The sequence below is a fragment of the Arvicanthis niloticus genome, chromosome 20 (assembly GCF_011762505.2).
Source record: "Arvicanthis niloticus isolate mArvNil1 chromosome 20, mArvNil1.pat.X, whole genome shotgun sequence".
Classification (NCBI taxonomy): Eukaryota; Metazoa; Chordata; class Mammalia; order Rodentia; family Muridae; genus Arvicanthis; species Arvicanthis niloticus.
Genome location: NC_047677.1, coordinates 52,175,598 through 52,247,686, shown reverse-complemented (window position 1 = coordinate 52,247,686; position 72,089 = coordinate 52,175,598). Strand labels below are relative to the sequence as shown.

At 37.7% G+C, this 72,089-nt stretch overlaps 3 protein-coding genes and 2 pseudogenes across 7 annotated transcripts; 3 read left to right on the top strand and 2 right to left on the bottom strand.

The window, feature by feature from the left end:
* Nucleotides 1–5,454: 5,454 nt before the first annotated feature.
* On the top strand, nt 5,455–12,583 carry LOC117724617 (olfactory receptor 2B6-like). 3 transcript variants are annotated; one of them, XM_076916926.1, is made up of 3 exons: nt 5,455–5,550; nt 8,192–8,280; nt 11,282–12,583. In XM_076916926.1, exon 3 carries the CDS (start codon nt 11,390–11,392, stop codon nt 12,350–12,352), a length of 963 nt encoding a protein of 320 aa, XP_076773041.1. In that variant the 5' UTR covers nt 5,455–5,550; nt 8,192–8,280; nt 11,282–11,389; the 3' UTR covers nt 12,353–12,583. The 3 variants fall into 3 exon arrangements, with proteins under 3 accessions (XP_076773041.1, XP_034380427.1, XP_076773042.1); XM_076916927.1 differs by having other exon boundaries at nt 5,493–5,644; XM_034524536.2 differs by lacking the exon at nt 8,192–8,280 and having other exon boundaries at nt 5,456–5,550.
* Nucleotides 12,584–14,904: 2,321 nt separating this feature from the next.
* Nucleotides 14,905–17,671, bottom strand: LOC117724302 (developmental pluripotency-associated protein 4 pseudogene; annotated as a pseudogene).
* Nucleotides 17,672–29,267: 11,596 nt separating this feature from the next.
* Nucleotides 29,268–36,342, bottom strand: LOC117724748 (olfactory receptor 2G3-like). The gene is made up of 3 exons (XM_076916925.1): nt 36,209–36,342; nt 33,452–33,498; nt 29,268–33,175 (listed from the first exon to the last, which is right to left on the bottom strand). The coding sequence occupies exon 3, from the start codon at nt 33,169–33,171 to the stop codon at nt 32,218–32,220; it is 954 nt and encodes a 317-aa protein (XP_076773040.1). The 5' UTR covers nt 33,172–33,175; nt 33,452–33,498; nt 36,209–36,342; the 3' UTR covers nt 29,268–32,217.
* A 4,193-nt stretch (nt 36,343–40,535) lies between these two features.
* On the top strand, nt 40,536–47,693 carry LOC117724888 (olfactory receptor 10C1-like). Of its 3 annotated transcripts, XM_076916922.1 has the most exons (3): nt 40,536–40,827; nt 42,159–42,212; nt 44,412–47,693. In XM_076916922.1, exon 3 carries the CDS (start codon nt 44,704–44,706, stop codon nt 45,694–45,696), a length of 993 nt encoding a protein of 330 aa, XP_076773037.1. In that variant the 5' UTR covers nt 40,536–40,827; nt 42,159–42,212; nt 44,412–44,703; the 3' UTR covers nt 45,697–47,693. The 3 variants fall into 3 exon arrangements, with proteins under 3 accessions (XP_076773037.1, XP_076773039.1, XP_076773038.1); XM_076916924.1 differs by lacking the exon at nt 42,159–42,212 and having other exon boundaries at nt 44,728–47,693; XM_076916923.1 differs by lacking the exon at nt 42,159–42,212.
* A 6,555-nt stretch (nt 47,694–54,248) lies between these two features.
* LOC117724973 (small nucleolar RNA SNORA17) lies at nt 54,249–54,354 on the top strand (annotated as a pseudogene).
* The last annotated feature ends 17,735 nt before the right edge of the window (nt 54,355–72,089 follow it).

The following is a 72,089-nucleotide window of genomic DNA, read 5'->3' as shown; positions in this document are numbered from 1 at the left end:
TTAGACCCCACAGCTGCAGCTAGCTTCCTCCACCTGCAAAGCCCTGTTTCCTTCCCTACCCCTCCCCATATCCTGTTTTCAGAGTATATAACCTGTGTGAACAATAAAATCTTTGCCAGCTTGATCAGACTTCTTGACTTGCCATGCCTCCTTATTTTCTCATGCATCTCACTCCTCCCCACAGGGTCTAAGGGTCCCACTTGATTGTCCAGGGGGACTGAACAGTAAAATGTGCCAACATAAAGCTTATCTTATTTGTTATACAGAAATGGTAAAATAGTAGAAATTCTCCTTTCATATTAGAAGTAAGAAAAATGGACAATTGATTCAGGGAGAAGTGGCAGATACCATGCATAAAAAGCTTCAGTGTGCAAATGAGCTTCCTGGAGATTGCCCATTTTTATATATGGCTGCAATGGGTGTGTCCTGGAAAAGCATGACCTCAGGGACTTCCTCCCAGGATTGCTTCTTGCTGCTGATTTGCCTTCTCATGTTTGTCATTGTTGTATTCCTCATTTTCTGACATAGTATGAGTGTGCCAAAAAGACCTCTTCTGCCTACAGTCTGTTATAATGGATTTCTGAGTATTAACTCATTCTGTTGGACAAATTTCCTACCAATCAACATGAAAGTGAGCTCTTATAAAATATGTTGTTTAGATGAATCAATTTATGACATATGTTGTTTAGATCCTGATTCAATCTAAATAGTTTTAGGAAGTTAGTTTGATTTAAATAATTTTGGAAAGTTAGGGGAACTGGAAGAATTGATAAGTAGTTGTTGGGATCAATAATAAAATGTTCTCCTTCATAGAATAGCAAGAGCTGCATAGGTGAGAAAAGAAGCTTTCATGTGTTACAAGCATGTGAATTGCACTCAGAAGAAAAATAGGCTTGGAACAAATTAATGTTTAGCTAGACATCAAAAATAAGACATAAGATAGATGACCTATTTCTTCATTAAAATATTGTTAAGGTAAAAACTATTCCATTAAACTTATAATGAAACTGTGAAGTAGAAGAATAAAATTATTACTTTGAACTTTAAATGACCTATGGAATAAAAGGTAAATAAAATGTTTAGTTAAATATGAGGTTTAAAGGAAAAACATTTAATTAACAATCCTGCTATAACTTGATCACTCTTCAGAAACTAATAAGGTAATTTTTTTCTTATGTAGAGTACTTTGTATTAGGGGGTATAAAAGGACTAAGAGAAAAAATAAACTTGTTAGAGCTTGCTTTACAGAGCTTTGTTCTATCTACCAATTTGTGTGTGTGTGTGTGTGTGTGTGTGTTTATCTATGTAAAATGGTTGAAGCCAGCTTGTTGCAGTTTTGCTGCATCCACTCAGTGTATGAATGTGTATCTGTCTGTGTGTCTTTCTGTGTGTCTGTCTGCCTGTCTGTATGTATGTATATGTATGAATGCATGTGTATGTGTGAAGTTATTGGAACCTGCTTGTTGGAGCTTCCTTATTTTTTATTAATCATTTTATACATTTACATTTCAAGTGATATCCCCCTTCTAAGTTTCCCCTCCTCGAACATCCTCTCTCCCCTTTGCCTCTATGAGGGTGCTCCTCCACCTACTCACCCACTCCCACCTCACCATTCTAACATGCCCCTATGCTGGGGCATCAAGGCTTCAGAGGACTAAAGGCCTTCCCTCCCATGGATATCAGAGAAGTCCATCCTCTGCTACATGTGGAGCTGGAGCCATGCATACTCTTCGGCTGGTGGTTAGTCCCTGGGAGCTCTGGTTTGTCTTATTAGTTGATATTGTTCTTCATGTGGGATTGCATTGGACCTTCCTTACTGACACTTGCTTGATGGAGCCTGCTTTGCTTCATCTAGTAAGTTTGTGTGTGTGAATGTATGAATTTTCAATATTTCTCTTTCTTTCTCTCTGGCCCCCAATGAGTTTAGAGTTCAGAGTTTCTTGCTGGTCCCAGAAATTACTAGTCTCAGATAACTAAGTTTTGCTCTTATCAGCACTACTCGTGCTGGCCCATCAGCAGCAGGGTTATGGGGGCCATCAGTTGTTATTAGCACTGACACAAATCACTGAATCCACACTTGGCTCTCCTCTGTTTACCCTGCGGTGTCAGAGCTGACCTGCAACAAACAGAGGAAATCATTGCCTTCATTCATGAACTCACTGAAGATCCCACCAGGTTCCAGTGATCACTGTAAAAGCAAATGGTCACACAGTATGTCTTGATTGAACTATCTGTTCTACAAATCAAAGTGAAAGTGTTGAACCAGGTGAGAAAACATCTGTTATGAATGGAGGGGGGCTGTTGATAGTGATAGAAGAATGGTTAAAAAGAACTGAGTGTAATTAAACTATGTAATAATATTATGTATACATAGGAAATTGTCAAAGACCAAAATCATTCAGTAATAATCTTTTTAAATTCTTAACTAAATGCTAAAAAAATGTCAACAGTATGTTAAAATGATCATTCACTGTGACCAAGCTGGATTCTTCCCAGAGATGCAAAGATAATTAATCACAGATGACACAATACAATTGTCTCATTGAATTAGCAGATTATAAAAGAAAAACTGTATTATCAAAATTAAAATGAATAAAAACAATGTGGTAAAATTTTTCATGCTAAAAACTACAAATATATTTAGAAAGAATGTGCCAACATAGGTCATATGACATCTAGAATTATCATCATAACAAGAAAGACATTTTCACATATTTTACTTTAATATATGGACAAACAAAAAGATGTTCCCTTCCACCATACATGTTCAATATAAATTTACATGTTTTATCCAGAACAATTAGGTAAGAGGAAAAATGAATTTTCTAAGTTGGAAAAGAAAACCAATAAATTGTTCCTAGTTGCAAATGACCTTATTGAGAAACCTGCAAATACCATGAAAATTATTATTAAGTCTAATCATTGAATACAGTTGAATTGTAGACTACAAAATAAATATAAAAATAGTTTATTTTACATACAATAATAACGAAATACTCAAAAACGAAATTAAGGAAATAAGCCATAATAGTATTTAAAATAATTTGGTTTTTAGAACAAATTTAACTAAAATGATAAAATATCATCACATTGGAAAATTGTAAGACATAATAGAAGAAATCAATGAAGTCAGCAGTAAATGTAAAGATAGTCTATGGTCACAAATTATCAATATTAAATATCATTAAAATATACAATGTATCCAAATGTAATTCTTACAGAACTTTCAACCATAATATTCACAAAAATATCAAAATCTCTCCAAACTCACATTTAACCACAAAATTCTTAAATCATCACAGAAAAACTTGAGCAAGGAAAGACAAAGAAACAAAGCAAAAACAATAAAAAAACATAAACACACTACCTGACTTCAAAATACATTGCACAACTTTAGCTATTAAAACAACATGGTGTCAATATAAAAATAGGCACTTAGAATAATACAAAAATAAGTTCTTATAGATTTTTGAAATTATTAGATTGATATTAAAAGATTATGTAAATATGAAGAACCAAAAGTATTCCAGACAAACTCTCAATGAAACTGTGGTTGGAGAACAACTAGTATATGATGTCTCTGAGACAGAGATAATCAAGATACTATTCTATTAGGTTGTGCTTATGCCAGGACAGGAAAAACATGCAAAGCAAAAGCAAATAGCACCTTCAGATGCTGAATCGTAATTAAACAATTAAATTCATGTCATTTATCACAAGGAAGCACAGTATTAAAATAGGGCAGGGATGATATTATTGATGTTGTAATCACTAAATAGAATATGCACTTAGAATAAAAAAGAGGGCAATCTTGCCACATAAGACATAAAGGTCAAAGTACTAACAAATTTTATTTACAGGTGAGAAATAGAGGAAAAGGCTTTAGTAGTCTTAAGATGATAAAATAGTGAATAAATGAAACAAAGATATTATTCAAAAAGCAAAGTTTTAATAAATTAGGCACTGTATTAAGAATTTTTAATAAAAATAAAATAAACATAAACACGAGTTGCTTAATATTAAAAAGTATCGGTTTTTCTCATCGAAATGTTAGTTTTATTTTTAGATTTATGTGTGTGTGTGTTATTCTTGTATGCACCATATTTATGTAGTGCCAGAAGAGAGTGAAGGATCCCTTGAAACTGCATGCCAGGCAGATGTAAGCTGCCTGACATGCATATCAGACACCAAAACCAGGTTCTTCTTATAAGAGTATAAGCGCTCTTAACTACATTCTTAAATTTTGACTTTTCTTAATTAATGATGAAATATACACATATGAAGTAAATGATTTTGAGACTTTAAAATAATTATTATGGGTATTGTGGGGGGGGATGTTAAGCAACTTGGGCTATGCATTGATTGTTGCTGGACGTGGTGTGAGGAGACATCAGAGCCATTATAGGACACTCTATTTACTTGTATATTTTTAATTACATTAAAATTTATAGGGCATTATTTAAAAAGCAAAAAAGAGTAATTTAATAGAATGTTATGATAATGCATAATATCTCAAAAGTAAACTTACACCAAGAACATGTAAAGAACTCTTAGAAATCAATAAAGGACAAAAATCAGATAGAAAATGAATAGATAAAACACAAAAAGGATGACATAAATGTCGAATTTGAAAAAAACTTACACTCTCAGTATATTGAAAATTAAATTGGTGATTTTTCTTATACATGAAACAAAATAGATAACTAATTTTACAAAACATGACATTACAAAGCAAGGAAGTTTTTGAGGAAATGAAGATTGATGATGATTAGATCATAAATTATTTTAACCTTTGTAACCTGGTTAACAATGTTTATTAAAGCTAGATATGCTTTAACATTTAGATAAGAAATGTCATTCCTAGATTTAACACAAAAATAACAGTTGTACATTTGTTCAGTTCTTTCAACATCATGTAACCAAAAGTAACAATTGCACATTTTCTGTTCATAGGTGGAGAGAATAAATTATACATGAAAATGTGTAAGCCAGTCACAAATCATATGAATTGCATGCTGCTGATATCCATATTTCAAAAGCTGTAAGCTGTAGTGCACAGTTTCAATAGTGTTTGAAAGCATTGTGGCTGGGAAGTGTCTCAGAGTGTACTGAGAGGGTCAGACACAGGAGTTGGGAAGCATTTTCAGATTTGAAATTGTCCTTGAATCTGGAATTGGCTTCAGTGTGTATTATGCAAAAAGATTAGAAGCATAAAAATAAGTTAGATAATAGCATTTACTATGTAGGGATGGAAGCTCAGTGAAAGAGTCACATAGAACTTAAGCTTCGTAAATTATTTATGTTGCTATTTTTCATATTTTCCCCTAAATCCACGCTTCCATGAACTGTGCTTAATTGCAACAGAGGGACTGTCTCCCTGAGGTCAAAATTCTAGCACACTTGGCCCTGATGTCACTAATCTACAAGGGCTAAACAGCAGATTATAGGCAAACATGACTTAAGATGAGTAGAGCCAATTTTATAGTGAGGGCTAGAGACAACTAAGGTTCAGAACTGCAAGAAAAAACAGAAAAGATCATTGACTTAAAGGTAAACAAATGGAGCTAGACTAAGAAGCAAGGGGTCAAAAAGCCTTAGACTTTTTGACCTTCCATTAGGATGAAGGGTCAGCATTCTAAAAGAGGTGACATTATTTTTATGTTTTATGGTTTTCAAAGTATTGCTTAGTGAACAATAATGAAATAAAAGCATTTGTTTTAGATATAGAAGCTACAGGCAACAAAGGAGAGAGGCACAACAAGGATTGGGAATTAAATTTTATAAGTAATAAAACTAACTTATGGTGAAGAAAAACAAAATTATTTTAAGGTTGAACATCATGAATACCATACTTAGGTTAGATTATTTACTAGTTTCTTTATCAAAAGTAGCCAAAAGAACAACAAGAAAAATTCCAGGTAATTCTCCTAAAGTATAAACTCATCCCACCCCAAGCCGAAGTAGATAACCCTAACTCTAACCAACTTATAAATTTGGGAAATGTTTTAAATAAACAAAGAAAATGGATCCATGTTTATCAAGAATATATATATATTTAGCTTTAATTTGGAAAGGATGGCAATTTGGCTTTAGGGATTCTTCATGTTTTATTAACATCAGTTACTCACTATGTACCTTGCAAATGCTTTTGTGAGTTTATTATCACATTAGTTAGCATAAAGCAAAACAAGGACAAAAACAAGTTCCCTGGAGCATCTTACCCAGAGCAATCTGGTCATGTATCTCATATACAACTAAGTCTTTAAAAGTGTTTAAAACCTTAAGTCTTTCCAGGCTTAAAAGTAAAGACAAAAAACAGAAATAGGTATTTTTTTAAAGAATGAAAGTATGAGGAAAAACGTTTTGAATTATTGATGTCAACTATTTGTTTAAGGTAACATAAATATACTATTTTCTAAGTAAACCTTCATATATGCTGAGTGGCGCTCTGTCTTACAAGCTGCTTCTGAATAGTAAAGGCCAGTTGGGAAAATTTCTCAGAAAACACTACTAAACTTAGCCTTCATTTTTACTTGTTTTAACTGTGTTTTCCTTAAAAATTAGTAATGAATTACATCTTTAAAAAGGTAGAAGTTACATTTTGCCCAAAGTGAAATCTGGTTTTATGGTTCACTCCACTTCCAAGAGTTATTTCCAGATGTGCTGCATTGTACAAAAATGATGGATGAAGAAAATGAGTCATACACCTCCATTTTCATGAAATATTAGATCTTATGTTGGTCTCAGTCAAATCAAACAGAAATGTTAATTGGTATTTTCAAGAGAAAGACCTATTTTAACAGTATAATTTGTAACTAAAATGATACTTAGATTGTCCATCTTCTCAGTTTGTCAAGTAGTTCTGCTTACATCTACTATGAAAGTGATGAGCCATAAGGAAGCTAGTGAGTAAAACATTCTTTGCCATTATGGGATATTGATCACTTTGAAATTTTCATGTTGAAAATTTTGTTTTGTTCTATTTCTACTCTCTTACTTCATGTCATTGAATTTATACAATATGCTCCCTAGTCAGTTATTCAGTTGTAAGGAATATACAGCTGCTAAGATGCAATGCATTGATATTTTCTCTAGTCCAAGAAACAGGCCCTGATGGCTTCATCATAGATCCTAACAGGAAAAATTAAACAATATCAAATATGACAAACATTAATAATAAAGACTATAATGTTCCTTGGAGGTAACTATGTATTGAGGTTTGAACCCTTGAGTTAAGGTGGATGATTTTGGTAATTTTGTAAATTATAAATATGTTCTCATTTTAAGAAATAATTTAAAAGTAATTATAATTTTAGACAGTGAAAAACTAAATATAGAAATTTCTGTTTTTCCTTTCCTCTTTCCTATCCTTTCTTTTTTAGATAAAGGGAAGTGAGTTAAAAAGAAGAAGGGAGGATACAGTAATTATTTTAGAAACCAGACAAATAGAGATGTATTATCAAATCTGCTTCTAAACATTTGTAGAGATCTTCTTATTTTGATGCAGAATTGCAGTTGCATATTTTTTACATTGATACAAAATTTTAGATATTGGTACAGGTTTAAAATTTTCATTGCTATAAATTTTTGTATATTGCTACAAAATTTAAAATTAATTGTGTAACTCTTAGATAGGCATTGTGCCTATGCAACTCATTTAAAGGACTGTCAGACATTCTGGGCCAGAAAGTTAGAAATAGATGCTCCAACATTATAAGGAATATTGAGGACTGTCCAGTCAGTCAACAGTCTCTGCTAGTTGTTTAAACTTTGGAAGATTCCTGCCTGGCTACAGGAGGTAGCCTCTTCAGGTTCCATATCTCCAATGCTGTGAGTCACAGCTAAGGTCACATGTGTCTTATCTTTTATCCAGGAACTAAATGGTCTAAGACAGGATAGAAACTCCTCGACAGGATTAAATATTTCTACAACTGTTTAACGACATCAATTGTAATTGATTAGGTGAAGAAAATGCATAATCTCTAAGTGAAGTGTAGAGAAAAGGAACCCAATTTTAAAATAAAATTGCTAATAATGTGAAAGACAAAGAAAACATCAATATTTTTTATCTTTGTGTTTTTCTCATGAATGTATCTCAAAAATGTGAGAAATATTTCATACTTTGTATTGTGTCTGTGCCATGTAATAAGATATTGTGAAATAATTACTGTTGTTTTCTGTACAATAACAGCATGTAAGACCTGACAGAACTGGAGCACAGCACAGGTTACTGGAGTGCTGAAGAGGTGAAAAAGGAATTTAGGAGATGACAAGCAGAGGGTGAGAAATTTCAGTGAAACAAGACAGATATGTACATGTGATCAATTATACAAAGGGGTGACTAGAGATGATAAAATACCTTCTATTACTGCAACTCCATAGGAAGAACAACAATATCAACCAACAAGACCACCCAGAGCTCCCAGGGACTAAACTACCAACCAAAGTACACATGAAGGGATCCATAGCCCCAGCTGCATATGTAGCAGAGGATGGCCTTATCTGTCATCAATGGGAGGGGAGACCCTTGGTCCTGTGAAAGCTTGATACCCCAGTATAGGGGAATGCTAGGGTGGTGAGGCAGGAGTAAAGGGGTGGGAGAGCACCCTCATAGAAGCAAGGAGTAGGGGGAATGGGGTAGGGGATTTGTGGAGGGGAAACTGGGGAGGTGGGTAACATTTAAAATGTAAATAAATTAAATAACCAATAAAAATTTAAAAAAGAAAAAAGAAAAATGCTAGCAGATGTGTTTTCAACAAAAATTATAAGGATTTAATACTATATGAGTGCTTAGTCCCTGTATTTAGTCATAGCACAACATATTTTTTAGTCATCTTATAGACAATATGTAGATCTTCATCTGTAAAAATAGAATAATAATAAGATACAAATCCACTTAAAACTGTCTAAAATTCAACAGTAACTGAAGGAATAGGAATATACATATATTTATTTTAGAATAAAATTTATTCCTAAACTGCATTAAATATTATCTGTAAAGTAGTTACAATTTTTTTTTACCAAGAGTCACTTTATGTATAATTGATAAATTAACAGTGATATTTATATGTATATAATCTTGCACTTTAACTGTGTATTACAGTGATATTTGCTCATATGAATCATGCATTTATTTTATACAAAGGAGAATGAACAGTATAAAGTACACATATATACAATCAAATGCATATGTGCACCTAGTCTCATGTTCGATGACATAAACAACACAGAAAAGCACCAGAGTTTTAAAAAATATCTTCACAGCCATTTCCACTTTGTTGCATAAAACTCAATATATAATACATTCTGCCATTGAGAAAATTACATGAAGGTAAAGCAAAATTGTAGGAAAGCTTGTGAGATTTATCTTATGTGGAAGTATAATTAAATGTGAAACAATGAGTCCATCTCTGGAAATATATATATATATATATATATATATATATATATATATATATATATATATATAACTTTTTGACATAAACAAGATAAGAAACACATTGTATATTATCAGTCTTAGTCACATTAACCCCTAATTAGCCTGTGGCTAAACATCACTGTGGATTAATTCCACAAACACATTGTTCTGGGTCCTGGAAGTTTTTTCACAATGACTTAATTATTATGAGCAGAAGGAGGTCCTACAATAAAAAGACAGATGTTGGTGTCACCACCAATTGATACTGCCTTTTACAGGTAGCAATTTCTATATTCCACTATACAATATTAGTAAGAACCTATAGGAAAATAAGATCAATTACAAATTTAATGAAGCTTCAGCGATGTTTCCATATTCTTCTGTCTTAGCAGATACAACATATGATAACAGTATCTTATAATATATATTTTTACTATATTTACTTTTGCCAGGAGCCCCCCTCCTCTGTGGAGAGGGTAGTGGTGGGAGCACAGAGTAGAATTCTGGTGACAGCTTTAAAGTCTAAGCATCTCAGGGCTTTCTACTCTCTAACCTGTGCTGAATCGCTGATGATACCTTCTAAAAAGTCCTAAAAACTTTCTTGCTCTTTCTGAGGGTAAAAGACCTTTGGCTTAGATGATTATCACCTGCAGCCTAACATTAGAGGATTAAGCAATGTGGCCTTTGTTCTATCTCAGCAGAAACGGCATGGCTCTAACTTTCAACCTGCTTGTCGGAAGTCCCAGAAAGAAAACAGAACACATAGAAAAATAGTTATAGCATTTATTACTAAGTTGTAAAAAGTTTCCTATGAAAGCTATCTAAGGGAAAAAGAGGAAAGATCCTAAGCGGGGAAAGAGAAAATTCCTTCTAAGTGGGGAAAGGGAAAAACAATTCTACTCTAAATGGGGAAAGGCAAAAATGTATTCTATGCGAGGAAAAGGTAAAAATTCTTCTCTATTTGACTTTCATTTCTTTCTCCTCAGTACTTATACATCTTTCAGAATACGTGATCACACGTTACAAAGTACACCACAAGTTCACACAAAAAATCAAATCATAAATTGAAATAAAAGTTTACAACAGAGAATGTTTACATGCATATCCATTAGGAGTAATTATCTGGCTAAACATCCATCACTTGTCTCAGCTCTACAAGTTCATTATAAGTTGAAAACCATAACTAAGTTATTAGTGAAGTTTTGTATAGATAAACCAAGTCAATGTTTTATCTTCTGTCCTAGAACCTATAATAAATCATTAGTTCCCATTTTATGACCTATGATTAATTGTTTTACAACCTCTTGTAACTTGCTCTGAGTAGAAAAAAGTCTGGTTACTATCTAAGAACAATTAACTGGTGACACTTGGGAGACTGGCAGAGTTCTCATTGCAGTTTTGACTATCAGAAAAGGACCTAATAGCACTCCCACTATAAAAGAGCTTAATAATCACTGATATAATTTTAGAAATTCTTATGGGATCATCATCAAGACTTAAAAAGTCATCTATTTTCTATATAGCATCACTACAAGACAGTACATCTTTGTGGATCTGCAGAGATGTGCTCCAAAGGGGTGGGCTATTACTTAGTAATTGTTATATATGTTTAATAATAACAGGAAAAGCATATTAATAGCAGGAATCTTTCCTAAAATGAATCCCTTATAGCCTTGCTTAATAAGGAATTACATTTATGCATATGAGTTACCATGTATATGCTATTTTGACTTTCTAAAACTCTTCACTTGTGAAAATTGTGAATAAAAGGATAGCTGACAGACTATACCAACACAGCTGTTAATGCTATTTTACTTACTGAGGAAATCAACTGAAATATATTCATGATTTTATTTGTTTCAGCACCCTCTATCCAGTTTCTTTATTGCATGAGATATTAAATTGTAAAAACATGATAAACAGGACCTCAAATTTCTAGTATTGACATTTCCATCAAGTGAAATTTCCACAATGAGAAGACACAATACTACCCCCCATCACACCAATGGCTTTATTCTCGTAGGCTTCTCTGAATGGCCACGACTGGAAATGGCTCTTCTTGTGGTCATCTCCATCTTCTATATAGTGACTCTCTTTGGGAATTCAGCTATTATCATTTTGTCTCGCCTTGATCCTAAACTCCATACCCCTATGTATTTCTTCCTGGCCAATCTTTCCTTTTTGGATCTCTGCTATACCACTTCTACTGTCCCCCAGATGCTGAAAAATATACAGAGCCATGAGAGAAGCATCAGCTATGTGGGCTGCATAGCACAACTGTTCATCTTCCTTAGCCTGGGATCTACAGAATGTGTGCTTCTCTCCATCATGGCCTTTGATCGATATGTGGCTATCTGTCAGCCTCTTCGTTACACAGTTATCATGCATTCTCAGCTGTGCCAACAGCTGGCAGCAGTAGCCTGGATAACTGGTTTCAGCAACTCGTTGGTGCAGACAGTGTTGACTTCTTTGTTACCTCATTGTGGCCAATACAAGGTAGAGAATTTCTTCTGTGAGGTACCTGCCATGCTTCAGTTATCATGTGTTGATACCTGGGTCAATGAGGTAGAGATGTATGCTGCAGTGGTTGTCATAAAAGTTATCCCTCTTGGGTTAATTCTTTTCTCTTATATCAACATTGTCAGAGCAGTCATAAGAATACAATCTTCTGAAGGTCGAAAAAAGGCCTTTAACACATGTGGGTCTCATCTTCTGGTGGTCATCATGTTCTATGGCTCTGCCATCAGTGGATATGCATACATGGCACCCAAAAGCAGCTCAGCCAAACTGAAGGGCAAGCTTTTGGCACTGTTCTATGGACTCATAACACCAATGCTGAACCCTCTTATCTACACCTTGAGGAACAAGGATGTCAAGGCAGCAGTGAAGAAGGTACTTGGAAGAGAACAAGAGCAAGGGTGGAACTTGGATTAGGCAAAAACAGATCAGTTCTTGGTTCTATAGCAAGATTACCAACAGCCCTCATTCCTCTTACCAGAAAAACAAAGCCTGATTGTGATCACTTGTTATTGATTATATGTAATCAATATAATAGTGTCAATGGTCTTTGGAATGGTTCAATAGTTCAACAAGTACAAAAAAATTAATACAAACAGATTTGAGTAAATGCTAAATTTGGTTAATAAATGTTGTATTGGCTAATGAGTTTTTAAAAATATTCTTTCTTATTCCCTAAAACATTAAACATAATGGAAGGAGTACTTTAGGAACTTAAATTAAAAGCATAGGCATCTGCTTGAAATTTAGTCAGTTTGAGCCATAAACAATCAAGATGAAAATCTCATTTCCTCCGTTCAACTATTTGCAAATTATAAAGGTACATTTTTACATTTAATTGTATTGTTGATGAATGATGTATTGCTTTGGAAGACAGTAACGCAAAGAGAGCCCCATAAAATGCTTCTGTTTGTTACTTGTAGTCTCTCTTAGAATATATATTTAATTTAGATTGCAATGTTTATTAGATTTGCCTCCATTGTAATTTTTTGCATGTAAGGAACACAAAGTAATATACTGAAGAACATAATGTGTATATATTCAAGTGATTTTTTGTCCTATTTCTTGATAATAGATAGGAATTATCACTGTAGGAAATAACCATTACAATATTTGTTATTCAATAACATCATAGTTTTATTAGGCTTAATCCTGTTTCCAGTTTCTTTGGGGGAATATTTATTTATATTATTTATGAGACAGTTTTTAAATTTTGTTATTAATTTTTTCATATATTTTTAATATATTTTGATCATATTCTTTGCCCTGTCCCAAATTCTTCTCTATCATCTCCACTTCCCTATCTACTCAATTTCATGTTCTTCCTTTCTGTAAAATAAAAAGCAAAGAAAAGCAACAAAAAATCTAAAAGTAATAAAAATCAAAAAAGGTAAGCTAAAAGAGCAAATTCAGTAAGACTGAAAAACAAAGCAAATTGACACACGTGCACACATGCGCACACACATACACACACACACACACACACACACACACACACACACACACACACACACACGGTCTAACAAGGAGGCTGTTTGTTTTAGGTCTGCCCTGGAGCATGGTTGGTATACCCGGTTGTAGCTTCATGAGAGAAATCTCCTTTCCCTTTCCCAGCAGGTATCAGTTGCAAACAGCTTATTGGTATGGGGTGGGACTTTGTGTCTACCTCTTATTCTCACTGCTAGGATTTTGTCTAGTTTAAATCTGTTCATGTCTTCTGCATGCTATCACTGTCTCTTAGTGTATCAGGCCTTCCTATTTCTAGCCCCTTGATCTCCCTCAGCTGTCTAATTGCTCTAGCTAGGACTTTAAGCACTATACTGAATAGGTATGGAGTTAGTGGACCTTTTCCTGATCCTAGTTTCAGTGGAAATGTTTTGAGCTTCTCTCCCTTTAGATTGGTGTTAGCTATGGACTTAGGGCATATTGCCTTTATTATGTTAAAGTATATACCTTATATCCTTAATCTGTCCAGGACTTTTACCATGAAGGAATATTGAATTTTTGTCAAAGACCTTTTCTTAATTTAATTATATGATTCTGTGGGTTTTTCCTTCTATCTGTTTAAGGGGTGGATTCTGTTCATTGATTTATGCATGTTGAACCATGTCTGCATCTCTGGGATGAAACCTTGATAACAGTGAATAAATTTGATGTGTTCTTAAGTTGAGTTTGTAACTATTTTGTTGAGAATTTCTGCACCTATTAATAAGGGATATTGATCTGTAATTTTCTAATTTTGAGAGGTCTTTGTGTGGATTTAGTAATAGTGTATAGTAATAGTATAGTAATAGTAATAGTGTAGGTTAAGAAAAATAATTAGGAAATGTTTCTTCCATTTCCATCATATTGGCATTAGTCCTTTTAAGGTCTAGTAGAATTCTATTCTGAATTTGACCCTGGGCTTTTCCCCACCTTGGGAGGTTGTTTTCTTTTTTCCTTTAATTTTTTTTTTTTTTTTTTGGTATAATACTTTCCAACAGCAGAAAACAAATACAAGTAATAAACACTAACAACACACTACAACCAAGGGAAGAGGATGTGCAGAAGCTACAGGTACAAGCTAAGTCTTTACAGTTGACCGCTGAACTGGCTATGATCCCGTTGTGCTGGCGACAGGACTAGCAACTGTTGTATCTGGAGATGTCAAACTCCTGCCTCAGGACCTACTTGCAGCAAAACACATAGGGCACTTTTTTATCTTCACACAAGAGTAGGAGGCCACTCCCAGTGTTCAGTCATCAAAATGAGCAGAGGTGGACCTTTTGCTGCCCTCACTGGCTTTTTCCAAACTGCTTGTACTTAAGCATCAACTAACTTACACTATCCCATAATTTCTGGGTGAGAAAGGCACCTTCAAAGGCAAAGATGTGGACTTCCATCAGTCTCATTGTCAGCTGGAGCTCTGCAGATCACACCACAAGAGTGAGTGATGTCAGCAGCTAGCCCAAACTTAAGAGGTCTGTCCTTTATCCTTCGAGGCTCTTAGTGAAGACCTTGTTCCTATGAACACACTTGGGGCACAGCATGTTGTCCTCCAGGTGCGGGGGTGGAAATGTGCAGACCAGAAGCAGGAAGAGGGAAATCTCTTTCTCTTTCTCATCAGGCACCCAGGCTTGTCAGGCATGGAACTGCAGTCCTACCCAACCACTTGAGTTCCCAGGAAGGCTTCTCCCATGAACCACACACCACATTTCCCCATAGGTCTCTGATGTTGCATTGGACCGCACTGCCTCAAACTTCTTAGCACTGGCTACAATTCTGGCCCAAGATGCCAACACTACCTCAGAGGCAGATGTAGTCATAACTGTGATGCTGACTTCCTCATAGAGCTTAAGAGGATCAATGAGGGCAGGTATCTGCTCCTCTAGTACAGTAATGATTTCAAGGGAAACTGTGACCTGAGACTCTTTCCCCATTTGGTCTTTATTTTTTATTTTTTGTGAGATATCTTCAACCTGGCCTCTTTGGTTGAGTCAGGAACATTCTTCAACTTGATCTAGGAAAGCAAGGAGTCGTTTATAAGCATCTAATTTCTGGCCTTTGCTCCTTAGCTTCATCTCCTGGCACCATGACCGCAAAACATCTTGGTGAATCAGATTCACTAGGGGGCAGATGTGGAAAAGGAGAAACTGGTACCTTCCTACAAGTGTGTCCTGGTGTCTCAGTGTCTTGCGCTTTGTTCTCCTTTGGATTACAATCGTTATCTTTCTCTGACTTTTGTTTCCCCCGTTTGTTTTGTCTTTGCAGAAGATGTGCTGGGTTGACTAGACATCTGCCATTCCACTTCTTCCCTCGGCTCTTCTGCACTTCACTGTAACTAGTGTGCTGGAGAGGTGAAGGAAATGGATCTCAAATTAGAGGTTAGCTGGTACTACACAAAGTTAGAGTGTCTGAAATAAACAGGGGATATCACACAGTTGTAGAGTGTTTGACTACCATACTGGATGAGCTAGGTTCAGTCCCCAGGTAAGTTACCCACCCCCACCTCCCTGCTTCCCACCTCAGAACTCTTATATCTCTTTAATCATTTTTTATAGTCCAGACGTTGTCCCCCTTCCTGTCCATCCTCTGTTCCACTTAATTACTGCCTCTATTACAGTAGGGGTTACAGGTCTTTTAAAATTGTTTACTTCATCTTGATTTAACTTGGTAGATCAGATATATCAAAAAGCCATTCATTTATTTTAGGGTATCAAGTGTAATGGAATGCTGACTTTTAAAAATCTTTATTGGATATTTTATTTACATTTCAGATGCCATACCCTTTCCCCATTTCCCCTCCCTAGAAAACCCCTATCTCATCCCCCCTTCTCCTTTTTGCTTTTATACTATTTTTTAAATGTTAATCAAAGGCTTTATAAGTTTGGTAATGCTCAATAACAAGATGCCCGTACAATCAGAAGTGTAACCCAATACCCAACCTAGATATACCAACTACCTTTGACTGGTGGAGACACTCGAACATACGCCTCCATGTCCCCCCACTCTCTCTTGTCACCTGGCTCCTCCTCTCCTTTTCTTCCTCCTCTCCTTGCTCCTCCTCTTTCTCTCCTTATTCCTCCCACCTTAGCTTCTCCTACATATCACCCTTCCTGTTAAAATAAAACTTTTCTCTTAGAATACAATTAGAGCATAACTATACCAATTTGAGTCAGTAAGGTACAAGATAGACCTAATACCCAGTCCATCATTTGGTTGACTAACCAGAATCTCTGTCATCCCTCCAAACTAAAAAACTTAGTTCTGAACCTGGCTTTTTTTTCTTGGCTTTAGAATGAATGTCAACTGAAAACCATCCTCTCAAATATTTTTTCTGAAAGTAAATAGCTGGGATTGGCTATGAGACTATAAATCTTCAACCCCATCAGAAATCCAGAATGACTAAGTTAACTGAAATTATGGGAAACACAAAGCATAGCTTCTAAAATTTAGCCAATTTATAGAGACCACTGAATACCTGGACAGTCCCTATACTACAAAACATTGGAGCATTCGATCTTCAGCCTTCTGGCCCTGGCCAGGATCATCTGACAGACCTTGTGATGCAGAATTATTAAGGGCTGATTACTCTGTCTTGGCAGATGTAATCAGTCGACTATTCCGCAAGTGTGTCCTTTTCTGGACAGTGATTTGTCTGTAGATAAAAAGAGGCAATTCTTGCCTAGTGGCTGTCTCACTACAACTGGAGTAACTCCAAAGATGCTCAGTTTCTTCTTAGAATCCAAGACAGGAAGCTCTCAGGAGCAGACAGGTCTCTAATCAAAATGAACATTAATACAGGAATGTTTGTAATGTCAATTCTATGGACTTCTGACGTTTTGAAAACCAACTATCCATGTAAAGCAATCTGGACTGTTGTCTGTTAACTCCTCTCAGCTATTTCTAAATAAAATATAGAAAACACCCTAACAATAAACTCAGAGCCATGAATTTGCTATAGGCCCTTAACTCACAGGCTAACTATCTCAAATCAGTTAGAAAAGTTAAAGAAGCGCTGGGTCTAAACCTTGTATTCCTAAAAAAAGTTAGGCATTATTCTAATGGGTCTGCCTTTATATGTTACTTAGTCTTTCACCCCTAAACAGCTTATGTCTTCCTTAATTCTTCCTGAGACTTGGGGACAGCCTGGCCATGTCCTTGGTTAGGACCTTCCTCTCTTCTTCACCCATGGAAACATCATCCTTACCTTTTGCCTCTCCCTTTTAAAAAGTCTCCAGCTTCTTCACCTGGCATCCAGCCTTAAGTGTCCCAAATTTATTTGTTTTGTGATGAAAACTGCCCTCAGTATCATTTAGATAAGCAATCCAAATGTGGCTGACTAGTGGCACCCTAGATACCAATATGATTTGGACCTTCACAAATACTGCAGTCAACTGTGGGAAATGGAAGGAGGTTTCCCATTCCCTATTTCTCTTTATTCCACTCGAATCTCTGTTTGGATTTTTGGTCTCTGACATTCACACTGTGTCTAAAAGTTTTGTCTTTAAGCTAAAGTTGATGGATTTTTAAGTATATTACAAAGTGAGAGCTAGGAGCCAGATCTAGAATGAGGGGAAGAAAGCACAGGAGTAGGCCAGCCATAGCATGCACACCTTCAGCAACCCTTCACTGGCTTGTATGTTTCTCTACTCCCCACTGTAGCAAACTCTCCTAAGGCATATACATATCATTTAGTTTTATTGGCTTCTGCCACCCACAAGATATGATTCCAAATTCTAGAGCCCTATTTAATAGCTACCTCTTTACCTTCTTTTTAACTATTTGTCTCTAATCTCTCTGTAGTTTGGCCTTCTATTGCTTCCATGTGGGTATGTAGAGTTGCCCAAAGAATAGGGAGACTTTGGAGCTGCAAGATCATTGGAGATAATGAAACACATTAAGCCACCTCAATGGACAATTTTAATGATAGAAATAGATTATATAGACAGACTCTTCTTGCATTAAAAATGGGAAACTCCATTTTATATCCTTTGAGAGCAAAAGTAAGAGTTGAGGGGATAGAAACTTAACATGAAAAAGCCACCACAGTACTTATTGCAACTGTGACCATGAAGAATGAAAAATTATAAAAATCATTTTTATAGAATATATACATATATAGATGCCTTTTAAGTTCTTTTAGGGACATGGAAAATTTTCTCTGAAACAAGCCAGGCCAGTTCCAGGAACTGGCTGTAAGGAGTGAAAGTCATTCAGGTGGTAAAAACACAATGACAGGACTGTGGCTTTACAGCTGGAGCTAGTGAGAATAAATAGTTGATAAATGACAAGGTAGGGCAGTGACTTGGTGAAACCACATTTTTGAGAAAATGATTGTACTGGGTAATTTCCATGGCCATTAACCTTTTAGGGTGGGTTTCTTTGGAATGTATCACTATTCTCATGTTATGTATCCTTGGCAACCTCTTACCCCCTCCCCACTCCCCTGGTTTGTGGTTTTGCTCTTTAAAAGACCCCGGTACCCATCACTCAGGGCCAAAATCCCTGCTCTTGGAGCTAAAGAGCTTGTCGTTTTTGACCGCTGGCTCCTCCCCTAATAAACCTCTGCTGATTGCATCCAGGTATGGTTTCTTGTGATTTTTGGGTGGTCGCGATTCCGGAGGCTTGAGGAAGGGTCTCCCGAGTATGGGGGTCTTCATTTGGGGGCTCGTCCAGGATATGCGACCACCTTAATCCAAGAACCACACTGCGAGGTAAAGGGACACCGCAGTTTTTTCTGTCTGGTTGTTGTGTGACCTTTTGTCTAAATTGTCTGATTTCTCGTGTGCTAGGGTTGCCTAAATCGTGTGCTGTTTTGTCTAGGTTTGTTTAAGTTATTTGGTTTCTAAGTTGTTTGTGCCCGTCTGTCTGAATTATTCGGTTTCTGAAAAGTGCACTTCTGTTTGGACTGGCAGCTGTTTCTGTCTCGTGAGGGGCAGTAAACCATTTTTGTTTCGAGGAGACAAATGAGTGATTAGCAGACGTGCTGGAGAGTCACTAGCTGCTGCACCCCCAGAGACGTTTGGGGGTTCATCTAGGTGCCGGGGAGGACGTGGAATCCCTCTAGGCTGGCACAGGTTTGCATCTAGGTGCCGTAGAGGACGTGGAATCCCTCTTGGCTGGCACTGGCGATTGAGACGGGTTTTTTGTTAGTCTTTTTGTGTGTTAACAATGAAACTAGAGAGAAAAGCTCAGAAATGGCCACCGTGGTTGTTATGCTCTCATGGCAGTGTGTCTATTTTTGGGTTGTTCATTGCTGGCGTGTTAGAAATCTGGTAGACTTGGTCCAGCTTGGGCTGACCAAGTTGTCTGAATCTGTTAAATCTGAATCTGTGAAGACTGACCGCGTTGTCTGGTTATTGGAGTCTTACTTGGAAGGCGAGGGGCCTTCCAGAAGGTCAGGAGATCTGACCATTGGATTTCAGGGGAAAGGTGAGAGGCCTTCCAGAAGGTCAGGAGATCTGACCATTGGATTTCAGGGGGAAGGCGAGAGGCCTTCCAGAAGGTCAGGGGATCTGACCGTTGGATTTCAGGGGGAAGGTGAGAGGCCTTCCAGAAGGTCAGGGGATCTGACCGTCAGGTTTCAAGAGCCTGAGCGCTCCTACTTGGGGAGAAGACGCAGAATCCTTCTCCATCTGGCGTTGTGAACAAATGTGTTTAAGTGTTATTTGTGCCACTCGTGGCAGGGGTGAGCTATCTGTGTTTTATGTACCACCCGTGAGAGGGGTGAGCTATTTGTGTTGTTTTTTATATGTGTGTGTCTTTTCTTGGCAAATCATCTGTGTGTTAGCTGTTAATCTACTGTGTTAAACATCTTGAGTTAAAAATAGGTAACATGATTACCAGCAGAGAGAGGAATGAAGCCGCCGGTACAAGAATACAGCTGCAGAAAGGCGGGCAGGTCCTTTAATAAGGGGCAGCTACCTCAGTTCGTGCTCGCGGTTCGTGTTCCTACAGCCCGCCTACTGCATATACGGTATGCTTCAGGTAATAGCACATGGAGGGTGCCCTCACCCAGCCCGCACTTGGCGGGCGACAACTCGTGGTTCCCCAGCACAGCAACAGCGTGCAACAGCTACCTAGTTTGGTATTCCTGGCTGTACTGGGTACCTTGAGGTCACTAGTGCAACAAATCATCATTTTCCACCTGCCGCCTATGAAGATAGATGAGAACCCAGGTGATAAAAAAGAAAAAAACCTGGCAGTGGAGCCAGGACAGCTAGACAAACAGCCGCAGCAAGATTGTTCACCTGAGAGTTAATTATTTTTTTTAAAAAAAAAAAGAGAGACAAGAACTGGTTAAAACTGCTTACTTAATTTAGTTTAAAACTTACTTGTGAGGCAGTCTTGATTTACACAAAAACTGATAATTCACCCTGCTCTGTGGTCAGGAGAAGGGCACCAGCAGAAAAAGAAAGTTGATAATGATTTTTCCCAGTTTAATAAGTAAAGGAGTGCTTTTTTTTTCTAAAAGTTGCAGGCTGTCCTGAGTCTATATATATATGCATGCTTCAGTTTTGATAGATTTTCTAGCCATTACTGTTTGAGACAATTTCATTATTTATATGAGATTTTCATTAAGATTTGGTTCAAAGATGAGAGTTCTGACAAGATAAAATTGAAGAAGTGGTGAAGACTTGTGCTCTTATGTTAGACATAAAAATGTTTACTTTATTGTTCTTGTTGTATATCACTTCTAAAATAATATTCTAATCAGAAATAACTCTTTAAAAGGTTTTTATAGAACTATGACCAAAGTTTCTATTTTGTTAAAAGTTAATTTCAAATATGTGTCAAATGTAACTCAAGTTGCCTTTTAAAAATTGTTAATAACTGTGTGAACCTTCAACATCTTAATAGTCCTTGCTGTGAAATGCTACAGATAAGGCTATTCATTCTGATTTGGTTTCTTTCTTAGAGCTTCAGAGGTGAGCTCACATTACACCTGTGGACAAGGTACTGTTTGCAGACTGAATTAGGTTATGGTCTCTAGTGTGATGTGAACAGCAGTCATGCAGCCTCACAAATGCATCAGTCTACACAGAGTTCAAAGCAGTAAATAAGGTAAAAAGCCTTTTCTCCACACGACCCTTGTAGGTTCTGGTCTTCAGGAGTGAAGCCTCAGACATGGGGACCCCATCAATTGATCAGGACGTGGTCAGCAGCGGGTCAATTCGGACCAGATGTGACTGAGACCTTCATGTGACAGAAGGTAAGGGACACCCAAAGGCCCACGCCAGATCCCGCTGATAGATCTTGAGAGAGAGGGTTACATGAGACCCCACTAAGTTTGATCAGGACACATGAGGTTAAGCAGAGATCAGATAAGTTACCCACAGCCTTTCTAGACTAGCTCATAGAGACATTCTGTCAGTGTAGACAAGGCTCCAGAGGCTACAGAGACTACAAGATAAGTCATTGAAAGATTTAGGAAGTATACTACATATTAAAATTATTGATGGTAATAGCAAGTGAGAGAAGATTTAAAAGAAAGGAATAGAGAAGAGGAATAGAGAAGGTTTAGTGTAAGTCTAGAAGAAAAGAGTAGAGAAGAAGAATAAAGATAAGTTGCTGTGAGTCCAGAGGAATCGAGAGGAGTAGAGGAGACTAGAGAGAGGTAAAGAAAGAGAAAGGTGACAGGAAAGAATTTACAGAAAGCAGAAAAAAAGAGACTCCAATCAAAGAGAGATAAAACTCTTTGAAAAAGACCAGTGTGCACATTGCAAGTAAAGGAGCCAGCTTCAGGGTCCAAGAGGGCCCTAACAAATAGAAGCCAGGGCCAGAAAATCCCAGGCCTCGAAAAACACCCCAAGTGGCGAAGATAACAGCTCTGTGTGAAGATGGCTATTGAGATAGATGGGGCCACCCAACTTTTGATAGACACAGGGGCTTCCTCCAGGCCAATGGGTCAAAACGTATTCATGGACTACCCGAAAATGGTGGACTAAGAGATGGGCTAGGTATCCCATTCATTTATGGTCATCCTAGGCTGCTCCTATCCCCTGTCTGGTTGAGGGGATACCCCCTAGGATGGACATCCAGATACAACACTTCCTGGGCTGCAACTAGCTGACAAGAATTCAACGGATAGAAGACTGACTTCAGCCAGGAGCCGAGGTAACCTGCTTTACAGACGGGAGCAATTTTCTCCATGCTGGTCAGAGACAAGCCAGCGCTACTGTGGTGAACACAAATGTCATCTGGACTGACTCCCCCACCCCTGAGATCATCGGTGCAGAGAGCAACCTTGGAACCTGGGGTCGACAAGCAGGTATGCTTTTGCCACAGCCCATGCCCGCAAGGCTATATGCCAAGAGAGGAAAACCCTGATGAAACCAGAAGCTGTAAATATTTGTTGCCTAGGACACCAAGGGAGGAGACTCCAGCCTGAGGCAATAACCGGACAGATCAAGTGGCTTGATACAGGAGCCCTCCCAGGTTTGGGGCCTAAAAATAGACAATGGCGCACACAAGAAGGGAGAACTATACTCCCCAGAAAGCAAAGGATTTACCAGGCTAAATACACAGATGGACTCTTAAGATATGAGTGCAACCAAGCAGCCAAGAGACTTAAAGCGTATAAGGGACCTTAGGTTTTGAGCCAGAGAAATAATAAGACTTAGAGTAAATAAGAAATACCTAGGAGAAAACAGCCTAGAATAGGGACCTTCCCAAGGTTTCAAGTGTCCTAGGTAATTAGATCAGAGAGCAGTTTTAAGGTAAGTCAGGAATTGAAGATCCACTGTTTATATTGTCTCCAAAGCTCAGGACAGGTAGAGAGAATAAACAGAACCCTAAAACTAATTGCCCTCCGGAACTGGCGCTGGCTAGAGTGTTCCCTTGTCCTTGTTCCATACCCAGAATGTCCATTTTGTGTGAGAAATGATTTTTCAGGCTACTAAAAGACTGTTCCTGGTGCTGTGGACCATCCGAACTCCTTGAAGTTCACCATCACCACCTGTGACTGAACAACCCCCTACTCTTTAGCTCAAGGTCTTCTGCTATTCTACAAGGCTTCTTGGAGAAGATCCAGATGCCTGAACAACCCCCTACTCTTTAGCTCAAGGTCTTCTGCTATTCTACAAGGCTAAAGAGCAGCAGGCTTTGACTCCTGAGACCACCCCAGAGGCACAGGGAAAATGCTGCCTTGGAGGGTGGGACTTAGTGTGTATACACCCAAGGTTAAATGACAGCTTGTGATTACAAGATTGAAGTTGAAATGTGAATCTAGAGTTATACAGATTTGTTCCTTTTTTGCAATTTCTTTTTATTATATATGTGATTTTATGTGTATGTAGACAGCTATGTGCCACAAAATGTGTAAAAGTCAGAAGACAACTTTGAAAGTAGTTTTCAAAGAAAAAAATGTTTTGAAACCCCTAGTCAATAGAATAGGGCCCAAAAAGCCCTGCTAACAGATACTTAGTTCCTAAGATTGATAAATGGTGAGCTTGCAGTCAAAGATTATTGTGTACTTGTCCAGCTAGTTCCCGCAGGTACTCTTGAACTGAGTTTGAGATACACCCTAGATGCTTCTGCAGAGAGCCTATTTTCCTTGACCCTAGCTGTTACATTGAGACTAAGAATGGCTATAGAGACAGGTGCTGCTAAGAGGACTAGACTTGCTGTTTCTTAAAGAAGTGTGTTGCTCTAAGAGAAGAATGTTAAGGTTAGACCAGAGACAGAAAGATAGAGAGGAACAGCAGAACTGGTTTGAAAGTTGGTTCAATAAGTCCCCTTTGTTGAGAACCCTGTTATCCTCCCTTGCTGGACCTCTTGTGATTTTACTTTTGCTTTTAACCATAGGCCCTTGCATTTTAAATAGATTAGTAACTTTTGTTAGAGAGAGAATAAGTGCTGTTCAACTTTTAGTACTGCGACATCAATATTGGACTTTAGGTCAAGAAAATGACGATTATGATGATACTAAAATCTAAGTTTTTATGATTAAAAACTGTCATTAGAGGAAATGGGGAAATGAAGAATGAAAAATTATAAAAATCATTTTTATAGAATATATACATATATAGATGCCTTTTAAGTTCTTTTAGGGACATGGAAAATTTTCTCTGAAACAAGCCAGGCCAGTTCCAGGAACTGGCTGTAAGGAGTGAAAGTCATTCAGGTGGTAAAAACACAATGACAGGACTGTGGCTTTACAGCTGGAGCTAGTGAGAATAAATAGTTGATAAATGACAAGGTAGGGCAGTGACTTGGTGAAACCACATTTTTGAGAAAATGATTGTACTGGGTAATTTCCATGGCCATTAACCTTTTAGGGTGGGTTTCTTTGGAATGTATCACTATTCTCATGTTATGTATCCTTGGCAACCTCTTACCCCCTCCCCACTCCCCTGGTTTGTGGTTTTGCTCTTTAAAAGACCCCGGTACCCATCACTCAGGGCCAAAATCCCTGCTCTTGGAGCTAAAGAGCTTGTCGTTTTTGACCGCTGGCTCCTCCCCTAATAAACCTCTGCTGATTGCATCCAGGTATGGTTTCTTGTGATTTTTGGGTGGTCGCGATTCCGGAGGCTTGAGGAAGGGTCTCCCGAGTATAGGGGTCTTCAACCACTGAAGTAAACTCCTCCCTACTGACAATTACAATCTATATATAGTTTGTCTCAAAAAAAAAAAAGTTGAAAAAATGTATGATAAGAAAAAGTAGATATACAAGAAAAAGTATCTGTGATAGTACTGTTAATGTCTAGGTAAAACTGCTACCTGGCTAGCCTGCCATTTTATGCTGTTACTAATATTATAGGGAAACTTTTTCATATGTTGTTTCTACTGTTACTAGGAAACTTTCTCATTCCCAAGTTGATCGCATATTCTGTTATATTTATTGATGTTGGAAACTAATCACAACAAAAGTTAGTTAGAATGGCTTTGTATAGTTAACAAGACTTTCTGCACATGTGTATAAGCTTGCATTACCATACATTATTATAAAGGCACAATTTATAAGCTTTATAAGCTGCCCCTGAGATGTACCCCAACATAAGAGAGACACCTGCAACTATTTGGGATAACACTTCCATTTTTGAGAGAGGTTGAGTAAAGTTTCAGTTCCCAAGAACTGGCTGGGAACTGACATCCTATTTGGGGAAAAAAATGGCCTTTACGTGGGTAACTGCTTGGCAAGTTAAGACATGAATGGTAAGCAAGGCAAGTCCCCAAAACCCAGTTGAATACCCCAACCTAAGAGAACAGGATTAATGTACAACAAACACATGTTCCTAAGGAAACCCCACATACCTAAATCCTGATTGGTGGAATAACATGACACAGATGTTTGTAGGTCCCGGGCCTTAAAAGCCCTATAGGATCTTAACTCATGATCATGGATCAGCTCCCTAGTCTGGACTATTGCACCTATGGGTTGGTCCTAGGGCACATACTCAGTAAACTATCCCTGTCTGAATAAGATTGGTGTTTGTGTGGTTTGTGAGGTGTCTCCTGGACCCCAAGAAGTACAAAGTCTTGAGAAACAGAGGACAGAGGAAGTAAGAGAATACAAAGTGCTCAATTGTGGACTTTTGGTACCTAATTTATGCTGATTTGTGAAAGCAAATGCAATCTGATGACTCTATTATTATATTTTAGTAGGTTTAAGAGCCTGAGATAAGGTGAAGGAATAAGAAGAAAAGGTCTATGTTATTCACAAAGATTATGAAAAGCCTAGAGAGACTTTTACTGATTTCTTACATAGATTTACATCCACTATAAACAAGGAAATGTCAGACTCAAATAAAGACAGGCATTAATTGAAATTTTAGCTTTTAAAAATACAAATGCAGAGTGTAAAATGATTCTTGGATCTTTAAAAGTTTGATCAGCATCCATGGATGAATAGATTAGAACTACTGCTGATATTGACCATAATGACTATGTAATTGGACAAGCAATGGCCAATAATCTTAGATGTCCATTGTTTTAATTGTGGGATATGAGGCCATTTGAAAAGGGATTTTAAGCAAGGGTTCCTAGAGACTTCTTTAGAAGCCCTCAGCCTTCCTGGACTTGTAGGTGTGCTAAGGGTAGGAATTAGACTAATGAATACAGATCAGCAAGAGGTATATGAGGCAATCCCTTACTGATGGGGAATTCTTTATAAGATAATCTTTTAAATATGGCAAGATCCCTAAGAGGGTTCACCCATATCCCAGCAATAAACAACAGGAGCCAGGTATTTTCTGTTAGCAATCCACAGAACAACTAGAGAAAACTAAACTATGTCTTGGAGATCTAAAGCATGCAACAGAAGGAAGTGCTGCCTTAGACTTAGCCATAAATAAAAATCTCACACTATTACTAAAACTCAATGCTGTAAAATATTCACTAGAGTTCATGGACCTCTACTTCCAAAGACAATAGGAATAGTTATAGGAAGAAGTACATAACATCTCAAGGATTCATTATGCATCCAGGAATCATAGATGAAGACTTCAAGGGAGAAACTGAGATTATCATTTATGTAAAGAAATATGTGTAGTTTAAAGTGGGAGACAAGATTGCTCAGCTTCTATTGCTTGTATAGGTCAAAGGCAAAGAAGCCCCAAAACAAAAAACAGGAGGATTTGAAAGTACTGAAAGATGGTGTTTTATGTTGTTGTTGTTTTGTTTTAAAGTTTTTGGTTTTGTTTTTGTTTTGCAAACTGTTATCAATGATATGAGACCAAAATTAAAATTAAATGCTATTGAAATTGAAGGTTTGGTCATCAATGATAGGAGCTATCATTGTTGTAGCTATAATTTCACAAAAATCTTGAAATCCACATTGGCCCCTTCGGAAAGTATCTACACAGTTTGTTAGGATTGGAACATTATTCTAAGTAAAACAAAGCATAAGACAAGTTAAATGTGTGGGTACAGAAGGTCAAGTAGAAAGGTCAAAACCTTATGTGTCAGATATAGCCATAAACCTATGGGGAGAAGAACTACCGAAACAATGGGAGCTCAGATTACTATTCCTTCAGTAGATACCGTTTTTAACTGACTTATGGCTTGATTGTTTCTGTATTTAAATAGGTAAGAAATCTGATTTGAGATATATGAAGATAGGCATAGAATGTGAGTGCCTGTCTATCTTAAAAGATAAAAAAAATTGTTAGCTCTTGATATGTATAGATTCATAAGGATAAAATTGTACCTTAAAGGAGATGCTTGATAAACAGAAAAGGGGGATAAGAACTCCCAGAAAAAGATTGGATAATGCTTTATTAACTTTTTAATTGATTTTTAAATGCCAATGAGGCAGGAACAACTGCTGTATAAGAAGGTGCTGAAAGACAGTGAATTACAGAAAAAAATACTGAATTAGATCAATCTGTGTACTTTAAAGCTGTTTTACCCTCAGAATGGAAGTCAGGGAATGTGTAACATTGGGGAAGAGGTTTTGTCTATATTTCCACAGGTGATGAAAGACTGTGGGTTCCATCAAAACTGTTAAAGATCCAATCTGAATAAGATAAATGAAGCTGATCACAATCACACCCCATCACCTGAGCATGGAGATAAGGCAACAATCTAAAAACAGATTGTTCACCAGACTGGAAGACTGGAAAACCTTGATACTGAAATAGACGTTTGCTGAATGAGAAATGATTGCATTGCAGTTACAAAGGATCATCTCATCAACTGATCTTCATGAGGACGTTCGGAGTGTTAAGTTTGTAGGATTGATAGAAAGGGGGAAGAGGTAGAAAAATTTTAATCCAGCAACATGGCTGCTTTAGCAAGGGAAAACATCCAAAGAATTTTTAGGTCTATATGACCTAGGTGGAAAGCAGATATGCCTTGGATTACAGTGTGATCTTGCTGGAATACAGATGTTCCCTGTGTGAGAACAAAATTTGAAAGCAGCATTGTAACAATAACAAAAATTCATGGTCAGCAAAGACCACCAACAATTTGTTAAATATAGTCATAATAAAAATATTAAGCCCCTGCAGGGGCAGGGTGACCCAAATGAAAAGGCATGCTAAGACGTGCCCAGACAAGTTCAGACAAGCCCAAGTGAGTAATGGGCCATCTGGTGTTTACTTTTCTCTCCCCCTTTTCGAGAAGTCCAAGGTTTCATGGTCAAAAGTAACTAGTCATCTTGCCAGTTCGCACGTAGCTGCTTCTGCAAGTTGCTGATGTTTGAAATTTCCAATTATATGTAAGCGCGCCAAATTTTCCCGCTCCTCCCCAACCCCTACCCATAAATATCCCAAATTTCCTGGGTTCTGGGCCGGAACCTCTATCTCCTGCGTGAGCTATGTTCTGGCCCGAGGGCCCTCGTCATTAAACCTCCTCTGCAATTGCATCAAGGTCTCTCGTGTGTCCTTGGGTTCGTGCAGTTCCGGACTTGGGTGAGGGTCCCCTTGCCAGGGTCTTACACCTGAGTAAACACCTTTTATCCCTAAGAATAAAGGTAAAACCATTTTTTAGAAGGAAACAGCCACTTTTGAAAGTGACATCTAAGTCTAATTGAGGGGTAGACAAAGTGATGAATCAGAAAATTTTGACAGAATGAGTCAGAGATAGGATCCACCAAACTCTCATGAGAACAGACAGGAAAGAGAGGCTACTTAAGAGCAGCAAGAGACAGGGGTGAAGGGAGGAAGAGATGGGGGAGGGGCATTTGAGGAGGTAGTGGGAGGAGGCAGGGGCTGTATCAGGATGTAAAGTATATAAATTAATTAATTAATGGGAAAAACAGTGAAAGAGAAAGGTAGTGGTGGTGTGATAAAGGGTGTGTGTGTGTGTGTGTGTGTGTGTATGTGTAAAGAGTTTTAGCAGGACAGTTTCACAAAGACAGGTTGCAGAGAGAAGAAGCTAGACACAGACACAAGTGAAGACAGAATGAACCAGAGAATGAGAAGATCGAAGATTAGAACGTATGGCTAGAATTAATATGGAGTCAAGCAGAGAAATTCAGTCAGAAGCTGAGAGGTGTATTTAATCAGTCAGCTTGGAAGATTAGATTATATGGAGGCTAGAAGCTTTCAGGCCTAGGCCTAAGGATAGTTAGAACAGTGAAGGAAATGCTCTAGGCTCAGCAATCCCTGTGTTCACACAATTTGTTTACTGCTCTCATCTTATCTCATCATCTGAGGAAATAAAAGTATCATTACATCTTTTATTTCATCTTACTCTTCCAGCTAACAGTCAGTCATGAAGGGAAGCCATAGTGAAAATTCAAAGCTGGAACCTATAGAGAGGGACTAAAACAAACCACAGACACATGTTGCTCGTTGACTTCCTTCTAGGCTCATATTCAGGTATATTTCTTATAAAACACAGGCTCATCTGCCTAGAATGGTACTAGCAATGTATTCTTGGTCCTCCTCCATAAATTAAAATAAAGAAAATTCCCCACAAATGTGCCCACGGGCCAGTATGGTGGAGACAACTTCTCTATTGCAGTTTCTTCTTCCCAGGTGTTTCTAGTTTGCTTTAATTTATAAAGACTAACTAGCACAAATATTCTCCAGAATAAATAAAATTTAGTACAGAAACTATGTCTTGACTAATAAAAACTGTGTTAAAATTATTTAAATAACTTCTCTGATCACCATGGCATAGCACTAGGAATCAATAGTAAGAGAATCTTTCTAAAATTCACTAACACATGGAATTTAAGCTGCATAGTCTTCAAACTACCCATTGGCCAATGAAAATTACAATGAATCAGAGTAGTTAATGTGCATTAATATATATGCAAAATGGTCTAAAACAAATTTAATCATAAAAGCAATTCTTGTTATCTAAAATAACAACAATGAAGAGGAAAGCATAATATAACAAAACCTTAGGTGTTCATCAAAATCATTTCTAAGAGGGAAGTTGATTATGCCAAATGCCATCAAGGGACTACATCAGCACTTAAGCGTGCATACTGCTCTCACACAGGACCTGAGTTTTGTTCACATTGTCCTCAGTGCACACACTGGAAAATTTCAGTTCTAGGGAGACCAGTAACTCTTCTGGCATCTGTATACATGTGCACATAGAAACACATATGCATTAATAAAATGTTACCTATTTAAATGGATACATCAAAAACTAAAGAAGCAATGATGCTGTGAATGTCAAATATTCATGGCTGACCCTCTATTTTGGTCTGCTGATCTATCCTGCTTTCTGAATACTGAATATTTCACAGTGTCTCAATTCCTAGATCTTTGTAGTAATATTAAATCAGAAGTGAAAATGCTTTAATTTTATTTGAAATGTGCTTATCTATTAGGATCTTAGTACTGTACCATATCTTCCCTTTGATTTTAGTTAATAGTGTTGACTCTGTAACAATATCTGGAAACTTGGAATCAGATAGAAGCACTAAATATTTGGTGAACTCTATTGTAGATGTAATTGAAAACACTGGCACATTAGCAATCTCACTAGAAATATTACAGTGCTGTGAAAAGTATTCAATCAATTTCAATAATCAAGCTTACTTTTTAGTGATACTAATGGATTATTTAATATTTGAATGTTAATAAGACAAAAATAAAGACAATTGGTATGACTTTTAGATTTAAATTTCTATGGCTTTAAGAGCCACATTCTCTCTTTAATTTGCTCAACTTATAATTCTATAAGTTTTTTTCATCTCCTTTACTTAGCCTAAGTATAGAAATAGAAAAGAACATGGATTTCACATTATGTAGACACTTAAAGAATTTCATAAACTAACTAGAGAAGGCTGAATCTGAGAACCTCAGAATTCATAAGTTCTTTATAGTTTCTCTTGAGTACATATTTTATAAAAATGAAATATTTATAGGAAATAATGGTTAAGTAAATTGCCTTTGTTACACCAATTTGTTCTCTCAGATGTTGACAAAAATTGTACCCTCAACAGATATTCACTTTTAAAAAATCAGAATGACATGGAAGAGTGATGATCATCATCAATGAGATTAATCTTAGTGCAAACACAATAACATGAAGATTTCATTAAAAATCATAAGGACAAATAACTCAGAATCTCTCAATTCTACATCTTCTGTAGGAAAAATATATTCACTATAAACATTAGAATATTCAAAGGGACTTTCTCCACCCCTCTTTCTCTCTCTCTTCAAACAGATTAGGCTCAAATTTCATGTTTGGTTTTGCCTGGAATGAACTTGTTTTCTAAGATCACATGATAAAAATCACCTAATATTCTGAATACAGAAATCAAAGCTCGGGAATCACCATTCAATGGAAAGACTTAAAGAAAACTGAAATTTTAGTGAAAATCTCACTTAGCAAAGGCACGAGATATAAAAATTAACAAAACTTCGCTAATAGATCCACCGGAGTAGACCAGTGAGGAAAAACCCAGGTGTCTATTTTAGAATAGCACATTAACAAGGGACATTTGGCCAAGGATATAGGAGGCCATATTTCACTGCATTCACAAAAACATCCGAGGAAAGAATGCCTCAAAAGACTTCTAGCTAGCTGTGAATATACTTTATCTTCATACAAAAGAGATAAACTAGTAGACATACTTAATGTAATAAGAACCAGATTCTTAATAAAAGAGTGACCATTAAGAAAGTAAACAAAAAACCAAAACAAACAAAAAAAAGAATTGCATGAGTCTTGACAATAGCAAATGTTGTTTTCAATTTATTAGTTAATCTGTTTGTCAAGTCTAGATGGGACATCTCTAAGTATGATAATTAAGGGAGTAGTTTCCTGGCTTGTAGCACTCCAGAGAGGCTGGTGAGTTAGTTTTGGAGTATCTGTCTCATGGTGACCCTGGATAATGCCTTTGGATCAGTACCTTCATTTTTGTGAGGACAGACAGATCTACATCTCTATTTGGAAAGAATTTTCTTTCCAATGTTGTTATCTTTCTTTACCAGCCTCTTCAATGCTCCCTTTACATCTTTGTTTCTTAAAGTGTAAATGAGGGGGTTTAGAGTAGGAATAACCACGGTATACAAAAGGGTGATAAACTTCCCCTGACTGTGTGCATAGGAGCTGTTAGGCTGGATATAGATAGCAGTGATTGTGCCATAAAATAGTACTACTACCAGCAGGTGGGATCCACAGGTTCCAAGAGCTTTACCCCAGGTTAGAGCTGACCTTAACCTCATCAGTGCTTGGGCAATGTACCCATATGATACCAAGATCAGTGTCAGGGGAAGGAGGAGCAGCACCAAGGAAGCCATGAATAGCTGCACTTCATTGGCATGAATGTCTACACATGCCAACTTGATCATGGCAGGAACTTCACAGATGAAGTGATAAATCCTGTGGTTCCCACAGCGAGGGAGGCGGAGGGTGATGGTGCCCTGGATCAGCGTGTTGCCCACTCCACTCAGCCAGGCGACTCCTGCAAGAGACTGGCAGAGCCGTGGGTGCATAACTGTAGCATAGTGGAGTGGTCGGCAAACAGCAGCATAGCGATCAAATGCCGTAACTGCGAGGAGGACACATTCAGTGGACCCAAGAGCCAGAGACACATAAAGCTGAATAGCGCAGCCTGTGGCAGTGATTGTCTTGGCTGAACCATGGAGGTTCCACAGCAGCTGAGGAACAATGCTGGTGGAAAAGCAGATATCAATGAAAGAGAGGTTCGTAAGGAAATAGTACATGGGCGTTTGGAGCGCAGAATCCAAACAGGAAACGAGGATGATCGCTGTGTTACCTATCAGTGTCAGGAGGTAGGAGATCAGCACCACCACAAAGAGGATCTTTTCAAGTTGTGGCTGATCAGAGAAGCCCACCAAGATGAAATCACCACCTGAAGTCTTGTTAATTGTCATCACTCTACTCACAAAAAGGGGGGGGGGGTGACAAGTACAGATATCCATGTTAGATAAAGAGGAATGTGATGGGATCAGAAATTCTCTTGAGAGACATGGACCCTAAAGGTGGAAGATGGGATATGTTCTACACAGGAGAGAGGTAGAAGGGGGAAAGGGGGGAAGAGATTGATTTCCAGAAGGAAACTCAGAGAATACATAATGTGCTGAGAACAGTTTAAGGTACAGAGCTACACGTAGAACTACAACCAACAAAGGAGAGTGTGAGAAATAGTCTTACCTAGGGAAGAGCACACCAATTGGTTAATCAATTCCAAATGGTCAGTCCTAAAAACACATAGGAGTAACATTATACAGACTGAGCAGGACACACACACACACACGTTCTTAAATTTACATATACATGTAACAATTAATGAAAAAAGCCATGGATTAGAGGATATGAAGAAGGAAAGGGAATGGGTAAATGATGCACTTATATTACAACCTCAAAAAGAAAAGAAAAATGTTTGAGAAAGTTTCAGAACTACAAAACACATCATGTGAACAATACTCAACAATCAATGATTGCCCAGTTCTTCCAAGATGCTTCAATTGTTCTTTCTGGAATTTTACCCTTTTCTTCCTCAACAGCCCTTGTAAGATTATCAGCAAAAGTTAGAAAGAGATATTTCACATATATAAATAAAATCTTGGTAGATATCCAATTGTGTCATTAGAAAAAGTAACAAAATACATTTACAGAGGAAAAATAATAGAACAGGATACTCTATTTCTCTACCTTAAATATATACTTATAAACACCATGCTAAGAATAAAGTATACAACCACAGTCACTTGACTGTTAGATATCATGCATGGATCTTTTTGCCAGAAATTTTTTTATAATGTGGAAACAGACAGTCTGGGGTGTTTTAACAGTCAATATAGAGTATTCTTGTTAGTACTGAGTAATTTAAGCCTTGCAAAATTATTTTAGAGTTATGCATTTTGTTTTTATGATATAGTACCTATGACTCAATTTTTTCATTTTTAATAGGTCTCCTTTTGAACTTGTGTTTTATAAACTATTTTTCTTATCATTTTAGATTCATAGTATACAAGCAATAGGGAATATAAGCCTAATGGATTTCTTACATTACCTAGATCCTTTAAATGTTCTTATATATATATACATTGCACATGATTTGTGCTACATGATGCCATTTTCAAAGACGTGTATATTGTATCTGGAGTAAAACCCCCTAATTTCCTATTTCATTTGGTTTTTATCAAAGACTTTTTATGACTATCTTAGATAGGAAGCCTTGTAAGTGATCATTTATCTTTTGGCTATAACTCTCCACTACTTGACCTCTTATGCCATAAGAATAATATAAAATAGGACATGAATCAATGAAAAAATATTTCTAAAAAGTAATCAGCTTCACACACTGTCATCTAATTCAAGGTTCTGTACAATTTTTATCCTCCTTTCTGTTTTCAGGATGATATCTCACTTATGGTACTTCTTACCAAATCAAGTTTTAATTTCCTTATTCATTCTGTGTCTCTCCCTAACATGATTTCAGTTATTTCTACCAACTTCTATCCTCATGTCAGTACCTATTTCCAGATGAGCATCTTCTAAGCAGCACTGCCAGTCACTGAGCATTCCTCCTGGAACCCTCAGTTGCTTTGTTTGCAACCATGTAAATTTACACATGAGCCCATTTCACAGAGCAGACCACACAAGGGGAGGGAAATGTTTAATGAGTATCAATGTTTTTAATCTTTTCCTTAGTATCTATAATGAATGATTATATTAAAAAACAGAATAGACATAAACATACTTTCAATAAGCTGATCTCTTTATTATTTGATTAAATTTTAACCTTCCCTCATTTCCATTCTCAACTAGCAAATGTTGCTTAAAGCATCTATTAAATATATGGTGTGATAACATAATGTTCCTTATTATCTAATCAAAGCTAACATTTATATAGTAATATATTTACAATTATTGAAAAAATCTGAAAATCTTGAAAATTTCAATTCAACTTATAAAAATTGAAGAATGTGGCTAACACTGTTAATATAGAGACACTAATTTCTCTCCAACAGAATCCATATTTGAAAATCCATCCCTAGACAATGGTTTCATGTCATATATTCACTGTATTCAGGTTAGGGGACCTGAACTCATTCATTCATACATATGAAAAAGATGTGTTTGTTCCCTACTTTTGTGCTCTCCACATTCTTCAGTCAGTGTACTTGAGTGTCCTTAAAAATTTTCTGAAACCATATTTTAATATTATAATAATGTAAAATAAAATTTCCCAGATATGTTAGAGTTTTTGTTAGGGTAGCTACTACTATATATTTTGCTACTATATATTTTTAAGTTTTTCCTCTGATGTGGTCATCATGTCCAAATGTATTTATTTAATTCAATCTTGTTGAGAAACTAAAGGACATAAACAACTTAATTTACTCACATTTTAAATATAAGTATTTAATATAAATTCAATGCTTTTTATTCTTGGTAGTTTTCAACAATACAATGATTTGAAGTCAAGGGAACATAGTTACCATACATATACATGAGCACAAAGAGCCTCCTCATCAGCCCATGTACATCCAACACTAGTGCTGTATCAGAAAGAATTTCATATTTTTTATTTTTGTTCTTCAGAAAACTGTAAAATTGGAAAGAATTTAAGAAATCTAAGTCATAAAGAAATACTTCCAAGTATAGAAGTGATCTTTTTTGTTTATATATCTCCTTTTTTATTGCTGAATATATGTTCTTCAAATTAAAGGTAACTGTAAAATACAAATCATTTCAAATCCAGCTTTATAGTAAAATTTAATTTACTGTATTATTCAGAAATACTTTAAATGCTTAGGATAATAAAAGACATTAGAATTATTAACTGAATCGTTTAAATAAAGCTGACTTGGCAGTGATGAAAATAATATTGTTTTCTTCACTAGAGAGTTTGTAGTACAAAGAGATCAGCAAAAGAAAAATATATAGTTATTATTTCCTCACCTCTGAAATCTTTGTCCCCTCATCCTTTCAATTACTTTCCAAGACTAAGAAGATGGTGCTTTCCAGAAACTAGATTCTAAAAATGAATCTTAGAATTGAAGGCCAACTATCATATGTTAGTGCTTTGTCTAGAGCCCTGGGATACTGAAGTGTGACTACGGCAGGAAATGATATCAGCCAAAACTGGGACCTAGGGATTCCTATATTCCTAATAGGGCAATTATCACCAGGCATGAGAGTGACCAAGAGCAAAATCTTCTGGGAAACTTCACTGTAATCACTGCTTCTGCACAGGTAGGTCTTTAATATGAGATAATTCCAGGCTGTTAAGTCACATTCTGGACTAGGATTATGAAAAAAAATGAAAATAAATTTCTCACTGTGAGCAAGTCAAGATTAAAGACCTGATTTTCATGAAATAGTTGCCTTTATTGACATAGTGTTTAGTCTATATATATAATCAGAACATAATTTAAAGGTCCCCTAACCTGAATATAGGTGAATAAATGGCATATCAACCATTGTCACAGGGATGGATTTTCATATGTGGAGTCTGTTGGAGAGAAATAAGAATAGCTATTCTGACAGTGTTATCCACATTCTTTAATTTTTATAAAAGTTTCCGTGATCAATCAGTTGGAGAGGTCTCACATATAAAGCTCTTAAAACCTTACAAAGTTCATTGGTACTTCTTTAAAACTCACAAAGCAAAGCATATATGCCAGAGTTGCTTGAAACTACTTGCTTCCAATTCATTTGCCTAAAATCCTTTTTTGGGTAATATTTCTTAATGACTTATATAAACAAGATATTAAGACAAATGCAGAAAGGCATCATTACAGATGCATTTAGGAATAGAGAGGGCAAAGTCCTGTTGATATCAGTCATAAATCACTGCTAATAAACATACAAACAGCATGGGTTTCATGAAGAATATGGATATGAACACAAATCATTCTCTCAGTGATAACTTTCAGAAGATCTGAAAAAGAAGGGCCAGTTCATTTGATGTCATATCTAAAAATAAACTGAAAACAGGTATATGCATCGGAGAAGAGATATACATGTGATGACAATTTCACAATAATAAAAAAAAAACGTGTCATGTTGAGACATTTAAGAGATGTACCTGTCTTTCTGCCTCCAGAGCAGGGTTGAAACATCATTAGGTCGGTGTTATATAGGGTCCAAATTAGCAATAAGGCTTTAATGCAAAAATACCTTTAAATAAGCTATTGGGCACTGAGAAATTTTGACTCATTAAATCATAGCAGTTAGATATGCTCCTGGTGCCCTGTGTTCCTTGAGTGAAAAACTATGCTGGCAAACTTTATTTCAACTTGACACAAGCTATAGTTATTTGGTAAGAGGCATCCTTTACTGAGAAAATGGGTCTAGCAGGTTAACTGTAGGCAAACTTATTTATTTTCTTGATTAATTGATGTGGGAGGACCCATCACTTTATGGGTGGTATCACCTCCTCTTGACTGGTGGTGTAGAGTGAAAAATTATAAAGACCATTTTATGAAATATGTAGACTTTTTCTTTGCCCTTAGACCTGGGCAGAAAAAGTGCAGGTTCCAGAACTAGGAACTGAAAATAAGATTTTAGGCCTTCACTGCTCCAGGACACATTCTGGGTGGAAGACATTATCCCTGAATCAGAGGACACTTACTGGATTACACAGGAAGTAGACCCCACCTGTGGGTGGAAAAAGCCCAAGGCGGGAAGACACATTCCTGACCACAGAGAAAGATGCAAGCCATCTAGGTGGGGCTATAGCTGGAAAAAGTGAAACATAGTTTACCTGAAATAGTTGGTAATGATCTTTAGAGTAGGTTCCTCTGAAATGTTTCACTGTTCTGGGTTACTACCCCCACCCCCTTGGTCTTTCCAGTGTTACAACCTGTTGGTGTTCAAACTTTGTAAAGCAACCAATCATGTGTAACCTTGCGAAAATACAACCAATCATGTGTAACCGAGCGAAAATTCTTCCCTTTCTCTATAAAAGCTTGCTGGCCTTTTGTCAAAATTCTGTTCCTGTGTGGACAAGCAGTTTTGACCTTGGTTAGCCAACTCCCCAATAAACCTCTGCTGATTGCATCCAGGTATGGTTTCTTGTGATTCTTGGGTGGTCGTGATTTCCTGAGACTTGAGGAAGGGTCTCCCGAGTATGGGAGTTTTCAGTGGTTGCTGGGTGCCGACTGAGCAAGCCATGATTGAGTAAGCCAGTAAGCAGCAGACCTCTATGGCCCCCTGCATCAATTCTTACTTCCAGATTCTTGCTTTGAGTTTCTTCCCTGACTTTCTTGGATGATGTACTGTCTAAAAATTGTAAGATGAAATAAACCTCCTTTCCCAAGTTGCTGATGATCATAGTGTTTGATTTTTAGCACCAGGAAACTAACTAAGGCAAAAAATATAAGCCAGGCAACCAACTGGATAACCGTCATGTCAAAACCAGATGCTGCAAACACTAATGCCTTGAGAAAGCCCAAAAAACAAACAAACAAACAAACAAACAAAACCTACATCTGCTTACTATTGAAATACAATATCAGCTCCAGAAGGAACTCTCTCAGCCTTGGCTTCCTCAAACAATTTGAGCCCGAGCTTCTTATCACAAGGCTTGATGAATTTCAGATACTACTCATTCTTAGATATTCTCAACTCAAGATTGTGGGGAGTATCACCCTGTCAGCCTAACAGAAGTTCCATGATTGATTTAAAATCAGTTATTCCTATGCAAGGTCCATCTCAGAATTTCCTCTCAGCAGTGCATTTATATGTTTGTGAAAAATTGTGAAAGTTAAACAGCTGAGTTTGTTGTGGGTTCTTACCCAGAATTAGCTGTTGCACAAATGTGGTCTCTGGGTGCTTAGAGGAGCTGGGGATAAGGCTCTCTGTGGTGGTGAGTATGGTTGGCATAAAACTTCCAGGAGACTGTATCAGAGGACAGCTTGTGAATTGAAATGGCAGGGCTAGTTTATAGAGCTGGAGACAGAGGCAAGGGGAGAAAAAAGGACAAGGGAGAAAATGCACCTAATTTACGTATGCAGACCTGATTGAAGACAGTCAAGTGTAAATGCACATCAATTCAAATACCAAAGGCAGGAACTTTCCAAGCCTATCAGTTAGACTGACTGCTGTCACATGATTTCTGAGAAGTGAGTTCTTCGATAGGGAAACAGAAGCCTAACTGGTGCTATCATTATCTGGCTTCAGTCTCTATGTGGTTGAGTATTCTCAAGGTTTATTTGGGTAGAGAGTGGCTCCACTCTTGCTATGTTATCAGGATAGTATCCAGGATATGGTCAGCATTCTATATTCCCTCATCTGGCTTTGCAACCCACATTTTTTGATGGATTATGTTAACCACTTAATACAGGATAAATAATAACCCTCAAACTCTTCCAAAAGATAGTAGAACACGGACCAACCCCTCTATTTCTGTTGCCCAAATCAGGTCAATAGTACCTGTTTTCATGAAGCCAAACAGACCTCTCAGGAGAATAAAACTGAAACCAACCTCACTCTAGCAAAGATTAAAGCAACAAATGCCTACCACACAAGGACTGAGTACAACAGTACAGTGGAACAATTTACACACTATGTGATTTTTCTCAGAAATCAAAAAGTGTATAATATCAGTGACAAATAATTATTATTGATGGTAAAAAAATTCATTTCATAAAATCCAAGATAATTTCATGATTTTTTTAAAAAAAACAAATGATAATTAGTAACAAAAAGAAATAATTAGCATCCACAGCAAACCCACAGTGTGATGAAACAGACTATGATGTGAATGAAAACTTTACTCAGCTATCACTAACAAGATAATAACATAATATTCATCACCTTAACTCAAAACTCAGAGTGCCTAGGCATGAACAAGAGCTATGGTTTATATGACTTTTTCTCCAGGAGACCATATGTTGGATCTTTGCCATCAGTCTGGCAATTTTTAATTCAGTAGAAAGATAATTAGCTTATTGTGATACTTTCTTGTCAGTGGAATGATTCAGATGTTCTATGATAGAACTATTTCTCAGGAGAAAGGGCTGTTGCAGAATTCAACACTTCTGCACAGAGCTATTGTCCTATCCATAAGGACTCTCAAGAGGGCAACAAGAAGCCTCCTGCCACTCACCAGTGAGAAGAGATCGTGAGTCTCTTGGGGAGAGTAAAAGGAAAAGGACTCAGAAGACAGAATTTTTGTATAATATGTTTATAGCTCATTGTTTTCCAGGAAAGGAGAAAATGCATATAATGGGAATAATAAAGTAAGTGGTGTGTGTGTGTGTGTGTGTGTGTGTGTGTGTGTGTGTGTGTGTGGAGAGAGAGAGAGAGAGAGAGAGAGAGAGAGAGAGAGAGAGAGAGAGAGAGATTGGACATTGCCTTGAAGGACACAATGCTCTCTCCTGAGAGAGGCAATCTTCTTGACATCAGGCATGGTTTCCCACTGTAACCAAAATTTTTCAGTACTATGTAGAGAATAAGATGGGGATGGTGTGTGTGTTCTGTGTATGTTGTAAGGAGAGGATAAACAGAAACCCAGGAGTGGCTAATCAGAAGTAGAAACTACCTTATCATCTCTTCGTATACTGTGATTTGAGGTAGGTGTCATAGTTAATTTTTCAAGATTAGGCTTGAGGAAAATGAATTAAAATAAATTAAAAGGATATTTGATAAAAAAGTTAAAAGGATATTTGATACTCAAAACATTTTCCATTTTTGTTATTCTAAGTAATTATTGTCTCTTCCTTTGAAGGCTGTTAAAGTTTATGCAGACTCCGGTATCTCTCTCCAAAAATAGCTGTGTATTGTGTTAATCACTTATTACATCATAAATTAAAATTCACTTATTTCTGTAATACTCAAGTTATACCGTACATTGTAATCTAGTCAAGTGATACCACAGTCTATTGTGTTGAGCTAAAGTGTCATTCAGCTGCATAAATGGTCCTAGGTGAGTGAATAGGAGGAACCTGGGAAGTCAGGGGTGAGCCTCCTAATAATGTTTTCCTGAGCAATCTATACAAGTTGTGTATGCTGTTATAGAATTTTAGAAATAGTTACTATATAATAGTAAAGATAAACACTTCCTGAGAATTTCTACATACAGACACTGCAGTGTTTCAGAAAATTTTCTAACAGTGTATGGTGGCCTTAAAAGATCAGATAAGGTACTCTGAATCCACCAGTGAACATTTCTAACCTTGTAACACCATGGAAAACGAAATTTTTTCATCTGCACCATTCACAAAGCAAAGCTATATAAAGTGTGCTTGACTTTTATCTTCAGGCCACATAAGGTATCATGGAAAGCCAAGACAATAAGATTTCAATGTCTTCTCATGTCATAATATTCTCTTGCATATATACAGTTGCCAATAAAAACACAGCTTGTAATATGAACCTTCAGAATCTGACCAGTGTTTCGTGCACACCTGAATTTTATAACCCTGAAAGTCTATGTATATACTAGAGCTGGTAGGAAACCAGTTCAAACAGCTCAACTAGAAAGGTGGTGAAGATTACATCAAGGAAATAGTGAACCCACAATTTAGGTCAAGAAAATGTAAGAAATGAGAGGCAAATGGGATATCTATACCAGAGGGCTATGATACTTGTTTCTCAAGAATCTTGTTACCCTTTCTGAGCAAGTCATTCTTATTACACAAATTTAAATGAAAATATAACATTTTGAGTCTCAAGCTGAGTTTCTAGAGAGAGGCAAGCTCTCTCTAACCAGAGAGCAACCTATACAGGATACAGAAACTACTAATGAAAGGCAAGGTGGTTAAAAAATACTTCAGGTTGAAAAATAGCCATTTTTCTGTGTTGGGTTTGGGAGGGTTATTTATTTGGGGTTTTGTTTTGTTTTGATTTAATACAGATAAATGTTTACAATACATTAAAATAAGTGTAAAATACATCACAATAGGATCCTCAACATTTCAGCAAATTTTTACAAGAGTCCAGTCCACTGAGATATCAAGTAAGTACAGAAAAACTTCTGCTTCATAGTTGTCAGAACTTTAAGTCAGTCCTGTGTTCTCTAAACTTAGATTTTTTTTAGAACTTTTGCATGAATGGATACATAGATAGATCAAATAGATACATCAAATAGATCCAATAAGCTAGTATATACAACTATATCTCCCCAAGATAAGAAAACTATGTATTGTTTTGGTTTTTTTGTTTTGTTTTGTTTTGTTTTGGGGGGAGTGGCTTCCATTATGCCCTATAGATAAACAATCAGTTAGTTAATAGGAAAAAATATGTATTATGGTGAGAAATTCCCCAAAATAGAATGTACACAAAGGTAAATTTACAGTAGCTGTGGGTAGACATACACACATGTTCATGTCATATGTAGCCGATAAGCATTCAGTACCTGATCAACTTAAGTGATTTGGGAAATTAACTAAATTGTCTCTGTAGCAACTTCATGGGGAACACTTTTTTTCCCCCTTAGTCCCTTTTATAAGTGACCAAATAGAGAAGCAGAGTGTGAACAAATCCTGTTACCCTGCATTGTTGTTAGTACTAACATTTTAACTCATATTCAATCCTCCCCTTGCTCTACTCTATTGTGCTTCACTATGTCTGTGTTTTTGCATGAATATACAGGCACATGCATGTACGTGATCTACATATATGTGTGTGTGTGTTATATATGTAACATGTTTATTTATAATTTGTAAATACTGATGCCCACATATGAATTTTGGGTCAACCATGAGCTGATCTACTCACATACAATGCAGCATAACCTGCTACATTTCATTATATCAGGTGAATAGGAAGACCTAAGACTGGTGATATCTCCTAGTCTATCCTTATCAGGAAAAATAGGGTGTATTCAGGTTTTTGGCAAGAAAACCCAAATTTCAGCAGACACATATACCCCACAAAACAGAAAAGGTAATTTCATTTGAAAGAAAAAGTTATCAGACTGGAAGAAAAACAAGTTCACTGTGTCTCCAATATTTGAGGGACATGAGACTAAACTTCAGAGGATATAATGGGCAGGGACAGGCAGAATACCTAAGGAGACAGAGTAAGCTAAACACTGGAACTTTTCATTACATGAGAACTCATGGACTGGTAAAGATGGTAAACATAATGATAAGAACATTGAAATCTATAATCAGTCTCTGTATAAGGCTACAATGTGAAACAAATGATAAGTAGTCACCACCAGAGTACTAAAAGCTAATTTAGCAGTTATAGTGTGAAAAACACAGTGTAACTGTAGGCAGAAGAGATGGATGATATCCAGAAAACAGACAAGGCTGTGCTGGGAATGAACAGTTTTTCACATAAACAACAAAGCAAGCATAGAGCATCTGCCCTATGCAAAAATGAGCAAAAAGGAATGAAGTGTATAGATACTATGTGTACAGAAATACAGGTAGTTTGATGGGATTGTAATGTAAGGTCTGTTGAGATGGAAGGCTAGGAAGAAATTTCTATCAAGCCAGGTACCATGTCTTGTTCTTAGAGTTCTAGCATTCAAGAGACTGAGGCAGAGGAATTAGGAATTTCAGATTGGCATGAACTACATACCAAGGCACCATCTCTTTTACTCTTTTTTTTCTTTATTTAACTCAATAGTCTGATTCATAGAATATCATGAACAATATTAAGAAAATAGAAACAATGCATAAGCAGTGATAGCCTCACTAAGAAAACATGTTCTATAAAGAGATAGGAACTACTAAGTTACAGAAATCAGCTGCCATGTTGAGGTTTGTGGCATGAAGGGCTATTGTGCTGTTTAATTGATCCTTCTCTCTCATGTCTCAGCTGATGCATCTTAAGAAGCTTTTCTGACCACCTTATTACTGCCCAGATATTCAGATGTACCTGCCTTTAATTCTATACATTAAAAACAGTAATCATTTATTTATTGATTGTTATTTGATTTTACTTTCCCTTCAAAATTATGAGTCGAGGAAATGATATTTTTAATGTGTGGATCTGAATATTAGCAATAGCAGTCACAGAATAATCTGGGCCCAATACACATAGAGAATGGTTGAAGAGATTGTATCTGAGGCAACAGAGAAGCATAGAGATGAGTGGGTGGATCAGTTTTTCTTCGTAACATTGATAACTAGTTAATGAGAAAAATGTGTAAAGAATTGAGATACAATTAATGTTTTTCCTTTTTTTTTTATTTGAATGATAGCTTACACAACATGTGAAGCTGAATTAGACCTCTTCTGCCTGAGCTTCATTAGTGCCAGGACTACAAGTTTCCACCATCTTCTGTAAATACTTGTACACCTTGCTCAATGTTCAGTACACTTTGGAAAACTCCCCTGATGTTAACAGAGAAAGTATTAGATATGAAAATCTGTGAGATAAATCATTTCTAAACTTTGATTTTATAACTGCAGAGAAAGATTCTATCTCTGATGTAACTGAAGCTCTAAAAGTATTAAAAGGATTAATCTCCCTCATCTGCAAGAATCTTTCTAATGACTTACTTTTCTGTCTTCCAGGAGATGAATGTCAACTGCTCTCTGTGGCAGGAGAACAGCTTATCTGTTAAACGTTTTGCATTTGCTAAGTTCTCTGAGGTCCCTGGAGAATGCTTTCTTCTGTTCACCATCATCCTTTTCATGTTCTTAGTATCACTGACAGGAAATGCACTCATAACCCTTGCCATCTGTACCAGTCCAGCCCTACACACTCCTATGTACTTCTTTCTGGCCAACTTGTCTCTCCTGGAAATTGGCTACACTTGCTCTGTCATACCCAAGATGCTGCAGAGCCTTGTGAGTGAGGCTCGAGGGATCTCTCGGGAGGGATGTGCCACACAAATGTTTTTCTTCACACTTTTTGGTATAACTGAGTGCTGCCTATTGGCAGCCATGGCCTTTGATCACTGCATGGCCATATGCTCCCCACTCCACTATGCAACCCGAATGAGTCCTGGGGTATGTGCCCAGTTGGCAATAGTTTCATGGGGAACAGGTTGCATTGTAGGGTTGGGACAAACCAATTTTATTTTCTCCTTAAACTTCTGTGGACCCTGTGAGATAGACCACTTCTTCTGTGACCTTCCACCTGTCCTAGCACTTGCCTGTGGAGATACATCACAAAATGAGGCTGCCATCTTTGTGGTAGCAGTCCTCTGTATATCTAGTCCATTTTTACTGATCATTTATTCCTATGTCAGAATTCTGGTTGCAGTGCTGATGATGCCTTCACCTGAGGGGCGCCATAAAGCTCTGTCCACCTGTTCCTCCCACCTACTTGTAGTTACACTCTTCTATGGCTCAGGATCTATTAATTACTTGAGGCCCAAGTCTAGCCACTCACCAGGAATTGATAAACTCCTGGGCCTCTTCTATACAGCAGTGACATCAATGCTGAACCCCATCATCTATAGTTTAAGGAACAAGGAAGTAAAGGGAGCACTGAGAAGAACTTTGGGCCTGAAGAAAGTTCTGATAATGAATAGGTAACTGAGGATCCTGAAATGCTCTTTTGAAGAGGTATAGAGTCTGTCAAAGTAAGCAAACAAAACCACTGTTCTCTATCTAGTTGTCTTAAAACAATCTTTAAGAAATATAACTTTGTTTTAGAGTATTTTCTTTACTTGGCACTGTTTTTAACTGCAAATAATGGGAAACTATGATTGCTACTAAATAACTTTAGTAGGTTCAGCCAGTACTTAAATATTTTCATCTGCGCAGAGTTTCAATCACATGCTAATATCTCAGGAGCCTTGAAAATTCTCTGTGTCCACTCTTAGTCATTGTCCATCCCCTGATATACCTGTTACCTCTTCACTCTACACAGATTCTCAAAACATGGCACTTAATGTCTTCATAGCTCTATGAAGCAGGGTATTTCTTCTCATAAAAGTCTTTAAATTCTTCAAATGTATTATATACACATGTAATGTAGAATTACATAGTTCTTTTGTGGATTCTGTTTATAGAACATGTAAACATTCCAATAAAGCAAACTGTCAACTTTTGAACATATATGCTACAAACCATTAAAGAAAAAGCATGAGAAGTAATTGTTAGCATTTTCTAACATGTAAATGATTTTAAAGGAAATATTAGTGCTATTACAGGAGAAAAAACAAAGTTAAGCAAAAAATTATTGGTATAGTTGCAAGATTTCTCTAAAATGTATAAATTTATGTATGTGCAGATGAATCAATTTATATTCATAGACCTTCCAACAAATTACTTCTAAGTGATCTCAGCTTGTTATGCTACAATTCCATATTCCTCAGCACATGTGAACCCATTGCATTGGACTGGAGCAGCTTAGTAGTTCTCAGGGCAGTGAATTGTTAGTCTTTGCTCTGTGTACCATTAAGTCAGTCCACATTCCAGGCTTTGGGTACCCAGGGCCTAGAATTTTTGGCACAGGACTAGTTTCTCCTTCCCTATATGATTTCTAGCAGGGTAGCAGAAAAGAACTCTACCCAGGTCATTCTCAACATCATAGTCTCAGACACACACGACACACACACACACACACACACACACAGACACACCACATGGAAGAGCTTTCAGTGATCAAATTTGAAGCAATTTGAGCACCAAAACAATAGAAGTTATTATAATACACAAAATAAACTTAGAATCTTGAGTCTCTATGTGTATAATGAAACAAAATTAAAATTGCAATTAAGTGTGCCGAAAGTTTGGAAGAAATAAAAAATAATTACCATTACACTAAAACTACAATACTGTTGTAGGCATGATTCACCCAAACAGAAGGACAATAATTATCTACTCCTCAGACTCATTGTTCTGAGCCTACTTACATGCACTAAGGATCACTAAGGCCAATGTGTTGGGAAAAATTCACTGAGATGCTGAAACTATGCCTGAAGTTTTGAAGAGATGCAGAATTTTTCATAGTCTTTAAGTATTTCTCTTATAATTTCTATTACTTTAAAAGGAACTACAAAAGAAAAATACTTTAAGATCTTTTTAATAACAAATGGAAAATAGTTTAAAATAATTTAATTGCTCTTTAACCAGGTGTGATTACAATGCTAGGCCTCAAATGCTGAACTGAGATAAGCAAAGCAAGAAACACTTTTTGGTATTTGTGCTAAATATATACAACCTCAACTCAAAAGAGAGAAATCATTAGACAAATCCAAGTTGAGAGACATCCTAGCAAAATAAGTATTTATTTTTCTTCAAAGAAGATAAAAATACTAATGAACTATCACAGACTAGACTAAATTAAGATATATAATAACTAAATGTCAACCTCATTTCTGGATTGGATACTGGAATAGAAGGTATACAATACTAGAAACATTGCTGTCATAATTAGACCAAAAATGGTACTTGTAATATTTTATTTTTCCAATTTCCTGATTTTGATAATTAGCCATTAGATTATGAAATATAAAATTTAGGAATTGGGGTAAGATGTAAAACATTAGGACTGTTTCCTATAAATTAAATCTGACTTTCCTATACAGTTTTATTTCTGCTTTTATTTATTTATTTATTTATTTATTTATTTATTTCCCAAATGCTGTCCCCCTCCCTCCCTGTCCTCCCTCACAGAGTTCCTCCCCCCATCCCCTTCTCCTGATTTCTTCTTTCAAAAAGACATAGTGAAATGGCATCCTCAAGTAATTATGAGGCATGATTAGTTCCTGATTAGCTGTTCATTTGGCCAATTTGAAAAACTACAACATTGATAGTACAGACATCAGGAAATAGCTTCAAAAATGATTTTCAAAAATGAAATATCCTCCAGCTACCAGCTTGTCAAAACTAAAAGAATCCCTTCTTACTCAACATATCATTTCATGTTATAAACAAGAAAGTTAAGGAAAGATTCTTCTCCCCAAGAAAACTCATGTGCATATGGAAAATATAAAGCATTGTAAGAGCAAGACTATCCTTGTAACATACATAGAGAAAAATGATCAGACAAAGCCAAAACCAAATAGGAACCTGCCTTGATTCAACTTTAGAGAACCAATAGGACAAAGCCTGAGCTCCTGTGGTGTGTTCTGCATGAGTTTATGAAATAATACCCACAAAAGGAAACATGCAAAAACCAACAAACTAAACACAAGCTGCAATATTTATAAAAGCTTAACAAGTATGTGGAAAGTATTATTTTTCAGTTATGTGTGGGTATATTAGTGTTTATGAATTTGTATATTTATTGCATTTTAAGATTTTAAGTAGCCGGGCGGTGGTGGCGCATGCCTTTAATCCCAGCACTTGGGAGGCAGAGGCAGGCTGCTTTCTGAGTTCGAGGCCAGCCTGGTCTACCGAGTGAGTTCCAGGACAGCCAAGGCTATACAGAGAAACCCTGTCTTGAAAAACAAACAAACAAACAAAAAAAGATTTTAAGTAATTCAGGTGATCATATCACTTTTCATGTATTTTATTGCATCATAGAACAATAAAATGTTTATTTGATTATGATTATCATTATATTAATGTAAATTAAATTATGTGAACCAAGAACTGCCATTCTATTTGTATAGTTTTTGTTTAATATGTATGAGTGTTTTAGCTGCATGTATATCTGTGTACCACATGCATGCCTAGTGCCCAGGAGGCTGAAGAGGGTGTCAGATCCCCTGGGACTAAAATTACAACCAGTTGTGAGCTGTCACATGGGAGCTGGGAATTGGTCCCAGGTTCTTTGGAAGAATAGACAGTGCTCTTAATCACTAAGCCATTTCTTCATCTCAGGTAAATGCCAGTTTTATAAATATAGTGCTTAAGATGACCTATCTTCTGCATAGACCACTTTTTTTCTCTAATATGATAATTTAATATTAAACACACATACAACTGCTTCTTATCTTCAGGTAGACTTAGTTATTTTGATATTTATTTAGCATTTATTTATTATTTTATTTATTCACTTTACATCCTGCACACTGCCCCCCTCCAGTTCACCCCTCCCACAATCATTCTCCCACTCCTTCTCCTCTGAGCAGGTTGGGATCCCAAGGGTATTCCCTCACCTTGCACATCAAGTCTCTGTGATGTTAATCACATCCTTTGTTACTGAGGCCAGACAAAGCATCCTAGACAGACAGGGGTAGGGAGGTAGGGGACATATTCAGGAAGAAACAGGGAGCTGAGATAAGGGAGATGCCCAAGAATCAATGGGGGGTTTCTTAGCTGTGACTCACAACATTGCTGATATGGAACCTGAAGAGTCCATCTCTTGTAGCCAGGCAGAAACCCTAATGGAACAATAGGGATACCAACTTTTGACCCAAAATTTATTTTGTCCGCAGAAATGCAGTGACAGGGGATGGAGAAGAGAGTGAAGGAACTGCCAACCTAAAACCAGCCCAACTTGAGACCCATTCCATGGACAAACGCCAATCCCTGACACTATTGATGACACTGTTATGCTTGCAAACAGGAGTCTAGCATGGCTTCCCTATGAGAGGTTCCACTCAGCAGCTGACTCAGACAGATGCAGACACTCATAGCCAAACCATGGATGGAGCTTGGGGACTATTATGGAAGAACAGAAGGAAAAGGATTGTGGCCTATAAGGGGATAGGAGCTCCATAGGAAGACCACAGAGTCAACTAACTTGAACCATTGGGGCTCTCAGAGACTGAACCACCAATTAAAGAACATACATAGGTTGGACCTGGGTCTCCCAACACCTATGTAGCAGATGTGCAAGTTTGTCTTTATGTGGGTCCTGAACAACTGAAGTAGAGGCCATCTCAAAACTTGTCTGTAGATGAGATATCTGTGTCTTTTTAAAATTTGTTTATTTATTTACTCACTTTATACCCCAATATCAGGGTTCCTTCTTCTCCCAGTACCCACTTCCAAAGGTCCTCCCTCACTTCCTCCTCCCTTTCTCATCTGAAAAGAGGAACCTCCCCTCTGGGTATCATAACCCCTTCCTCCTCCTAGCACTTCAGTAACTACAAGACTTAGTGGAACCTCTCTCACTGAAGCCAGACAAGGCAACCCATTTAGGGAACAGAGTCCACAGACAGGCAACAGATTCAGGGAAAGTCACCGCTCACTGTTGGAGGACCTGCATAAAGACAAAACTTCACATTTACGACATATGTCCTGGGGTCTTAGGTCCAGTCCATGTTCACTCCTTGGTTGGTGGTTCAGTCTCTGGGAGCCCCTAAAGGTCCAGTTTGGTTGATTCTATTGGTGTTCCTATAGAGTCCCTAATCTCATCTGGGCCTCATTTCTTCCCGTGTCTCTTCCAAAAGACTCCCCAAGCTTCAGCTAATGTTTGGTTGTGGATATCTACATTTGTTTCTGTCAGTTGTTGGGTGGAGCCACTCAGAGGACAGTTATGCTAGGATCCTGTCTGAAAGCATAACAGAGTATCTTTAATAGTGTCAGGGATTTGTGCTTGCCCATGGGATAGGTCTCAATTTGGGCCAGTCATTGGTTAGCCATCCTTCCATCTCTGCTATATCTTTGTCTTTGCAGATCTTATAGGCAGGGCACATTTTGGGTTGAAGGTTTTGTGTGTGGGTTGCTGTCCTTATCTCTTCACTAGGAGTCATGCCTGGCTGCAGAAAGTGGCCAATTAAGGATCCATATCCCCCCACCGCTAGGGTTTTCTGCTAGAGTCACCCCCATAGACTCCCTGGGGCCTGCCCTGTCCCAGGTCTCTGGCACACCCCACACTTCTGATTTCCATTCTCTCTCCCCTGTTTTCCCTACACCTGATCCCCTAAAGCCAACTCCCTTCCCTATTTCCCCTCCCATTGAGTTCTCTCCCTCCATCCATCTCAATATCTATTTTGCTAAATGCATTTTAAAATCAGTATTCAGGAAATAGTATTATTTAAGTACTTAATATCAATAAAAATATAGGAAGTATTTCATAAGTAATTATGGTAGATATTTAGGCAAAATATGAACATATTAAATTTTAAAGAGGCCCAAATTACTACATATATTGTTAGAAGAGAGCCTGTCTTTATTATATTCAACACGAAGAAAAACCATTTATACATTCTATTAAATTATATCATAAAGGGATGTGTTAAATGAGTGACACATATCACACAATTTTATTATTTTTAAAGTTCTATTTATTGCAAACATTTACACATTGAAAATTATGAATGCTTAAACTTGTGTGATTGTACTTTGTTGTATATGCAAATTGTAGAACAGAAAACACAAAATGTATATGATAGATTCATATAAACACACAATTGATATAAATTGCATTAAATCTGAAGATTGCTTTTGATAGAATGGCTCTTTCAGAATACTAATCCTACCAATCCATGAGCATGAAAGTTCTTTTTGTCTCCTAGTAGTTTCTTCAATTTCTTCAGTGTCCTAAACTTTCACTGTAGAAATATTTCACTTTTTTAGATTTATTCCAGAATATTTTTAAGACTATTGTGAATGGTATTTTCCATTATTTCTTCCTCAGTATATTTGCCATCTGTGTAGAAGAAGAATACTAATTTTTACGTGTTAATTTTGCATCCTGCTCCTTGGATGCATGTTTATCAGGTGTAAAAGTTTTCTGGTAGAGTTTTTAGAATGTTTTATATCTCAAATAATATCGTCTGTAAATAAAAATAGTTTGAATTCTTCCTTTCTTACATATATAGCTTTGATGGCTTTCATTTGTTCTATTGATCTTGATACAATTTCAAACACTACTTTAAACCGAAATTGAGAAAATGGACATACTTATTCCTGATTTAAGTAGAAAGGATTTGAAGGTTTTTTTTTTTTTTTTCTGTTTAGGGTTATGTTGATATGATAATTGGTAATAGGCTATTGGTAATTGATAGCTTCTGGGAATGGGAAATTTAGTTTTCTTTCAGAATGTGGCCCCTTGTAGATGAAACATGCTCCAATGGATTATGACATACCCCAGGGTATACAGCAGCACAAACTGGACTGGGTAGGTTTTAAAAACATGAGGTCACAAACTTAGGTGAGTATGGACTTGGGAGTAGATATGGGAAGAACTGAAAGAAACTGAATATGATCAAACTGCAATGTATGAAATCTCAAAGAATTAATAAAATTATGTATCAGAAATACATATAAAACATGTGCCAAGCTGTCTAAAGATGTTCATTTGTGCAATCATGTGAACTGAAAAGTTCATATATGAAAAGACATAGATTATGTGAAATTAATAAAATATAAACATACACCAAAATATATACCAAGTAGACAAGATTTTGAGGCAGATCTAAGAAAATGATTTTGGAAGCAAGTACAGGATATTAACCATAATTGTAAAAAGTAATGGTTATATATGATTCTCAATGTTGTTCTCTTAGTATTAGTAATACTAATTTTAGTATTTAGTAATTAATTACTGGAGGTGCATGGTATAATAACATTGAGGGAATATGAATGAATTTTCTGTGAGTCACATGTTTGTCTGGTAAATAGTTTTGTCCAGGAAGGTCCAATTCATAGTTCTCAATATGCAAGTTATTTTGCCTGTAAAATTTTAAATGCAACAGACTTTAACATTTTTTTTGTTAAATTTTAACAACAGACAAACATCTGCTAAAGACGGTAATCAGTTTTACACAACTAATAATAAAGTACTATGTTATGTGATAGATGATAATAGATAGATAGATAGATAGATAGATAGATAGATAGATAGATAGATAGATAGATAGAGCAAGCATTATAAAGAGAATAAAGAGAAGCCAGTTCTGGATTTCCTCACCTTTTAAACAAATTTCCTTTTACTTCTTTTAAGACATGAGAAAGAATTGCCAACTTTCCAGAAAAGCAATTCAGCTAGTCTGTGTGAAGATGGTTAGCTTATGCATAATTACACACACACACACACACACACACACACACACACACGCATGCATGCACGCATGCAATCACACACTTCTGCTTTCTGCTTCCTCTCCTGGAGTGTCCAGGTGCATAACAGGCAGGAAAGAATGAAGTGGAGCCAGGAACCAGTAGGTCAGCAGGATACTGATCTGGCTGCAAGTGAGTTAGGGGTACTTCTCCAAGGATTTCTGTGTTACGGCAATTTTAGAAAGTATTCAGTGAAACAGCTTGTACATATATTTTATAAAGGGTGAACAAAGGACTATACAAACTGTGGAGAGAGAGAAAGAGAGAGAGAGAGAGGCATTCTAGGTGCTTTCTGGGAAGGATTTTATAAGAAGAAAGAGAGTTGAAACCTTGATTTCACCAAGAATTATGTGACATTCCTCAGATAGAGGATGTGGGTGTTAGGCAGATAAGAAAAATAAAAGCACCACTGGGAAACATAGTTCCCCATTTGTGCCAAGTTCAGGGAGACTTGGTAGACAATGTCCTTAACAGCAGGGTTTCCCAACATCTCCCTCTATTTTATTTTACAATGGAGAGGTATCATCACAGGCTTTGAGAGCCTTATAACCTGTATTTGCGGAGTCCATGGTCTGATAGTGGACCATAACCTAGTTGCTGGTAATTCTGACAATGGTATTAACCTGTCGTTGGAGAAATTGTATAAGCAAGGAGCAGGAATCAAAGTAAAACACAACTTAATCAGATGGCTAATAAGGTGTAGGAGCTCAGATAACAAGGGGTTATTGAACTAATTTAATTGCTCATTTGGTTGAAATCTCAAAAGCAAGTCTGTATGAAGTTTTTTAAGGGTATTAACATTGGTCTCAAATAATATTTGATTTATTTACATAGACACAACATTCTTTTTCAATACTATGTAAGCTCCTGCCATGTTGACACAGGGGGTGAGATTTTATTGTAAATGCATCCCTAAAATAATTGGAGATTAGTTAAAATCTCAAAAAGATTCTACACTTCCATTCTTCATTGTACATTTGTGCTGAGGATAATATATTAGCACTGGATTGATGTGCATAATCATATTACATCATTCACCCTCCTCCAACAAAGGTACTATTAAAAATATCAAAACTATTTTCATACTTTTCTAAAGTTTATTTTAAGGTATAAGTACTTATTACTGAGACTATACTTTGTGTATATGTAAGTCTATAAATATGCTTATGAAAGTTAAAATATCTACCCCTAGAATCATTGCAGGTTTGACTGCTGTGTCACATGTGCATCCGAAGGTGGCAAAGAGGAGAAACCTACAAACATCTGGATGATTAGTAGTCTAACATTCCTAGAAAAAAAAAAAGAGCCTAAGAAAATCACCAGACAAGTGCCATGGGTCCTGGTTAGGGAGCTAGCCTGAGATGACTACCAGTCTGCTGCCTTGCAGGCCTGATCAGGGGCAGATCATGCCCCAGAAGACCCATTGCAGGAGCCATAGGCACAAGCAGGGCATACCAATCCTGAGATCACTCCTGAGATGACCACAGATACTCAGAGACCCCAGGTGCCACTAAAAGGAGCAAGTAAGTGGTAGAGAAATAGAAAAGAAAAAAATACAAGGATGTGGGCACAATAAAAAGAGGCAGAATTGGAAACTCAAGGGTAGTGAGGAACAGTCTGATGTGAGTAGACAGTAATGCCACCTGGGACCATGGTAGGTTTCCGGCCTGTGCTGCCACCAGGGTCCATGTCTTGGTCTATGGTTCTGCTGCATCAGGGATCTCATATCACCAAAGACCAGATGATCTCTGTGGTCTGGGCTGCCACCCTGAGACATGTTGATACTTGAGGGCTGTGCAGAACTGGCCCCACCCTTCACCTGGATATCTTGGGAAAGCTGGCCATAGAGGCATGAAAACAAGAGGGCTGTACATACCCCTCACCTGTTGCAGCACTCAGGAGAACAGGCCCTGCACCTAACCTGGGCAGCACAGTAGAGCTGTCCTTAATGTGTGGGTTCCCAGTGAGCTGGCCCCAAGCAAGTGTGGGAGAGCCAGCACTGCCTCTTATCCAAAGTGTTGTGGCATTTATAAGGGAGAGATCTCTCCCCTCCCTTTTACCTTCTTCACCTGCAGTGGATGGGAGAGCTGACTCCAATAAGGTCATGAAAACAGGAGAGCTGTCCCTGTCACTCTCCTGTTGCAGTACTCAGATAGCAGACCTTACACCTTGCCTGCTGACCCTGGTTGCAGGGGCTGTTGGTGAGCTGGTTCTGAGGGGATCAGAGCAGGAAAGCCAGTGAGCTAACTAGCTCAGATACTTCTCAGACCCAGATCCAGGACTTTGAATTGGCCCACTTCAATATCTATCCCATTGATGAACTGCTGGGTTCATGAACGGGCCAAAGCTACATATTCAATCTCCATAACACAGGGCAACAACAGGATATCCAAGAGGTGTCTCCCAGTGAGGTTTCAGTATTGATGCAGTAGCAGAAGCCAGAGAATTCATACCAGACCAATAAGTCATTGCAATGCACATTAGCAAGAAATGTGGACAAAAGGGTATTGAAGTGAAAACTTCTAGTTTCTTTGGAAAGTTAGTTATGTCAAAATGATGTTTTGCTGGGGCACACAGGTGAAAGACTGTTTAGCTAAAGCATGTGAAAAGAATTTTTTCCCTGAACCAGACACAGATGAAAGGATGTTTTGATACAGCAAACACACGAAAGGAATCTCTTGGCTCAGTGGAATAGGAAATACTTTTTTTTTTTTTTTTGGTTTTTCGAGACAGGGTTTCTCTGTGTAGCCCTGGCTGTCCTGGAGCTCACTCTGTAGACCAGGCAGGCTGGCCTCGAACTCAGAAATCCACCTGCCTCTGCCTCCCAAGTGCTGGGATTAAAGGCGTTCGCCACCACCGCCCGGCAGGAAATACTCTTATCCAAGGAACATACATGTGGCTACCTGTGGCTCCACCATTTCTTCTGTGAGGCTCCCTCCATGATCAAGCTTGCCTGTGTGGACATTCACTCCAATGAGGCCCAAGTCGTTGAAACCTCATTGGTCTTGCTTCTCTTGCCCTTAGCACTGATACTGACGTCCTATGGACATACAGCCAAGGCAGTTATTAGAATCAAGTCATCCCAGGCTTGGCGTAGAGCCCTGGGCACATGTGGGTTCCACTTGATGGTTGTGTCTCTCTTTTACGGGAGCATCACAGCCATCTACATCCAGCCAAACAGTTCATATGCCCACACCCATGGGAAGTTCATCTCTCTCTTTTACACTGTTATAACCCCAACCCTTAATCCCCTCATCTACACACGGAGAAATAAGCAGATGAAAGGGACGGTTCTTCAATAGAGCCTCTGGAGTGTGCAAATGAAGCAGAGCCCATGGTGACAGGACTTTATGACAAGACGATCCTGAATATATTCTCATACAATCTGCACTGGAGTCATCTTGGCCTATGAAGTTCACTATATGTTTTGCCAGTGTTGCAATGAATTAGACCTCAGACCTGTCTTCTTGGTCTCTTCCCAAGTAATTTGGGGGCCCAGGAAAGGCCACATTTCCCCACATCCCTGGATGTCAGAGATTCTTCTGTTTCTCATACTTTCCTGATTGTCCCTTCCCTACTTTCTTTTTCTCCTTTGTATATGAGCTCACAAACATTGCCATAATGGTCTATATCATGTCCCTCTAATAATCAAAGAAAGCAGCTTTTCCCATGTTTACAGCAAACACCACCATTAATATAGCAGAAAACATTGGAGAAGTTAAACTACAAACTTGGGATTCCACTATTTCTTTTCTGAGCTTGTGCATGTTTGAGTCAAATTTTCATTGAGTTATGATTTAAAAAGTAACATTCATCATTATAACCAACATATTTCATACTAAATGATAAATAGTATGTTTTCAAACTTATATTTTTATGATTATAATGTTGATATACTCAGGCTTACTATGTTTGATTATATCAACTAATATTTCTTACCTAGTTTTTAGTTTTTTATTTACTTGCATCCATATATAAATGAAAAAAATCAATTCCTTAAAACTGTGACCAAAATGAAGTAATCTTTATTATGTATCTCTGATATATGTATATGTATGTGATGATGATTCTGGAGAGATGGCTAAAAGCACTAGCTGCCCTTCCAGAGGTCCTAAATTTAGTTTCCTGCAACCACATGATGGCTCATAACCTTCTTTAATGAGATCTGGTGCCCTCTTCTGGTGTGTAAGCATATGTGCAAGCAGAACTTTGTATACGTAATAAATAATTTTTTTAATGTGATTCTTATCATTCAGTTTTATTAAATTATTTCTTTTATCTTTTGAGATTACAATTACATTGTTTTCTCCTCTAAACTCTCCCATATGTTCTTCCTTGTTCAGTGTTGTGTGGTTTAAATATGCTTGGCCCAAGGAGTGGCACTATTAGGAGATTGGAATTGGTGTGGCCTTGTTGGAGGAAGTGTGCCACTGTGGGGGTGGGCTTTAAGAACCTCCTCCTAGCTGGCTGGAAGACAGTCCTCTCCTGACTGCCTTTGGATTAAGATATATAACTCTCAGCCTCTTCTCCAGCACCATGCCTGCCTGGATGCTGCTATGCTTCCTCTATTATAATAACAAACTAAATAAACCTCTGAATGTGTGAACCAACCCCAATTAGATGTTTGCCTTTATAAGAGTTACCTTGATCATAGTTTCTTTTCACAGCAATGGAACCCCTAACTGAAAAAATTGTGTTCTACTTGATTTTAATGTAGGCAGTCCTTCCAAGACAGATGCTCTGTGTGTGGAAATAAATAGCATAAATAGGAAAGATCGGGGTTTTGACTGCTTCATTTCTATCATGAGTCTAACTTTATGCTGTATTGCAATAGTTAGAAAATGCTCAGCAAGGAGTTAGTATGTAACAGGTATCATTGATAAACTGTTTTTCATCCTAACAAAACTCATACTGTCAAGAAGAGGACATAGCCTTGATGGACATATAAATGTTTTCCATAGATAAAGTATGCAAGCAGTTACTAGTCATTACTGATGCCTTACTCAATCCATATTAATCTGTTTTATTATAATAATAAATAATTTGTAATAACCAAACAGATTAGAATTTATCCATCTTAAATAAATTTGTTAGATGTTTTATGTAAATGTGTATGTTTATAAAAGTTTGCTTTGATGGGCTTGACTCAGTGAAATCTAATGGTGGTGACTTATTTGTAGCATTATGTTTGATTTCCATGATTTCTAATTTACAGATTGTGAGGAAGATGTATTCCTCACATTGACATGAACTCCAACTCTAAAAGACATTCTCACAAAACGACATGGGTTATCCCTATATTTAGTCACCTAGTTCATACCAAACCCCATTGTGGAAGTTGCTCACCCAGTATAGCTATAACACTTACTTAAAGTTATTCCTGAAAAGATATACTAGCACGATCCAGTTTTCACCTTACAGTTACCTACTTTATGCTTTTTCTTATAATTAGTCTTATACTTATGAGTTATATGTTTCTCTATTTTCTTTTGCTACCTGTTTGCAAATTTTTGGTATCCATGCATAGTCCCTTATATTAAACTCAATCAATAATAATTTTATTTAATACAAAATAAAGTTGTAATCTTTCACCATTTAAAATTGTGTTTAGAAAAAAATGAAGGTAAAGAATGACTAATCAAAATATCAACCATTTATCATTCAATCAATAAAAGTTTAAAAACCACAGTAGGTATATCACTACAAGCATTTAGAATATGCATGAATTGCCCATATTAATACATGATATTCCATGAAATATATTACAAATAAGAAAACAACTTAAGCCAAAATACATATACAATTAAGTTTACTAACTCTTGGGTGTTTGAGAAATTAGTAGTATATGATGTATTTTCCATTGGCTATTATTACTTTGCAGATGATGTAACTGCAAATGTACGCAAACAGAAGAAACTTGTTCTCGAGTTAGGAATATCTCAATGTGCTGAAGAACAGAGGACACATTTTTGAAGAGTGGAAGTCAAGTCCTTCACTTCTATTGATAAAGGTCAGAATTGATCATACATGGCACCTCACTCTTTTATAACTGTAATTATACAAACTTCTCTTGAATAATTCTATTGATTCATCTTCATAGTGATCCACATGAGTGGCTAAAAATGAGATCTGATCAAACATGATCTACTAAAACAGAAGTGTTAATTGTCATTCTCTTGAAAGATATAAATGTTGAAATAAATAAATACTACTATAAATATTTAAGAATGTTTAGAGCCAGAAAGTAGTTGAGGACAGAGAATACATAAGCAAACTTCTGTAAGACGAGAAATGAATGAGAGGCAGTGAAACACACTTAAAAGGGGTGGGAGACGGCAGGTAACTGCCTTAAGATAATTAGGGCAGGGAAAGGGACACAAGTAAGAATAAAGGAACTGGTACCACAGGATCCTAAGAACAGAAGAGAAAGATAAAAACCATGTTAGAAGGCAGAGTGTGTTATGAAACTAAAATCACAACTTAAAACTTTATCTAAAACATGGATAGTCTCCAGGTCCACACACCCAGATAAGAGTTCTATGATGTCACAACATTTGCAAGCAAAACTTGCCCTTGAAAGCATGGGGTCTGAAGCCTGTAGAACTCCTATACCCACCCTGCTAGGTTTAACTGATTTTCTGTCAGTCAAGACTCTCCTAGAAAAAGCATGCAGCTTTAACTTGAGTGTTTCCTCATTCTGCTCCCAGAACCCCAGCCCTGTAACACTCTGTTTAAAAATCTAGAACAAAGGGCTAAAAAGATGCTGACACATGTCTCAAGTGTGATGCCCTGAGCACCATCAGGAATTTAGCAAGTGTTATACTCCTGTTTGTTTTGTGAATACATCATCTCACTTTTGAGTAGCACCTAACACACAGGCTCTGGCATTAGTAGGAAGAACGAGAAAAAACTTCATGAACTTTCACTATTCTTGATGAGAGACTTATAATTGACTCAATATGGTTATACATTACCGGTTTGTTTAGGTTTTCTACTTTGCAATTCTATCTTGAGGTGTATTTGTGTGTTTGTGTGTGTGTGTGTGTGTTTGTGTGTGTATACATACCTTGGAGACAATTTTAATTTTCTGTCCATAAACTTGTTTTGTTATGTTTAATGAATAAATGCCTTACATTGTAAATATGTGATGAGTAATCTCAAGCATTTAACATGCCTTATTCTATGCTTATGTAAATGACATTGCATTGAAGATGTTTCTTTATCCACCTCTGCATGAACCTGTGGGAATCTGTGTTAGATGTAATGTATGTTCCTGTGACATTTGCAGATGACATAAAATCCAAAGCTGTTTTCTAAGATTTGTACAAATGAGATTTTTAAACCAATTTGATATCAGATGAAATACTTTGATCTTTGCCAATTTAAGTAAAAATTGTATCCAACTATGACTTTAATTATAATTTTTACATATAAGGATAATTTATTATACAGTTAAATGTTAAATAAAACCCTTTGCCTTAGTATTTGTTGTTGTTTCCATTGTTTTCACTAAATTACTATAAAATATGTATCTGTTGGCCTCTGGCTTTCCTATGCTTCACAGATGTTTTCAGAATTTGTCTGTTGTTTTCTGTTTCTTCTCCTTCCTTTATAGTATTCATCTGTCCATCTTTGCAGAAATTTAACATTTATCAAAACATATCTCATTTAAGGCCTCAGAGTTTCTAGTGATATTAGAACTCTAGATGACACATTTTTCCTATTATTTCATCTCTATATTAAAATTTATATTGTTTTGTAATATGTTGAAGGTGAGATCTTAATTCTGAATTTTCTCAGAGATTTTTTAAATGAAATGGGTACAGTCATGTTCTGTGGAAGGGATTTTTTTTCTTGATGGTGTGAGATCCACATTTGAAAGAATGAATCTTTAGGTGAACTTCAGTTCATAGAATGAGAAAAAAACTAAATTAAGTCTAGTATATAAGTAGAGAGTAAAAATAAGAACCATAAGGCAGAGTGGCAACAATTCAACACTGCCTAAAAGATGAATGGTCTCCAGGTAGGTCCACACAAACAAATATATAATTGAATTTCTCTTTATAATAGTCATACTTAGAAACATTTCACAACTATATGAAGTTGTCCTACTTTTCTCAAACAGTAAGCACATCTGAAGGGAAGTTTATCTATTACCAGTTCCAATCTAGAAATTCTCTTATTTGACCAGGTCTCTTTTGAGTTGGTTTGATTTCTTCTTTATTGACTCTAAAGATTGTGTTTTGCTTTAATTTTTTTTTTTTTTTTGTTTGTTTGTTTCTGGGGTTTTCTTTCTGTCTGGTCCCTCGGGATCTCTTCTTCTGGACATGCCGGCAACAACTGTGATAATTATGCCGAACCACTGAGGTTTAAAACAGGATGCAACTAGGGAAATGGGGGGAAGCTCCCTGTTGATCTGTGGAGCCTGGAACACAGGTGTAAATTGGAGTTGGCTACTTAAATGTGGCCTTTTCAACCCTTATATATATCAATATACTCAGAAAGTTTCTGAGTATATTGATATATATAAATATTGATATATATTGATATATATCATATATATATCAACCGGCTCCGCTCTACCTGGCTTGAGACAAAAGACTTAACAATGCCTGAATAGTCCCTATGTTGCGGCCTGCTCCGCTCTGCCTGGCTTAGCCTTTCAAAGGCTGGGATTAAAGGCGTATGCCACCACTGCCTTGCTTCAAACTGCCGCTCCCTTGGGTCAGGGTCTAGAGAGAGAGAGAGAGAGAGAGAGAGAGAGAGGGGGGGGGGATAATGGGAAGAGATGTAAGGAATGGAGACAAGACAGAGGTTCTGATCAAGTCTCTTTTATTGAAGGGAAATCTGGGGTATTTATACACTTTTGCCACGCCCCTTGTAGGCGAACGTTGGAGCATCAAATCTTCAGCCTTCTGGCCCAGAATCATCTGACAGACCTTGGTGATGCAGGATTATTAAGGACTGATTACTCTGTCTAGGCAGATATAATCAGTCGACTATTCTGCATGTGTGTCCTTTTCTGAACAGTAATTTGTCTGTAGATGGAGAGAGGCAATTCTTGCCTAGTGGCTGTTACCACACAACTGGAGTAACTCCAAGGATGCTCAATTTCTTCTTAGAATCCATGACAGGAAGCTGTCAGGAGCAGACAGGTCTCTAATCAATATGAACATTAATATATAAATATTTGTAGCATCAGTTCTATGGACTTCTGATGTTTTGAAAACCAACTATCCATGTAAGGTAACCTGGACTGTTGTCTGTTCACTCCTTTCAGCTATTTCTAAATAAAATATGGAAAACACCCTAACAATAAACTCAAAGCCATGAATTTGCTATAGTCCCTTAACTCATAGGTTAACCATCCCAAATCAGTTAAAAAAGTTAAAAAAGGGCTGGGTCTAGGCATTGTATTCCTAAATGTTTTATACAGGCACAAGGCCCATGAGCGTATCAATATTCATCTCATTTTTATATTAATAAGAGGCTCGTACCAATGAAAACCTTAAATTTGAGATCAAAGTAAATTTTGTACCATTTAAGAAATTATAACTTCATCTTGATAATAATTATACAGATTTCTACCAATAGGTTATGGCTATGCAATAAGTCCTAGCTAATCCCCCCTGTTCCAACAAAACCACTACTTGTCCCTAGAAAGACAGACCACTATTAACCACATTAGTCCCCAAGCTCAGGGAATAGGGGCGCTGACTCTTCTTTAACTTCTTCAAGCTGATTAAGGGCATTGAGATTTTAGAAGAGGGGTGGGGGGAAGAGTAAGTTGATAAGCCTCTGATGCTGTGTCTTCACTGAATCCAGATGGAATTCCAGGACATCAGAGGTTTGGGCAGGTCTACTCAGTATGCTTGATGAGTAGATACACCAAGGCTGTGTATTCTGCAATATACAATTCTCAGAACAAGTTTTAGTATCAAGAGAAAAAAAAATTTTCCCACCCCCAGGGGGCTGACATTTTTTTTTTTAAAGATGTTGGTTCTGAAGACTTTTTTTTTCCCGCTTGTTAAAATTGGTTGTAGTATTTACGTTTCAGATTTTATCCCCTTAGCCTACTTCCTCCCACCACCCAGAAACCTCCTATCCCATCCCCCTCCTCATGCTTCTATGAGGCAGTGACCGCACCTACCCCCCCCACTATCCCCTCCCCGCCCTCACATTCCCCCCCCCCACTGTGTGTTCATTTTTTTTTTATGGGACCAAGAAACTCCTCTCCCACCTATGTCCGACAAGGCCATCCTCCCCTACATATACCTCTGGAGTCTTGGGTCCCTCCCTATGTGTTCCCAGGCTGGTGGTTTAGACCCTGGGGGGCTCTGGTTGTTTGGTATTGTTGCTTTCCACCTGGGGTCAATAACCCTTTCTGCTCCTTCAGTCCTCTCACTAAGTTCTCCATTGGGAAACCCCTGATCATATCAGTGGTTAATTGTGAACATTGTCCTCTGAGTGTGTTAGTCTTTGGCTGACCTCTAAGGAGACAGCTATATCATGTTCCTCACATTATGCACTTCCAGCCATCCACAACAGTGTTTAGCTTAGGTGGCTGTACATGGGATGAATACCCAGGTGGAATGGTCTCCTGATGGCCCCTCCTTCAGTTTCTGTTCCATGTTTTGTTTCCCCATTTGCTCCCTTGAGCATTTTTATTTCTCGTTCTAAGTAGAACTGAGGCATCCCCTCTTGGTCTTCCTTCTTCATGAGCTTCATGTGGTCTGTGGGTTGAGTCTTTGCTAATCCAAGCTTTTGGGCTAACATCCATGGAGATATGTTTGTGTAACTATCTTCTTTTGGGGTTTTTGGAAGATTACTTTCTTGCTTTTTCTAGGTTGTAGTTTCCCTCCTTGTGTTGGAGTTTTCCACCAATTATTCTTTGAAGTGCTGGGTTTGTGTTGAGATACTGTGTAAATTTGGATTTGTCATGGAATATTTTGGTTTCTCCATCAATAATGATTGACAGTTTTGCTGGGTATAGTAGTCTGGGCTGGCATTTGTGTTCTCTTAGGGTCTGTATGATATCAGTCCAGGATCTTCTGGCTTTTATGGTCTCTGGTGAGAAGTCTGGTGTAATTCTTATAGGTCTGCCTTTATATGTTACTTTGCCTTTTTCCCTTACTGCTTTTAGTATTTTTTCTTTGTTTTGTACATTTGATGTTTTGACTATTATATGGTGGGAAGTATTTCTTTTCTGGTCTAAACTATTTGGAGTTCTGTAGGCTTCTTGTATATTTATGGACATCTCTTCCTTTAGGTTAGGGAAGTTTTCCTCTATAATTTTGTTGAGGATATTTACTGGTCCTTTAAGTTGGGTGTCTTCCCCCTCATCTATACCTATTATCCTTAGGTTTGGCCTTCTCATTGTGTCTTGGATTTCTTGTATATTTTGGGTTAGTAGCTTTTTGCATTTTGCATTTTCTTTGACAGTTGTGTCAATGTTTTCCATGGTATCTTCTGCACATGAGATTCTCTCTTCCATCTCTTGTATTCTGTTGGTGATACTTGTGTCTATGACTCCTGATCTTTTTAGGTTTTCTATCTCCAGGGTATTGTCCCTTTGTGATTTTTTTATTGTTTCTACTTCCATTTTTAGATCCTGCATGGTTCTGTTTAATTCCTTTTCCCGTTTGGTTGCATTTTCTTGCAATCCCTTAAGGGATTTTTGTGTTTCCTCTTTAAGGGTTTCTATCTGTATACCAGTGCTCTCCTTAAGTTCTTTGAGAACTTTCTTAAAGCCCTCTATCATCATCATGAGAAGTGATTTTAATTCTGATTCCTGCTTTTCTGGTGTGATGGGGTGTTCAGGGCTTGCTCTGATGGGGGAGCTGGGTTCTGATGATGCCATGTAATTTTGGTTTCTGTTGCTTACGTTCTTGCTCTTGCCTTTTGCCATCTGGTTAATTCTAGTGCTGCCTGTACTTGCTGTCTTTGACTGAAGCCTGTCTTTCTAGTTATCTAGCTTGTGTCTGATCTCCTAGGGGTCCAGATGTCTCTGTGATCTTTTCCAGCTGCACTGATTACAGTGGTACCTCTAGGATGCCTCAGGATATGGTGCCTCCAAGGTAGTAGTCCAGCTAGGTGTCTGCTGTTCTGGGTGCAGTGTCTCCTCTAGAATATCTCAGGATATGTTGTCTGAAGCTCTGAGTTCATTTGTTCTTCTGTGGCTCTGGATTGAGTGGACCTTCCAGTATATCTCAGGTGGAATCCGGGGTCCACACAACAGCAGACCTGGCAGAGGTCTGATCCAGGCCTCAGATCTGAGAACTACTTTCTAAGACACTGTCCAAGTTAGAGCACCTGGGATCCCTGCTTCCTCTGGGTTCTTGGATGTTGGGGGCAGAGCTGCCACCCAAGATCTGCTCAGTGCTCTGGCCCAGACCGGAAGGAACCAGTGTTCCGGGCTGGGAGTGACTTCCTGGGTCCTTTTGGTTTCCAGTTACTCCCTGTTTAGGGCGGGCCCTGCTGTCTGCTTATCTAAGATACTGCCTGAGTTCGAGCACCTGGGATCCCCACTTCCTCTGGGTTCTTGGATGTTGGGGACAGAGCTGCCACCCAAGATCTGCTCAGTGATCTGGCCCAGACAGGAAGGAACCCCCAGAGTCCTTTCAAGTCAAATCAGCTGGATTGCCTGAGTTAGCCTTAATTGTCTCCCACATTTTACAGTTTTGTTCTTTCTGTGCTTCTACATGACAAGCACTGATTTAAATACCTCTGTGAGTCAGTGACACATCAGTATAGTCTTCAAATGAGTCTCGTATAATATATAAAAATATGATATATAATATGTGTACAATATATGTAAAATATTTTGTAGTTATCTATAACTATAAAATATATTTTATTATATTATTTTTGTACTATTTTAAAGTATATAATCTATACTATTATGTATTCCATATTTATTTACATATTTTATATTATATACAAAAATAACAGTTATTATAAATTAAAATTATATAATTTTAATTAAAATAAAATAAAATAAATAAATAAATAAAATTAATTGGAAACAGTGCATGCTTATCTCAGACACTCAATAGCATTTATAAACAGAAACAAAAACCTCTACCTATTTAGAGAAAATATGAAAATAGGAAGAATAGGAAAATAGTATGATAATCACTGTGAAACATGATAAAAGAACCTTGGATTTTATTTACAGTTTGTTGGGAGCCGACTTTAGTAGAAAGCTGCTAGATCAACTTTGCAGCCATCTGGAACCATATACCCTGACGAAAGATTTGGTTTTCAATAGCCTACAACAGCTGAAGCACACTCTGATATCCCACATATTTTGTGTTGCTGTTTACTGCCCCCAGCTGCAAGGTGCACGTGGTGGCCACGCCTGCAAGGCATGCAGTTCATGTGCTGTCCACGTGCTATCTACGCCATACATGCTTATAAGGCACATGTGCTATCCACGCCTGCAAGGCATTGCGGTGCACGTGCTGTCCACGCTATTAGATGCCTGTAAGGCTTACGTCATATCAACACCTGCAAGGCACGTGGCAAAAGCCTATAAATAGCTCAGAATTCCCTTCAATAAACGAGACTTGATCAGACACCCTGTCTTGTCTCCATTCTTCGCGTCTCTTCCCCTTTATCCCCACTCTCTCTCTCACTAGACCCTGAACCGCAGATCGGAGCAGCGGTACGGGCCATGGCAGTTTGGTGCCCAAGCGTGGGGCGGTTCACGGCAACAGTTTAGAAAAATACTATGAAATTTTCAGAACTTCAAAAATGATATTCTGAATGCAGACTTTACAAAGCACTCATCTACACAGGACAAAGGCAACATTCTGCAGCTGTCCTTTGAAAGATTCTAATTGTGCAGAAGTTATGTGAATTGTGAGTACCATCCATGACTGAATCTGCAATATGTCAGAAATCTTCTTTTGTTCTCAAGGCAAAAATTTGTATCATCAGTACAAAGGAAAATAAAGGTTCTTCTTAATGTCAAATAAAACTCTATTCTTTCTACTCTATAGGACTAGAAAGAATACATTATTCTTACATTATATTCCTTGGGAATATATATAATATTAATAATATATAATAATATAATATAAATAATATATAATAATACATAATATTATATTCCTTAGGAATATAATGTAAGAGGAGGAGAGACAAGGAAGAAAAAGAGAGAGAGAAGAGAAAGTTGCCATGAGGGGAAATGGATGATGACCACATGGCTAGGAGAAACATCAAGTATCTGAGAGACACCACTTGGGAGGTAGCCAGGCCATCATTTAGTAGGTTAGCTTAGATGTCACCTGTAGCCACCTGCAGCCACGGACAAACTGGGTTCACCTGAAAGGAGGACTAGAAATGAAAAAGGGGGGATGGAGAGGCAAGAGAAGCATGAAGCCAAGACAAGTTTTCTAATCAAGGATTGAAGTTTAATATTCAGCTCTTCTAATTTAAAAGGAAAGCCCCACTGAATCCCTTCTTGTTTCAGTTGGAGATGGGTGGGGGAACCCATCCTTTGTTACAGATGTCTCAAGGCAAGCTCAGCGGGCAGTCTATTCTTATAAGTTTCTGTAGCAAGTTATATGTACAGCCAAGGTGGGTAACTCCACCTAGGTCTTATTATTTGGTCTATTGTGGTAAACAAGGTCTTTCAGGCCTGCTCAAGGCTTGGGGTAGGGCACCCTCCAGTAATTGTCAAAGCTGAATTAAATAACCACAGTCTATATCTCATTTATTTGTAAGCTCATTGGGGATAAGCTTAACTTGGTTGCACTGCATTTAATTTTTATATTTATCTCTTCTTTGACCCAATGGTCCTTGAGTAGAGAGTGCTTCGGTTTCCATGAGTTGGTAGGCTTTCTATTGTTTCTTTTGCTGTGTAAATCAGCATCTATGGTGATCTAATTTAATGTAATTTAATTTAATTAAAAGGGTACTTCAATCTTCTTGTATCTGTCAAGGCTTGCTTTGTGACCGAATATGGTAGGAGGTATTTTCTATCCCTAGGTTTTCTATTCCTGATAATCTTTCCTGTCCACAGAATTCTAGGTCACTTGTGGATCAGACTTCTTTTGAGGGCATTCCTGCAGGTGTCAAAAAGAGCCTTGAACTATGCTATGAGGTGAGAGTGAAAACACAGTACAGATTGACTTTATCTGTCTGGATTAGACTTGGGGGAGTCTAATACTAGACAATTCATTGCCAGCATATTTAAAACACAGTACAATTTGGGGAAAGATTTCCAGGCAACAATAAGTCCAGTTCCAGGTATACAATAATGCTTAAATTGTGACTATATAGAAACCCCTTTTCAAAGTACATGAGTCTATGAGGGTGGGTTCTATAGCTAAGAGACCTAGAATTTAATGTAGTCTCTGATCAATAGCATAGAAGTTAGTCAGCAGGCCATAAAGTATATGTGAAATCTCCCCTAAAGAAGGGTAACAGTCTAGGGAAGAAAGAGTCTGGGATAATTGTTCTTGGATATTTGGGTAAGATGTTCCTCTCTAGGAAAAGGTAGATGAAGTCTGCCTCCACAGATAACAAAAGGGTCACCAGGTCATTAACAAAATCCATTCTCAGCCTGTTGGATAGAATGCAAAATCTCTTTTGCTGAGAATAGGGGTATTTGACATTCCTGGTTTCCCTAGTGATCTGTGGCTACAAGAACTTTTGTGACCCAGCAACCTGTTGCTCATTAAAGAGTGGATATCTCCTGCAATTGGGAGCATTAGTTTCAGGCAAAGATGAGCTCTGTTTTTGGCTATCCAATGCATCTTCGTAAGTCCTGAAATCATATACTCAAAATCAACAGAAATGTGGTCAGCATGTTTTAGTCATACTTTTGAGCATACTTATTCACACATACTTGACAAGGAAGAAATTGTCTGGGAAGATTTGGGGAAAAGATAGAGAGACGATTGAAAATGGTAAAGTGATTTAATATGTTTCAATTAAAAAGTATGTAGACAAATTTTAAATAAACAGTGGCTAGTGAGATAGCTTAGTAATTAAAAGGAATTGGGTGCTGTTATTGAGGACCCAGCTCCATCTCCAGAAACACCATTGTAGCTAAGGACTTGCTGGGACACCAGTCCCAGGCATCTCCTGCATTCTTCTGGTCTCTGTTGTTACTGCACAAAGTCACATGCAAGCAAGCATACATACATACATAGAAATAGAAATAAAATTGAAGCTTAAACTATAGAATTATATAGAGGGGTGTCACAGCCCTGAAACAAACAGCAGTCAGAACAAGTTAAAATGAACTCTTTCAGGTCCTTCACGGAAGCAGCTGTGGCCTTCCTCTGAGCCAGCCAGCTCAGAGGCTAAAGTAGCCTTACTGTGAGGGTAGACTAGCTCAGTAGAGCTGTTCCTCTAAGAAAAGTGTCCACAGATGTGTTAGGTGACTTTTCCTTGGTGTTTGGGTAATGTGTTTTCCCTGTCATTTGCAAATGTGAGAATTGTGACCACTTTCAGCAGAGAATTTGACTCAGCATTTACAGGAGTAGGAAAACCTGTAAGTGAACATATCCAGACTCCCTCGGAAAAATTGCAGTGTGTTCTTTCTTGAAGGAAATCATTGGTTTGGAAATGACTCCCATGATCTCTTTGCCTGCCACAGGGAAGATGTGCCTGCAAAAAATAGTGCTCCACATTGTTTGTCATCATTTCCTGCTTTTCTCTCAGGCTTATCACATATCTACTAGGTGTGCAGTAGCTGCAGTTTCCCTGAACCCAACCAGATTCGGTAACAACAACAACCATTTAAAAACAAAAACAAAAACAAACAAACAAAAAAAAAAAAAACCCAAGCCAAAAAAACCAAACCCATCACTTATTTACTAAAATCTCTCTTTAATTCGTTTGCGTTCGGAACACCCTTCCACTTGTAGGACAAATTAATAACTATACTGCAATTTGCTAATGGGCTATCTATGCTATCTCCCTTGATTCCAGGAGGAAGAAGGGGAAGTGCCTACTGATCACTGTAGGGGAACTCTGAAATCTTTGAAGTCGGGACCTGGTGAGTACAGGTTCAGTGCCCAGAAAGGGGAGGAGCTAGCTGCTGAGTAGTGCAAACCGGAGTTCTGGGTCATCTCTGGCCCTGCGTGGGAAAATGTGTAAGCTATTGGAGGGCAGGCAAAAGTGCTACTGAAATGCAAATCCCTGAAGAGTAGGAAAAGACCTGCCTCTTTCCGGGAAGTCAAGTCTGGGCTAGGAAGCTGTGGACCACCAGCAAGCTGGAACCCTAAGGGGAGGTGCTCAAGTCACTCAAGACACACTGGCCAATCAGACCCTTCAGACAGACCTGCCAGTCAAAGAGGAAGGCGGTCCTTTCGGAGTGGGAGTTGCTGAGCTGCTTGAGATATCTGGTGTCCTATGCTCTGATCCCTGCTGCTGGGTGCTGTGAGATGCAATCAGCATGGTGAGTACAGGGTCATCACTAACAGTGTGGAGGAGCAGGAGGCTGAGCTGCGGGAACTGGTTTGGTGAGTCTCTCCCCCGGAGTAGGTGGGAACAGGCTGCAGTCTGTAGAGTTCCTTGTGGTTCTAACCACTCCTTGGACCCAGCGGTAGCCTCTGAATAACTTCACGGGGGGGGGGGGGGGGGGGAGAGGGGGGGGCTGCATCTGCATAGTGGCTTGAGTGTAGAAACATCCTTTGCAGGATGCCAAACTCAGAGAACCCTAGTCTACATATTCTGCCTTTAGCATTTTACATTTAGGTATAAGATACAGTTGAAGTTAATTTTGTGGAAGTTGCATCTCATGTGTTAGGAACCAATCCAATATTAAACTCTGGTGTAAAAGAGTAGAATTAAAGATATAAAAGATTCAACTGAAGATGTAAATGGAAATACTAAGTCACACCAAGTAGAATTTAGCTGAGGGAGGATTGCCTGTAAAACACAGATAAGGATATGCTAACCAGGCCTGTTAGAGATTAGAGTCCTAGGATACACAGGTTTGTTTGTTCACGAGAATTGCCCAGATATATGTCTTTAAACCATAGGAAAGGAAAAAAAACAAAAACAAAAAAAACAAAAAAACCCTGATTTACAACCAGCCACTAGTCCTATCCCCATATCAGAGAGCTCTAACAAGCTGCTCAGTTTGGCATTACTGATCACAATAAACATTATGGCCTAGTGTGCCATAAAGGTTCAGTTTTGTTCTAGAGAAAGGCATAGTTCTGCTACATGGGCAAGATAAGATGACAACTGGTGACAACTATTTGAAATGGTAAAAGAAAAAAAAAAATACTGTTGTGTTTAGTGCTGGCCTGATCAAGCTAGCCTTTACCTGAGGTCTACTTGTATGGAGAAAGATACAGCTCCTTCTGAAACCCTGGAACATGCTTGGCAGAGGTAGTACCAGTCTAGTGCCTAAGCCTGGGGGGCTTTCCCTAAGGCCCTGAGGCAGACAGAGATAAAACAGAGCTCCTTCTCTAAAACCAGGAATATGCTTAGGAGAGCTGGTAATTGTCTGGGGCCATTTCGTTTGGAAAGGGTTGCTTCAGATTCGGGGAACACAACTCTTCCCACCACAAGGAGCTGTGGTTATCAGTCCTAAGGCAACTATAGGCTTGGTCAGGAATGTTCTTGAGATACCCTGAGTTCCCTTTGTGCAGCACTGTTTGATTAGAATGCTTCTCAGTGTGTACCATTGTATGAGAGTTTATGCTGACCTCATAGAGTTCTTCCATTTCTCCCATGTAAGTAGTGTAGAAGATGGTATTCTTCTTAAGAAGCTTATGTAGTATAACACATAGCTTGTGCAAGACCTCCCCACCCCAGTGTTTATACTCTTTGTCCTACCATTAGCCTGAGTTGTTTGGGATCTCCGTTTGACCTCTGCAGAAAACAACTAAACTGATTGTAATCCATTCCCACCACTGAAGTCCTGCTTGACTTCAAAGGATTACCAGTTCAGATTGTATTCTCCATTAGAATGAGTCCTCACAGAGGTCACCCTCTAGATTCTAGGAATTTAGTAGTGCATTAAGTTTCTACACTAACCCCAAATGTCCCCC

Excerpts from the sequence above, each read along its gene's own strand:
- LOC117724888 (XM_076916923.1), top strand. The coding sequence starts at position 44,704 with ATGACTTACTTTTCTGTCTTCCAGGAGATGAATGTCAACTGCTCTCTG.
- LOC117724617 (XM_076916926.1), top strand. The coding sequence starts at position 11,390 with ATGAGAAGACACAATACTACCCCCCATCACACCAATGGCTTTATTCTC.
- LOC117724748 (XM_076916925.1), bottom strand. The coding sequence starts at position 33,171 with ATGACAATTAACAAGACTTCAGGTGGTGATTTCATCTTGGTGGGCTTC.